This window comes from Muscardinus avellanarius, assembly GCF_963383645.1.
Source record: "Muscardinus avellanarius genome assembly, chromosome: 14".
Taxonomy (NCBI): Eukaryota; Metazoa; Chordata; class Mammalia; order Rodentia; family Gliridae; genus Muscardinus; species Muscardinus avellanarius.
Window position 1 is genome coordinate 82,427,680 of NC_137800.1, and position 62,435 is coordinate 82,490,114.

At 41.3% G+C, this 62,435-nt stretch overlaps 3 protein-coding genes across 3 annotated transcripts; 2 read left to right on the forward strand and 1 right to left on the reverse strand.

Moving 5' to 3' along the window:
* Nucleotides 1-3,800: 3,800 nt before the first annotated feature.
* ECI2 (enoyl-CoA delta isomerase 2) lies at nucleotides 3,801-30,909 on the forward strand (the record flags this gene model as incomplete). The annotated part of the gene is made up of 10 exons (XM_080710483.1): nucleotides 3,801-3,832; nucleotides 5,749-5,911; nucleotides 8,956-9,054; nucleotides 9,255-9,443; nucleotides 11,858-11,927; nucleotides 14,435-14,537; nucleotides 14,997-15,117; nucleotides 26,602-26,691; nucleotides 28,890-29,033; nucleotides 30,754-30,909. The coding sequence occupies 10 exons, from the start codon at nucleotides 3,801-3,803 to the stop codon at nucleotides 30,907-30,909; spliced, it is 1,167 nt and encodes a 388-aa protein (XP_080566609.1).
* A 120-nt stretch (nucleotides 30,910-31,029) lies between these two features.
* On the reverse strand, nucleotides 31,030-40,759 carry LOC308273234 (testis expressed protein 56-like; the record flags this gene model as incomplete). The annotated part of the gene is made up of 4 exons (XM_080710318.1): nucleotides 31,030-31,041; nucleotides 31,112-31,334; nucleotides 35,488-35,686; nucleotides 40,570-40,759. 4 exons carry the CDS (start codon nucleotides 40,757-40,759, stop codon nucleotides 31,030-31,032), a joined length of 624 nt encoding a protein of 207 aa, XP_080566444.1.
* A 7,109-nt stretch (nucleotides 40,760-47,868) lies between these two features.
* Nucleotides 47,869-55,358, forward strand: FAM217A (family with sequence similarity 217 member A; the record flags this gene model as incomplete). Its single annotated transcript, XM_080710319.1, has 5 exons — nucleotides 47,869-47,918; nucleotides 50,686-50,770; nucleotides 51,505-51,579; nucleotides 51,668-51,735; nucleotides 54,104-55,358. 5 exons carry the CDS (start codon nucleotides 47,869-47,871, stop codon nucleotides 55,356-55,358), a joined length of 1,533 nt encoding a protein of 510 aa, XP_080566445.1.
* Nucleotides 55,359-62,435: the final 7,077 nt, after the last annotated feature.

Genomic DNA, 62,435 nt, shown 5'->3' on the forward strand with positions numbered 1-62,435 from the left:
ACTGATTCCAGAACCCCATGGATGCCCAAATGTGTGTGTGTGTGTGTGTGTGTGTGTGTGTGTGTGTTTATATAGTTATATATATGGTTAGATAAAGTTGTGAACATATATATATATATATATATATGTGGTGTATGTCCATATAGCCTATGCACAACCTCACGTATACCTGAAATCATCCCTAGGTGGTATATGTTCATATAACCTATGCACAACCTCACGTATACCTGAAATCATCCCTAGGTAGTATATGTTCATATAACCTATGCACAACCTCACGTATACCTGAAATCATCCCTAGGTGGCTTCTAATGCCATGTAAATACAGTGTCTCAGGCCATCACCTACATTCAGAGACCATGGAGACCAAACGAAAATAAAACATTTTAAAATGCTAAATAAATAAATACATTCTTACATAAATGAAAACTAAGGATTCATGACCAGTGAGTGGACCTGCTTAGGAGAAGAGTAAAACGACTTTTTTTAGGCTTGGAGAGAAATGACCCAGAGAGAAACTTGGAACCGTAGAAATGAAGAAGAAACAAGAATCATGGTAAGTACCTGGTAAATATTATAGGCTGTTCTTCTCTTTTTGAATTCTAAAATGTGTCTGATGGTTGAAAGCAGGGACTAAAATATTGCTGGAGGGAGTTTTCAATGCATGCAGAGATAATGTATAAAACAACTAAAACACACACAAAAAAAGGAAAGTAAAGAGACAATGGTATAAAGTGGTATACTTTATAGCTTCCAGTTGGAGTGATAAAGTAATGATTCTAAATTGCCTTTGAGCCGGGCGTGGTGGTGCACACTTGTAATCCCCACGCTTGGGAGGCTGAGACAGGAGGATCGCACAGGTTCGAAGCCAGCCTCAGCAATTTAGTGAGACCCTGTTTCCAAATTAAATATAAAATGGGTCTGGGAGTATAGCCCGGAGGTAGAAAGCCTCTGGGTTCCACCCCCAGTACCACCAAAAAAATAAAAATTAATTAATTAATTAATTGCCTTTGAGCCAGGCGTGGTGGCACACGCTTGTAATCCCTGCGCTTGGGAGGTGGAGACAGGAAGATCACCACAGGTTCGAAGCCATCGCGCTGGCTTAAGAGACCTTGTTTCCAAATTTTAAAAAAAGTATAAAATAGGTCTGGGAGTGTAGCCCGGAGGTAGAAGGGCTTTCAGGAACCCCAGTACCACACACACACACACACACACACACAATTGCCTTTGAAATGTTTTTTGTTGCTACAGGATGGATATTAAATGTCCCCCAAAGGACCATGGGTTAAGGGATTGGTCCTCAGGGTGATATATTGGGAGGTAGTGGAAGCTTTAAGAGGTAGAGCCCATGGATGGTCCTTAGGTCATAGGGGCGTGCCCTTGAAAGGGATTGTGGGACACCAATTTCCCTCTCCCTTTCTATCTCACTGACTCTGTTTCCTGGCTCAAAATGAGTGCATTCATACCAACGCAAACTTCTGCCATGCGTGCCACCTTGGCAAGAAGCCCAAACTAAGAGGGTTGCCCCATCTCAGACCTGAATCTCCAGAACCAGAAGACAACACAAATCTCTTTTCTTTAAAGTAGCCTGGGTCAAGTATTTTGTTGTAGTAATATGAAACTACTATAGGCATATTTTTGTAAACCTGAGAGCAACCACTAGAGGAGTCATACAAAAAAGATTCAGTTAAAATCAAAATAAATTGCCGGGCGTGGTGGCTCACACTTGTAATCCCAGCATTCGGGAGGCTGAGACCGGAGGATGGCAGTTCGCAGACAGCCTCAGCTACTTAGTGATGCCCTCTGCAACTCAGTGAGACCCGGTTTCAAAATAAGAAGAAAAAAAAAAAAATAGGGCAGGGGGTGTAGATCAGCGGTCGAATGCCCCTGAGTTCCATCCCCAGACCCGCAAAAATAATAATAATAGCCGGGCGTGGTGGCGCATGCTTGTAATCCCCGCGCTTGTGAGGCGGAGACAGGAGGATCGCGCAGGTTCGAAGCCAGCCGCGCTGGCTTTAAGAGACCCTGTTTCCAAATTAAAAAAATATAAAATAGGTCTGGGAGTGTAGTCCTAAGGTAGAAGGGCTTCCAGGAACCCCAGTACCACCAAAATAATAATAATAATAATAATAATAATAATAATAATAAATCAAAATAAATTAAGATGGAATGCTTTTTAAAGTTCAAATAGTAGAATAAACTGAGAAGAAACTACAGAGGACGAGAAATTTGAACAATAAAATGGGAGATGTAAATCCAAATGCCTGATAATTGTATTAAATGTAAATCATCTAAACATTAAGTGTAAATTATCTGAACATTAAATAGCCTCGAACGCAACTTTGATCACCTTTTAGGAGATCCTAAAACTAGAACACCCTAAAAGGTTTGTGGAGACTTCCAGGAGCCACTGGACCATACTTTTATAGTAACTGCTTTTGCATTTACCGCCTATCACTTAAAGCAAATGGAAGTGCTGCATTAGCGTGGCTTTGGAAAAGATCCGAGAAACTTTTAAGTCTATACATTTTGTCATATACTACAATATGTAAGTTAACATCATTTAGGACCACAGGATTTCATGTATGTCTCAATGTTTTTCCTACAGTTTTATAGTCCTTATCAGGATTATAAAGATTTATGATCAATTTCCATAATCGGAGAAATCATTATCATTAAAGTGGCCACTTTGTCACATTAAATCTTTCTGGATTTCAGTTGCCATATGAGTACAATAAGAGCAACAATATTTTTCCCCATGGGGTTGTTGTTGAAAAACTTAAAATTAACCTGGCAGCCTTCAAGTGTCAGCTATATAAATCTAAAAAATTCAGGCATGCTTGGACACCTGGTTTAAAGTGCAGTAGTGACTTTTTTCCCCCTAAGAATTCTTCCCAGCTGGGTATGGTGATACATGCCTATTATCCCAGTATTTGGGAGGCTGAGACAGGAGAATTGCAGGTTAGAAGCTAGCCTCCGCAATTTATTGAGGCTGTCGACAATTTGGTGAGACTCTATTTCAAAATAAAAAATAAAATAGGGCTGGGGGTGTGGCACTGAGGTAGAATGCCCCTGGGTTCAATTCCCAGCAACATACACAACACACACACACACACACACACACACACACACACACACACACACAATTTCCCCAAAGAAAATACTTTGTAACTGCTTCGGTCAAACTCAAACATACCCAGAGATGCTGTCTACTCACATGAAAATGTTGGCTTAAAATATTTCAGAGAAGCATTTGGAAGACTGAGACAGGAGGATCGAGGTTCGCGGACAGCCTCAGCTATTTAACGAGGCCCTCTGCAAATCAGTGAGACCCTGTCTCAAAATAAAGAATGGAAAATAGGGCTGGGAGTGCAGCTCGGAGGTCGAATGTTCCTGGGTTCCATCCCCAGTACAAAAAAAAAAAAAAAAAAAAGTTTTTTTTTTCAGAGAACACTCCTGATCCCCAATCTGCAAACCTCTCACCTTGTGGGGTAAATACGTAGTTATTTTTCAACCACAAGCTCTCCACTGTGACCCCACCTCCTGTCTCTGAGGCTGGGTTTGCCCATCGGAGCTCACTACTGGACCACAGAGTGTAGGGAGCCTTCCCCATCTGTCTGCAGTCCCTTGGCTGCAGCCTGAGTTCTCCTACACTCTGGCTGGCTTCTTCCCGCCGGCCACGCCCCCAAGTCCTGACCCCGCCCCCTGGTCCCCAAGCCTGGCCCCGCCCCCGAGTCACTGCCCGCCCTCCCAGCCCCCAAGTCCTGGCCCCGCCCACGCCGCCAGCTGAGACACAGAAGATGGCCGGGAGGCTGGCGCGCTGTGGTCCGAGGTAAGCGCGAAGCTTCGGTGGCCCGGCCCAAGGTCACCCGCGGGACGCTGCTGTGCTCGCGGGGGCTGCCTCCCAAGAATCCCGCGGAAGCCGTCCTCCCTGCTGCCTGGTCTGGGTAGTAGCAAGATTTCACTTTCCTGATTTTCCAGCCCGGGGCTGCTAGGATGACCTTCTCAAACGCACGTGCCCTCCTCCGCTGGGCCCACAGGGTCAGAGTGGACACGTCGCGGGGCCTGGGGACCCACAGAGACCGCCCGCATCCGCGCGCTGCCGCAGCCCGGAACTCAGTTCCAGGGGAGCGAGGGCCCGCAGCGCCGGGCTCTCCCGGGCACCCGGGCCTGAACTCCTCGCCCTGGGTATTTGTAGGGCGCACAGGTCTTTTGCTGCGTCTTTGCTAAGCGCTGTTACAAACACCAGTTCTTAACCACCAGTGTGGGCTTAAAACTCTATGCTCTTTACGTTATGCTATATTAAGTGAAATGGCGCGATACAGACTTATGTAATTAGTCAGTGAATGGGGATCAAAACTTGGAACTTGGTGATTGCTTTGAAGTGTTGGAATTTTGAGCGAATTTTCTTACATGGCCATGTTCTGCGATTTTTTTAAACCAGCATTTCATCTTAAATAAGTTTGTATATGTTGGGAGAAGTTGCATATTTAGACCTCTGTGGACATTTAAATTTTTTCTTTTCTACTTGGAATTTTCCCCTTGCCAGATTTCCCCCTCTTGAAAAAAAGTGTATAAAATTTACTGTAAACGGATTTTATAGAATTACATACTAATATTCCATGGTTTTTGGTGTGTGTGTTTTATGTGTTACTGGGGATGGAACCCAGGAGCCTTTTTTACCTCAGGACTACACCCCCAGTCCTATTTTATTTATTTGGAAACAAGATCTTGCTACATTGCAGAGGGCCTAAATAGCTGAGGCTGGCTGCAAACCTTCAATCCTTCTGTCTCAGCCCCCGAAGTACTGGGATTATAAGTGTGTGCCACCACACATGCCCGGTTTATATTCCAAGATTTGAACCAAGAATGCAATGTACAATCTGCAAGTTACTTAACTGCAAAGAAGATGATATGCTTGCTAGGTTTGGCTTTATTTGTAACTATTATTTTAATCATCTTGAATGCCCTTAACTTTATTGTTCATATTCATGGTTGTGAACATCCAGTTTCTTGCTTATGTCCACCATACTGTTCCTTGGAGTTTGCCACCTCACCCTCCCTTCCTGTGTGCGCTTCAGTTTTTGCTTATAACCTGGCCTTGTTTGCTGTTTCGACTCTGAACCTATGTAGCTGGTTAAACATCCTGTGTGAGGATGCTGTGCACCTGCTGAGCCCATTTCACTGTCATCCTGCACAGGTGGATTCTCTAATTCCTTAGGAAAGATGTGTCTGCAATGACAGCAACTGTTCATCTGTCCCCTGAGCTTTTTGTATATCTTTACCCATTGTTCTCTCTGCCCACCTGTATGTATGTTGGGACACGTGTTTTGCCAGCAGAGAGGCAAGAACTGACCTGACAATCAGTGAGTGGAGAGACTGTTCCAGGAAGTTAGGAGTCACAGCTAAACTCTGCTCTAATCCCTTCCTTTTAGGCTCATTACTCCTTGCCTGTGGCAAAGTTTACTTGGTCAAATAAATAACCTGTTCGGTTTGCTTTTGTCTTTAATTTGTTTGCAAATGCCTTGCTGAATTTTCCAGCTTCTTCTTTTATTTGAAAATTACTAGTTAACTTTTATATTGATTTCTCCTTAAGAAAATGTGTAGCTAGCTTGCTGGGGCAAGGACAGAGAAAATATTTCCAGATGAGCATGCCATGTTGGTATGTAAGGGTTGGGGATAATTAGAAATCAGGCTGCAGACAAATGAGGCCTAGGAACAAACAGAAACTGGTCCACTTATTTGTAGTCTTCTGCAGGTCGTTCATTTCCCAGTAGCTCGGCTGCATGTGAGCAGAACAGCAATGAGAGCCACCCAGCAGGACTTTGAAAATGCAATGCATCAAGTGAAACTCTTGAAGAAAGATCCAGGAAACGAAGTGAAGCTAAAGCTCTACGCACTGTATAAGCAGGTAAATGCCTTAGGTTTCACATTATTTCAAGATGTTTTGAGCAGATGGCTTCTTAAACAGATATGTTGTAAGTCCACGACAGTGCAGCTATGCTGTTTTGCATGTATTTCTGCCTTTTCTCTGAGGGGTGTATATATACCAGTTTTGTGTTTTTTTGTTTTACAGTACTGGTATTTGAACCCAGGGGCATTCATTCTACCTCTAAGCTACACGCCCAGCCCTATTTTTTAATTCTTTATTTTGAAACAGGGTTTTACTAAGTTGTGGAGGGCTTCACTAAGTAGCTGAGGCTGTCCTTGAACCAAGATCCTCCTGTCTCAGCTTCCCAAGTACTGGGTGGGGTTACAACTGTGCACCACCATGCCTGACTTTTGTTTTTGTTTTATATTAGGTTTTGAAATACTGTTAAGGCATAAGATAACCCCTCAGAATCACTCCAAAGTATGAGACAAAGATAACATTCAAATGTGTAGGCCTGACTCCTGATGAGAATAAAACAACTGAAGAGATATTTTAAGATAACTGGAAAAATTTGAATACGGACTGAGTGTTAGAAACTACCTAGGAGTTATTCATAACAATGACACGCCTTTGTAAGAAAATGTTGCTGTTTTTCAGAAATGCGTATTACGTATGTAGGGGTAAAATAGCACGATGTTTAGGATTCACTAAAATGGAAGGAAGGTGGGAAGGAGGAGAAAGGGAGGAAAGAACAGATGAAGCAAATAAGACAAAATTTGATAACTGTTCAATTGGAGTGATTAGGTATTAGGGATTTATTATACTTGGGTATATGTCTGAAAATTTTTTTATAATTAAATTGGAAACTAAATCTTTAAATTGTAATACCAAAGACTTTTCTTGTATATTTGTCACTTTGGTCTACTGTTTTCCTTTGGGGTTTTAGTTGTTGTTGTTGTTGTTGTTTGGTGGTACTAGGGGTGGAACCCAGAGGCTTTCTACCTCCGGGCTTACTCCCAGACCTATTTTTTTTTTTTATATTTTATTTGGAAACAGGATTTCACTAAGTTGCTGAGAGTCTAAGTAGCTGAGGCTGGCTTGGAACCTGCACAATCCTCCTGTCTCAGCCTCCCAAGCGCGGGGATTACAAGCGGGCACAACCATGCCCGGCTCTGGTCTACTGTTTTATTTTGCTGTTAGGGGATTAGCATAAGCCTGTCTTACTTTCACGAGTGCATGTGGTAAAGAATTTAACCTTGTCCAAAAAGGCTTTGCCTGCTCAGCTTTTGAAAGGGGGTAATCATGAAGTCCTTGATTTACCATGCCTAACTCTAGTGCCTTTATTTGTCTACAGATTAAAACAGAATACTTTAGGATGGGGAGTTAGCCTCACTACATAAAATCAACATAGGGTGGGGACTTCTATTTATACAGTCTTGCCTATGTGATAGAGACCCTGTAAAAACTCTGGACACTGAAACTACAGTGAGCTTCTTCGTTTGGCAAGGCTCCATGTGTATTGTCACATGCCAATCCTGCAAGAGTTCACTGCCCTGACTCCTTGGGTAGAGGGCAGCAGAATTGCCACATAGGCCTTTGCCCTGAACTCTGTCCTTTGTGCTGTATCTCTTGGCTGATTAGAGTCTGTATCCTTTCCCTGTCAGAAACCATGACTTTGAGTAAAACAACTTGCAGTGGGTTCTACGACTTTTTAGTGAATTATTGAACCCGAGTGTAGTCTTTGGACCGTTTCCTCATTGCCACAACACACATACCTTGCAATTGGTGTCAGAAGTGAGAGGAATCAACCTGCTGTGGTGGCGCACACCTGTAATCCCAGTATTTGGGAGGCTGGGACAGGAGGATCGCAGGTTCATGGGCAGCCTCAGCAACTTATACTCTCCAGAACTCAGTAAGACCCTGTTTCAGAATGAAAAAATAAAGCAGGTGTAGCTCAGAGGTAGAATGCCCCTGGGTTTAATCCTCATGTCACACACACACACACACACACACACACACACACACACACACACACACACACACAACACACACACACAGAGTAATAGTCATCAGAAAATAAAGGTAAATACTAGTGGGCGTGGTGGCGCTCACTTGTAATCCCAGCATTTGGGAGGCTGAGACTGGAGGATTGCGGTTCACAGACAGCCTCAGCTACTTAGTGAGGCCCTCTGCCACTCAGTGAGACCCTGTTTCAAAATAAAGAATAAAAAACAGGGCAAGGGGTGTAGCTCAGAGGTCAAATGCCCCTGGGTTCCATCCCCAGACTTGCAAAAAAATAAAAATAGAAAGGCAAATACTAATCTTTGTGGACTGCTTCTGGCAGGGTGATTCTGTTTGTGGAAAGTCATTGTTTTCTTTAATAACTTTAGTTTTAGTTGCTTTCCTCTTTTAGCGAACAGTAATACAAAATTTAGAAGTTTTTAAGTGGAGTTTTAAATGGCCATTTCTGAAAAGTGGCTGAGGTAGAATATCTTACTTTTCCCTAGACACCACACCACATACCCTCAAATACAATTTAGTTGCTTTTTAGTAACATGTTCTTTGGTTCTGGTTCTAACAACCCATGTCCTACCTCCACCATCTACAATTCTGTTGCCCAGTTACCTATAATCCACCATTGAATTACTATTTTTTTGTACCTTTAGTTGGGCTTTCAGAATGTACTGTGGGTTTCCAAATATTTGTTGACTAGTTCCTTCTGAATTTTCTTTTGCTTGAATAATTCGTGAAATGTGTGATCATCAATATAAACTTGTGGAATATTAAAAATTTTCAGAAAGTACTTTTCCAAAGCCTTTGTGTTGCATTATTAATATATGCACAGTTATAACTTCACATAGGGGCTGGTAGCCAATAGCACCATTTGTGTCTTCTTTTTTTTTCTGTTTATGTATTGTCAACATCATCAAAAAGAAGGTGATATGAAAGTTCAGATCATACAGAGCCTGTTAAAGGTTTGGGGGAATGCATTCATGTTAGCCTTGGGTTTTATGGATCTTAAATATTTAGGGCTCCAGTCTGCATGAACCTTTGGCCATTAATCACCCTCCTCTTCTTCACAGGCCACTGAAGGACCTTGTAATATGCCCAAACCAGGTGCATTTGACTTCATCAATAAGGCCAAATGGGATGCCTGGAATGCCCTCGGCAATCAGCCCAAGGTGAATTTGTCATTCTGCTTTTATTTGCTAGGCGTCTAAATAAGGTTGGTGTTTCTTATCATGTCATTATCAGAGGAGCCTCTGAAATTTGGTTGTCTTTGTTTTTCTTTGTCCAGAGGTGCTATTTATTGGCATAGTATGTTTCTCAAAACACTTACTCGATCACTATCAGCCAAAGTTCTTTGTCTTCTACTCTGTAGGAAACTGCCAGGCAGAACTATGTGGATTTGGTGTTCAGTCTGAGTCCTTCGCCTGAATCCCCTAGCCAGGTGAAGCCCGAAGCTGGCAAGAGTCTCCCTGGATCTGAAAACCTGGTGGTGACCAGTAAAGATGGTATCACAACGATCACGTTTAACCGGCCCACCAAAAAAAATGCCATCACCACCTCGGTAATGTCACCTGCTGGGACTGCTTCTTGCTTTTTTTTTTCCCCTGTGTTTCACTCAAAACACTGCTGAGTTTCAGCTTTATTACTAATTTTTTCATGTCTCTGGTTTGATTTTACAAGTAGATCAGTAATTACAGCTACTTCATTCACCAGAGTTGAGCATTTTTTTGTTCAGAATTTATGAGTTTCCGGTAGGTGCCACATGTCAAGGAGGCACTGCAATTTTCCTGTGAATGGAAGCACAAATTGAATTAATATAAATCTATGTTGCTATAAGCGGTATGCAGAGATCCACTCTAAGGCTGGTATAAAGTGCCCCCAAAACTATCTACATATAACTTAGACTTGCAGGTAAGTCTTTTCTGCCCTCTTGGAGCTTTGAAGAGAGAGAAAAAGGAACAGAAGACTTAATCTCTAATACACTATTACCCAGCTCTGCTTTGCTGTTGTTTTTGTTTTTGCATTTGTGTGTATACAGATTACTAGAACCCAGGAGTATCTACTACGGAGCTATATCCCATCCCTTTTTTTTTTTTTTTTTTTGGTGGTACTGGGGTCCCTGGAAGCTCTCCAGGCTACACTCCCAGACCTATTTTATACTTTTTATTTGGAAAAAGGGTTTCTTAAGCCAACACAGTTGGCTCCGAACCTGTGCAATCCTCCTGTCTCCGCCTCCCATGCGCGGGAATTACAAGTATGTGCCACCACACCCGGCCCCATCCCTTTCTTATATTTTAATTTTGATAAAAGATCTCACTCTGTGTTCCGTTTTAGTCTCCCAAGTACTGAAATTATAAGTATGCACCACCATACCTACCTTTTTTTTTTAAATTGTGAAACAGTGTCTCACTAAGTTGCTGAGGCTAGCCTCAGACTTACAGTCTCCTTGGCTCAGCCTCCTGAATTACTGGCCAACTCTGCTTTGAACAAGATAACTAACAAGGGCAACTTTGAATCTGCCCTTGAGCTGGAATGATAATAAAGTAAGCACTTCAGCTCCTTCCCTCTGGAATAGATTACAGGGAATTCATCAATGCTTGGTGCTGAAGTAGGAGTCAAATTTAAAAGGCTATACCCACTGGGTTTCTGATCTGTAGTGTAGTAGAGCATACTGACTTGAAATATTCTTAAGAATTTAGTGAAATTGGATATATCTCATCTCATGGATAAAGCATTTGATCCTCCCTTCCATTTGTTTGCCTGGCTCATTTCTATATAATCCTGGCAATAACATCTGCTCTTTATGGGGTGCCTGCTAAGTGCCAGCACTTTCTGCACTGAGATGTGTTTTTCACAAGGAGCCTGTTACCATCATTTAACAATAAAGTAGTTAGATTAAGAAGTAACTTGTTCAAGTTCATATAGCTACTAAGCAGGAAAACCTAAATCAAAACCTTAAAACAACCACATCCTAATCCTGGCTCTTGCCAGGCACCTTGCTATGCTGTGTTACCATTGCTATAATAATGGAGTTATTTCCTGTTCCCTCCCTCAGTGGACATGATGACATCTTTCCTCATGCATTATATAAGGTACACCTTTAATTTTTTCAGTGTTTTTATATCCATAAGTATCTGCCCTCATTTTTTGGGGGGTACTAAATAATGAACCCAAGAGAATTCTACCTTTGAGCTGCACTCCCAGTCCTATTTTAGTTTTTATTTGGAAACAAGGTCTCACTAAGTTGTTCAGGGCCTCACTACATTGCTTAGGCTGGTCTCGAACCTGCAATCCTCCTGTCTCAGTCTCTCAAGTATTGGGATGACAGGCATGTGCCGCCATGCCCTACTATATCAGCTCTTCATTGTTCTCACATTGAAATCTCATCTAAGATAGAAAATGTACCTATTTTAAATGCATTAAAAGCTATAGCATCACATCCCAGGTTTTTAGAAGTGTTACTGATATAAAATGTGGGGGCCCCTTGTCCTTGATTACCATTACAGCCTCATGAAGTCCCAGCCTTTTGGCATTCATTGATATTTCCCACAACGCTTGATCTTTCTTGAGATCACAACTAAGATCTTCTTCATTGAAAGTTTTCTCTGGCCACCACCTGGCTCAGCCTAGATGAGCCTCGACTCCTCCAGTGAGCTTTGTGCTCTTCACAGTTCACCCCCGGCCTCAGGTTAGCACAGTAATTCCCTCTATTTATTCCAAAAGCTCAAGAACTATGTCCTCTTTGCTCACTTTTAGAACCAAGTGGTTATAGCTCCTGACCCATAACATGCTTCAACAATTATAAAAGGAATAAAGTTCCTTTCAGGTGGATCAATTACTTTTTTGGTGATTTAAATACAACCAGCATAAGTGTCTGTCATGGGCTGAGTGTAGGCTTGCAGACTAACAGAGTGAATTTGTTGGGTGATGGTTCTTAGTTTCATTGTTTTTTTCCTCCTCTTCCCATTTACGCAGATGTATCGAGAAATTATTGATGCACTTAATGCTGCAAGCAAGGATAGCTCGGTCATAACTGTTTTTACAGGTAAGATTTTTTTGGACTTTTTAATTAAGTTTCAGTTTGGGGAATCTCTTCCTAGATAGAAAATTGAGTGGAAAGCTTGACTATCTTTCTAGTACTGCAATGCTATATAAATATACAACACTATTGATAGGTGCAGGCTCTCTACTCCTTGGTAATTACTGTAGGTAAAGCCAACACAGCTCATGCAAGAAAATTCATGAGCCACCATGAATTTTCACAAGAGTCACAAGAGCCACAACAGAAAACAGCTCAAATGTTCAAAACAGATGAATAAACAAATTGTTGACTGTTTATGTAATGAAATACTACTTCAGATAACTGATAAACACAAGAACATGGATGAATCTTTAAAATAGAGTTCAACATATTATATGATTCGATTTTATCAGGTTCTGATAGGCAAAGTTCTAATCTATGGTGATTTGAGTCTGAAAGTGACTGTGTTGAGGCAGGTAAGATATGACCAGAAAAGAGCCCCAGGAAATGTTCCAGGATGCGGGAGATTTTTGTACAGCAGCCACCCCCCGCCCCCCTTATTTAAAGTTTTGCTTTGGTTTTTTTCTCAGGTTTCATTTACCTAAGGTTAACTATGGTGTGAAAACATTAAGTGAAAAATTCCAGAAAATAACTTATAAGTCTTAAATAACTTATGATAGTATGTTTTTTACTTAATATTATTATTATTAACCTCTTACTATGCCTGATTTTCAAATTAAACTTTGTAATAGGTATGTAGATGCATTTTTTTTTCTTTTGTAGCTGTAAGAAGATTGGTTCTTTTGTTGTTGTTGCTGGGAGTGCATTCCAGGGGTACTTTACCTTGGAGCTATATTCCCACCCAGTCCCATTTTATTTTTTTTTATCTTGAAATAGTGTCTCATTAAGTTGTGGAGGGCCTAAGTTGCTGAGGTTGGCTCAGAATCTGTGATCCTCCTGTCTCAACCTCCCAAGTACTGAGATTATAAAATTCAGCCTCTCAAGTACTGAGATTATAAGCATGTGCCACCATGCCTGGCTGGAAGATTGATCCTCAAACCCTCAAGGATACCAAAATCTGCAGATGCTCAGATCCTTTATATAAAATGGCACATTATTTGCGTGGAAACTATGCATATCCTCCCATATATTTGAAATCATCTCGCGATTACTTATAATAGCTTATAACGTCACTGTTATGTAAGGAGTTGTCATACCGTTTTGTTTAGGAAATAACAGAGTCAGCACATGTCTAGTACATACACATTTTTTCCCTAAATATTCTTCATTGATTGAAGCCATGGATGAAAACCCCATAGATTTGGAGGACTGACTGTATAGGAACAAAATATAGTATATACTACAGGGCTTGGTACTATTCCAAGGTTTCAGACATCCGTGAAATGTCTTAGAATGTACCCTCAAGGATAAGAGGGACCACTGTTTCTTGTTTAAATGGTGACCATGCAGGTATTTGCAGTGATCAAAATTCATTAAACTGAACGTTTAGAATCTGATCAATTTAGCCGGGCGTGGTGGCGCATGCTTGTAATCCCCGCGCTTGGGAGGCGGAGACAGGAGGATCACGCTGGTTCAAAGCCAGCCAAGCTGGCTTAAGAGACCCTGTTTCCAAATTTAAAAAAATATATAAAATAGGTCTGGGAGTATAGCCCGGAGGTAGAAGGGCTTCCAGGAACCCCAATCCCACCAAAAAAAAAAAAAAAGAATCTGATCAATTTATTGTATATAATTTACATTTTAATAAGCACACATACCCATATACCTCTTTAATGACTCAAAAAACGCAGAACTACCCAGGTGCAATGGCATGTGCCAGTAACCCCAGTACCTGGGAGACTGAGACTGAGAAAGATCACAGATTTGAGTCCAGCCTCAGCAATTTAGTAAAAGCCTTAGCAACTTTGTGAGACCCTGTTTCAAAAAATAAACAGGCCTTGGGAGAGGCAGGGCAGCTGAAGGGTGGGATGCTCCTGGGTTTAACCCCCAGCACTAAAAAAAAAAAGACAAAACTTAGTGTGGGATCTAGAAATCCCCACATAATCTGCCCTGCTTGTCTGTGATCTGTACCACCTTCTTCCTGCTGGCTTTTTCTGCACCAGCCATGGTGGCGCTTCTTTGAGCCCTAGTACACTGGGGATACCCAGACCTCTGCACGAACGACTGTGCCCACCCCGTCTCTAGCTGACCTTGCCACTCCTCCAGATCTCAGTTCCATTCATTTCCATCTTGGGGAAAGTCCCTCCCTCACCCCTCTAATTGGCCAAGTCCCTTGTTCTACACCCCTACCGCCATGCACCTCGTTTGTGTACCTCAGCTGCATTGCCTACTCTAATTGGTGTGTTTTAAAAATCAATGTCCAGTAGCTCGCTGGTCTGTAAGTAAGGGCAAGAACTGCAGTGAGTTTGCAGTATATGTGCAGTGCCTAGTAGAGAGTGGCACATAGCAGATACTCAATGATTGAAGAGAGGATGAATACATGGATAAATGGTGGATCTGTTGATCTTACTCAGGAAGTGGTGACTACTACAGTAGTGGGAATGATCTGACAAACTTCACTAACATTCCCCCGAATGGAGTGGAAGAGCTGGCTAAAAACTCTGCCATTTTACTGAGGTAAGAGGGCCATTTGTCTGATCCCCAAGGGCTTAACCAATTATTTAGGTTCAACAAAAACAAAATAGCTGCTTTTCCTTGTGGGCACAGCTCACTGTGACTTTGGCCAAGCATATTTCCTCAGATTCTTCATCAGTAGGTGGGCACTCATTCAGTTACACCCCACAGTCTCTGACCACATCATGTGCTCAGCCACCCTGATCGCCAGGACCACAGCTAGCATACACTGCCCACAGTGCCAGATTTGAACCAGGCTCTGCATTTAAGATTCGCTGCATGAGCGTCCACTAGGGCCCATTCAAGAAGTGTCCTGGGTATATCTGGGGTGGACGACCAGGGTGGTAGCCAGACGGGGAGGCACCACTGGCCAGTGTTAGCATCTCAGACTCATAGTGTTTGCTTGTACTTCAGGAATGCTGCTAAGGAATATTTAATGGTTTTTCCTTTTCGTTTCCATAGGGAATTTGTGGACTCTTTTATCGATTTTCCCAAGCCCCTTATTGCAGTGGTGAATGGTCCAGCATTGGGAATTGTTGTCACTATTCTCGGGCTATTTGATATCGTATATGCGTCAGACAAAGTAAGTTAGCTCTAACTGTTTTGACCTCTGTGAGTGAAAATGAGATCCTTTGCATCCTTTATTATCATTAGCAGCAAGTGGATTCCATGTGGTTGTAGTAGGATGGACTATAATGAGCTTTTTCTCCAAGAATTAGCCTAGTTTGCTGAATTTTATTTTTGCTTCATTATTAACTTAGATTTTCCTAAACAACATTGTTGCGAACATTGCTCCAACTCTGATGGCTCTGTATTCTAATCAAATTATACAATAGTTTTTTGACTTTCAGTTTTCATATTACTCTAAAAATAAATACTCTAGAGACCCTTGAAAGCTGTGTGTGTGTGTGTGTGTGTGTGTGTGTGTGTGTGTGTGTGTGTGTAATACTGGAGGTGGAACCCAGGGACTTTTCTACCTCTGGGCTATACACTCAGACCTATTTTATACTTTATTTGGAAACAGGGTCTCACTAAGTTGCTGAGAGCCTCACTAGAGTAAGATCATCTGTTCCGTACACTATAGCAACCATTTTACTATATGTATATATGTATATCTTATAATATGTTGTATTCTTTACATATACACACTAATTTTTTAAAGCACGCCTTATTTTATCACTCAAATATAAACAATGTTTGTGTTTGTTTTGCATAACTTATCTGATGTAAGCAGCCCCTGATTGCTGGAGTTCTTGGCTGTTACCAATTTTTATCAGTATATGCAAAGATGTGATGAACATTTATTTATCTTAGAACTTTGAATCTAGAACATTTACCATAGAATTAATAATGATCTCTAGGTTTGTCAGATTTTTCAAGTGACTGTTTATATGGTGATAAAATGTTCTGATCTACAGCCTTGTGAGAAACATTTGGTTTCTACCATTGGAAAAAATCCTAGGATTAATCATTGGCTTGATGAATAAATACCATATTAAATGATAGGTTCATATTTAACTCATATAACCGAAATATTAATTAGTACATTCTATCCATTCTCTCTAAGCAGTGGTTAATAATGCCTATTAGCTTCTCAGGCAGCAAGTGCGTTAGGTAGAAACTTTATTTTTTTTTTTTTTTTTTTTTTTTTTTTTTTTTATTTTATTTTATTTTATTTTTTTAACAATTTTTTATTGAACATAAATAGTATACATTTACACTATATTTGGTGCCCTCTCCCCCCGCCCCCATTTTCTCCCCCCCCCCCACCAATGGTTGGCCAGGTTAACCATGTCTTATTCATAATTTTACACATGTTCAGGTGAAGATGCTCCTTAATCAAGATCGGCCTTTCTCCTCTCCTATCTTTCCATTAAAACTTAGCTAGTATTTCCCCTCTAATATCTGGGGTCCTACTGGTATCCTTTGTGTTTTCTAGTTTGGGCATATTAGAGGAAACATGTGTATCTTCTCCTTCTGTGCTTGGCTGATCTCACTTAACATGATGCTTTCCAGGGCTTTCCATCTTCTTGCAAATGATAAAATTTTGTTCTTCTTTATGGCTGAATAGAATTCCATTGTGTGTATTTCCCACAGTTTTGCTATCCATTCATCTGTTGATGGTGATCTGGGTTGGATCCATATTTTGGCTATTACAAATTGTGCTGCTATGAACATAGGTATGCATATGTTGCTGTATTTCTCTGAATTCAACCCTTTTGGAAAGATACCCAGGAGTGGTATAGCTGGATCATATGGTGGATCTATTCCCACCTTTCTTAGGAATCTCCACACAGATCTCCATAGTGGCTGAACTAGTTTGCACTCCCACCAACAGTGTAAAAGAGTTCCTCTTTCCCCACATCCTCGCCAGCATTTGTTGTTGTTTGATTTCTTTATGCTTGCTACTCTCACTGGGGTTAGATGGAATCTCAGTGTAGTTTTGATTTGCATCTCCCTGATGGCCAGTGATGAAGAACATCTTTTCATGTATCTATTAGCCCTTTGTATCTCTTCTTTTGTGAAGTGTCTATTTAGTTCATTTGCCCATTTCTTGATTGGGTTGTTTGTTTTGTTGGTGTAGAGCCTTTTGAGCTCTTTGTATACTCTGGATATTAGCCCCCTATCAGAATGGTGGCTGGTAAAGATCCTTTCCCATTCTGTAGGCTTCCTCTTTAGGTTATTGATAGTTTCCTTTGATGAGAAGAAACTTTTTAGTTTAATGTTATCCCACTTGTTTATTCTTGCTTTAATTTCCTGAGCTTTGGAGGTTTTGTTGAGAAAGTTACTGCCTGTGCCAATATGTTGTAGTGTTGAACCTATGTTCTCCTCTACTAACTTCACCGTCTCAGGTCTAATTTCTAAGTCTTTGATCCATCTTGAGTTGATTCCTGTGTTAGGTGAGATATAGGGGTTTAGCTTCATCTTTTTACAAATGGCTAGCCAGTTCTCCCAGCACCACTTGTTGAAAAGGCTGTCTTTTCTCCAGCGTATGTGTTTGGCCCCTTTGTCAAAGATTAATTGACTAAAGATGTGTGGGTTTGTTTCTGTATCTTCTATTCTAATCCACTGGTCAGTATATCTGTTTTTGTGCCAGTACCATGCTGTTTTTACTACTATTGCTCTATAGTATAGTTTGAAGTCTGGGATTGTAATGCCTCCTGCGTGTTTCTTGTTATTGAGAATTGCTTTGGCTATTCTAGGTCTTTTCTTTCTCCATATGAAGTTCATGATTGATTTTTCTAGGTCTCTGAAGAATGTCACTGGTATTTTAATGGGAATTGCATTGAACCTATAGATCAGTTTTGGCAGAATGGCCATTTTGATGATATTTATTCTGCCTATCCATGAGCACGGGAGATCTTTCCATCTTCCAAGGTCTTCTTCTATTTCTTTTTTTAATGTTTTATAGTTTTTGTTGTAGAGGTCTTTTACATCTTGGGTTAGGTTTATTCCTAGGTATTTTATTGGTTTTGAGGTTATAGTGAATGGAATTGTTGTTTTTGTTTCCTTCATTGTGGATTCGTTGTTGGCATAAAGAAAGGCCACTGATTTCTTTAGGTTGATTTTGTAACCTGCGACTTTGCCGAATTTGTCGATCAGCTCCAGAAGTCTTTTGGTTGAGTTCTTTGGGTCTTCCAGGTAAAGGATCATGTCATCTGCGAATAAGGATAATTTCACTTCCTCTCTTCCTATGTGGATTCCTTTGATTTCCTTCTCTTGTCTGATTGCTGCAGCAAGAGTCTCAAGGACTATATTGAAAAGGAGAGGTGAAAGTGGGCATCCTTGTCTTGTTCCTGACTGTAGCGGAAATTCTTGCAGTTTTTCCCCATTCAATATAATGTTGGCTTTGGGTTTGCAGTATATTGCCTTGATGATGTTGAAGTACTTTCCTTCTATCCCAATTTTTTGCAGTGTTTTTAACATAAATGGGTGTTGGATTTTGTCGAATGCTTTTTCAGCATCTATTGCTATGATGATGTGGTTTTTGTTCTTGGTTCTATTTATGTGGTGAATAACATGTATTGATTTGCGTATGTTGAACCAGCCTTGTTTTTCTGGGATGAAACCGACTTGGTCGTGATGAATTATTCTCTTGATATAGTTTTGAATGCGTATAGCTAGTATTTTGTTTAGAATTTTTGCATCTATGTTCATTAAGGATATTGGTCTGTAGTTTTCCTTTCTTGAGGTATCTTTATTTGGTTTGGGGATTAATGTGATACTGGCCTCATAGAAGGAATTTGGAAGAGTTCCATCTCTTTCAATTTCCCGGAACGTGTTATGAAGTATTGGTATTAGTTGTTCACTGAAGGTTTTGTAGAATTCAGCTGGGAACCCATCTGGGCCTGGGCTTTTCTTTGGTGGAAGAATTTTTATTGCCGTTTCTATTTCTTTGGTTGTTATTGGTTGGTTTAGGCTTGCTATGTCCTCTTGGTTGAGTGTAGGAAGGTTAACTGTGTTTAGAAATCTGTCAATTTCATCCAGGTTTTCAAATCTATTGGAGTATAAATTTTTAAAGTAGTTTCTGATAATGTTTTGAATTTCTTCACTATCAGTGGTGATATCTCCTTTTTCATTTCTAATTTTGGTAATTTGAGTTGATTCTCTTTTTCTTTTGGTTAGGTTGGCCAGGGGTTTATCAATTCTATTAATCTTTTCAAAGAACCAACTTTTTGTTTTATTGATTCTTTGAATTGTTTTTTTGTTCTCTATTTCATTTATTTCTGCTCTAATTTTGATGATTTCTCGTCTTCTGCTGGCTTTGGGAATGGATTGTTGCAGAATTTCTAGATCCTTGAGTTGTTTCATTAGGTTCTTTACTTGGTGGTTCTCCATCCTTTTTATGTGGGCACTCAATGCGATAAACTTTCCTCTTAGTACTGCCTTCATGGTGTCCCATAGGTTTTGGTGGGTTGTGTCTCTGTTTTCGTTTGTTTCCATAAATTTCTTTATTTCTTCCCTAATTTCTGCTCTTACCCATTCGTCATTTAGTAGTGTATCATTCATTCTCCATGAATTTGAATACTTTCTTTCGAGTTTCCTGTTGTTGATTTCTACTTTTATTCCATTGTGGTCTGAAAAGATGCATGGGATTATATTACATTTTTTGAATTTGCTGGTATTTTCTTTGTGTCCCAGGATGTGATCTATTTTGGAGAAGGTTCCATGGGCTGCTGAGAAGAAAGTGTATTCTGTAGTTCCTGGTTGAAATACTCTGAAAACGTCTATTAGGTCCATTTGGTTTATGGTTTCCTTTAGTTCTAGAGCATCTTTACTCATCTTTTGCCTCGAAGATCGATCCAGTGGTGTGAGAGGCGTATTAAAGTCTCCCAGAATTATTGTATTTGGGTCTACTTGGGATCTTATGTCCAGAAGGGTTTGTTTTACGAATGTGGTTGCACCCACATTTGGGGCATAAATATTTACTATCATTATATCTTCTTGGTGTATTGTTCCTTTTAATAAAAGGAAGTGCCCTGATTTGTCTCTTTTGATGTGTTTTATTTTAAAGTCTGTTTTGTTGGATATCAGGGTTGCTACCCCTGCTCTTTTTCGGTCACTGGTGGCATGGTATATCTTTTTCCATCCTTTCACCTTCAACCTGTGAATGTCTTTGGCTGTGAGGTGAGTTTCTTGCAGACAGCATATGTTTGGATTATGTTTCCTAATCCACATTGCCAGTCTATGTCTTTTGATTGGTGAGTTAAGTCCTTTGACATTAAGTGATATTATTGAAATATGCTTTTTGTTTTCTGCCATTTTGTGTTCTGTCTACTCTTGGGTGTTGTGATCTTTCTTCTTTACTTAAATGGCCCACTTATTAACTTCCTCGCTTCTCTGATTCTGGAGTCTGCTTCTTTTTTCTTCCTTATGATTTATTTCTTTAAGAATTTTCTCTAGTGTTGGCTTTGAATTCATGAATTTTTTGAGATTCTGTTTATCCTGAAAGACTTTGACTTCCCCATTGATCTTGAATAGTAGTTTTGCTGGGTAGATTAATTTGGGCTGGAAGTTATGTTCTTCCAGGGTCTGAATCACGTCATACCAGTCTCTCCTAGCATTCCTGACCTGGGTTGTATAGTCTGGGGTGATTCTTATTGTTTTGCCTCTATATGTCACCTGTCCTTTTGTTCTCACTGCTTTTAAGATTCCTTCCTTGGCCTCTATGCTGGTCAATTTGGTTATTATGTGGCGTGGAGTGGTTTTTCTTTGGTCCTGTCTCAGTGGAGTTCTGTATGCCTCCTGTACTTGAAGATTCAAGTCTCTTTCCATATTTGGAAAATTCTCTGAGATTATTTCCTTGAAGATATTACATATGCCCTTGGTCTGTACCTCTATCCCTTCCTCAATGCCTATTATCCGTAAATTAGGGCGCTTCATATTATCCCATAATTGCTGGATGTTTAGGTTTTGTTGCTGTAAAGATTTCTGTATATCGCTGACTGTGTTTTCGGTTTGGGATGTACTGTCTTCTAATATTGATATTCTGTTTTCCATTTCATCTAATCTTCCAGAGTTTCTTTCTATTGCTGTCTTCATTTCACTTATTGCCTCTTTCATTTCATTCCAGACCTCTTTCTGATTCTTTTTTAGTGTTTCTATTTCACCTTTAACCTCCTCTATACTTGTTTTAAAACCTTTCATCATATTGAACAACAAGATTCTGAACTCCCCTTCTTGCATTTCTAGTAGGTCAGTATTCGTGATTTCTGCTGTCTCTTCATAACTCCTGGTTCTCATATTTATAGTGTTCTCTGTCCTGTTTTTCTGATTTCTACCCATCGTTCGTGAGTAATGTGTTTAGTCAAATCTTAATATTAGGAGTTTAGGAGTATCGGCCAGTCAGCAGAGCCTTTCCAGTGTTGAAAGTGGGTGATGTGGGAGGAGCTGGGGTGATGGGTAAAGGAGTCAGATTAGGTGGAGGATATGTTAGGTTGAGAAGGACTTTAAGTATGATAAAGTAATAACTTGCTATGAATGAGAGAGAGTTAACTACTAGGACTCTTGTTGTTAGTAGAGTAGTTATGGATATAAAAAATACTTTGAGTTTTAAACCATGAGGTATATTATGGGGAAAAGTTTTGGGGGAGAAATGTATGTAGGTTAGTGTGGGAAGGTTTGTAAATAGGGATGCTGGTAGGAGCAGGCAGACATAAAAAAAAAAAAAAAAAAAAAAAAAAGAATCCGCTCAAGATACCAAGACTATTATGTAATCCAAGAAAAAGGAAGGTAAACCAATCAAAGGAGGAGAATGAAAGAAAAGGAAGGAAAAGGGAAGAAAGAGGAAAAAGGAAGAGGAATAAAATAAAAGGAACTAGTAGCCGTGTGAAATAAAGAAATAAGGCAAACTATCCAATGTATATATATATAAAACAACAAGTTAAAGTAAGAGAAGTTTGGCTTAAAAGAAGAAAGAAAAAGAAAAAAAAGAAAACAGCAATAACCATACTAAAACAAAAGCACTTTAAAAGCAAAAGAAAACATAACATCCACATTAAAAGTAAAACAAACAGTCCTACTTATTTACGCATATGGGGTCAGGTCCATATAATATGTGTGTATCTGATTGCTTGGTAGCTTTCAGGATACCGTCCAATGTCTCTTAGTTTTCTTTGTACTCTATTTTTATCTTCTTAAGTCACTCTGGGTGTTTGGACACCTTTTTCTCCTTTAGCTGCTTTAGGTTTATGTGTCCGGGTGTCTGGTTTCACTGTTATTTGATTCTGTACAGTTCACAGATTCTGCGAAATTCTAACCTGTGGTCAGCACATCTGCACTCACCACCCTCGCCTCCAGCCTGTGCTTCCCTACAGCAGGGGTGGAGAGTGACTAAAGTGTAATTGGCACTTCCCCCTGAGGTCCTGAGCAGATTTTGTGGCCCGATGGATTTTCTTGTGTCTCTGGAAATTCCAGCTGGGCTAGCCAGGTGTGGTCCCAAGATGTGCCCTGGGCAAATGAATGCTGGTTCCTGGGTGGCCACACTTACTGCCAGAGCTCTGCCTATTCCAAGAGTGCAGGCTGGATGCCCTGTTAATACTGGACCCTAGTGAGAGTGGGTGCAGCTGTCTATTGCTGCTGGTATGTTCTTCCAAGGTGTATTGAGCTGTGTTCTCACTTAGAACTAAGCATCTGGCTACCAGGAGGTTGGGAATACCCCGCGGTGGGCCAGGGGTGCAGGGTAGGTGCTCAAGGGTCCAGTGTGCGGTGTCCAGCAATGGTCTCTGCGTCCCGCGGGACGTAGAGGCTGGGGGTGCCCCAAGGAGATTTCCGGGTCTCCCAGTGCTTTTGCAGCCTGGAGGGTAGGCTCTGGCAAGGTGGCAGGGGTTAGCCACAGAAGCAGGCTCCAATTTAGGAGGGCAGTGTACAGGCGCTGATTACTAGTAGGGGACAGGCAGGATGCGCGAGGAGAGTGCTCTGAGGCTTGAGCCCGTGGTGGGGGTTTGAGACTGCGACTCCGCACACGCTAGGACCCCAGTTACTAGGGCGCCCTCAGGTACCTGTCTTGGTGCAGGAATCCGTGTGAGTCTCTGTGCCGATGTGATCCGGTCGCTGGTGGGCAGACAGAGTTCTGAAGGGTGCTGCTCGCTGCTTAGGATGCGGTCCTAAGTCCGTTTTTATTCCCGGATTATCTTGCCGTGGAAATATCGGGCAGGCAGCTCCTTGGACAGCTGCCAAAGCAGCCCGCGGCTCAGCGTTCTGGTCCGCGGTCAGATTGTATCTGCAGCAGGTCCCGTGTCCGATCTTTGTTCTTCTTGTTCAAGTTCAGGGTTCCGCCGAGGTACAGGATGTGTTTTGGTTCCTGGTATGTATTTGTTTTGTTGATTTAGACACTGCTTTCTCAGTATTTAAACTTTATTTACTTCAGCTACTGAGAGGTGCTGTGTCCCTCAGTCGCCATTTTGAAAAAAAAAAAAAAAAAAAAAAAAAAAAAAAAAAAAAAAAAAAAAAAAAAAAAACAGGTAGAAACTTTAAAAGCATGAGAGCTCACTATAGACTAGGTACTCTATTCATGTACACAAACACACATTGCTGTAATGCACACAACAACCCTACGAGATAGGTACTTTCATACTCATCTTACAGTGAGGAAGCTTTGGCACGAGAGGGTAAGAAACTTTCCCAAATCATCAGGCAATCTGATTTCAGAGCCTATATCCATAATTACATTTACTGCTTTATTTCTGAAAATAAACACTTCAATTGCTGCTGATTGTCAGCCTTGTAAGTACCTGTGTGTAGCTTGGCGGCTGTTGATGGCGTTTTTTTCAGTTTTCTTACTTTGTTCCTTAGGCTCTGTCTTCTCACTTTTTTTTGAAAGAGCTCTCTTTTAGGGGTTAAAAAGATAAGTGACATTAATAACATTTTATTTTACATTTTTATCATTTTATTCACATGCTGCATAGATTATACATTTATGTCTTCTGACAAATATGTATTTAAAAAGAATACCATGTCTGACTATAGGAAATGACATCTGAATAGTCTTTTATATATTATCATCAGTTATAAATTACTTTTCTTTCATACAGTTTTGTTGTTCATCAGGAAAAACACAAAAGTATTTCTTACATTCTGAAAACCTAAAAATGATTATAGTCTAAATAACGAATATCAGCTGGGCATGGTGGCCCACACTTGTAATCCTAGCATTTGGGAGGCTGAGACAAGAGGATCGTGATTCACGGACAGCCTCAGCTACTTAGTGAGGCCCTTTGCAACTCTGTGAGACCCTGTCTCAAAGAATAGAAAATAGGGCTGGGGTGTAACTCGGACATAGAATACCCCTGGGTTCCATTCCCAGTACCACACACACAAAAAAAAAATCTAAATAACCAATATCAAAATTGATTTTTGTATCTAATGCAAGTAAAAAAAAAAACCCTCTAGGGCAAAATCAAGGCAAAGAAAAGACTGGGGAAGTAATGTTTTTAACTCACATAACAACGGGTAATCTCTCAAAAATATTTAGTAACTGGGTGTGGTGGTGCACACTTGTAATCCCGGCGCTTGGGAGGCGGAGACAGGAGGATCGCGCAGGTTCAAAGCCAGCCGCGCTGGCTTAAGAGACCCTGTTTCCAAATAAAAAATAGGTCTGGGAGTGTAGCCCAGAGGTAGAAGGGCTTCCAGGAATCCCAGTACCACCCCCCCCCAAAAAAATATATATATATATAAATTATTAAGCTATATAAGCAATGAATAGCCCACAGAAAATGAAGTATAATGGTCCTTAAAACCATATGAGAGAGTTAGTCATGGTGTATGCCTATCAAACCACTACTTGGGAGGCTAAGACAGGAGGATCACAGATTCGAGGCCAGCCTTAGCAACTTAGACCCTATTTAAAAATAAAATCAGACTGGGGTTATAGTTCAAGGATAGAACTCCCCTGGGTTCAATCCCTAGTACCTTAGGGAAAAAAAAAAAATGAGAAAGACACCATTGTGAGAATGGAAAGATAAGCCACAGACCAGAAAAGTTGTTTATATAATGCTTATCTGATAAAAGACTTATAACCTGAATACACAAAGAATCCTTACAACTTAATAATAAGGCAAAGAGTCTAACATAAAAAATAACAGGCAAGTTATTTTAAGTTACTTTACCAAAGAAGATGTACCCATGACTAATAAGTACATGAAAGATTATCAACATCATTAATCATTAGAAATGTATAAATTAGGTCGGGCATGGTGGTACATGCTTGTAATCCCAGCATTTGGGAGATTGAGACTAAAGGACTGCAGTTTACAGACAGCCTCAGCTACTTAGTGAGGCCCTCTGCAACTTAGTGAGACCTGGTTTTAAAATAAAAAATAGGGTAGGGGATATAGCTCGGAGGTAGAATGCCTTGGAATTCCATCCCCAGTAACCCCCCCCCCCAAAAAAAAGAAATGTATAAAACAACAATGAGGCACTACTATACTCCTGCAAACATGGTTAAAATGAAGTCAGCCTTTAATAAGGAAGTTCAGGGAGGCCATGCAGCAAGGGTGCCTCTCCCCTGCTGGCGGCAATGTCAAATGGTACAACCAGTTTGGGGAAGAATTTGGTGGTTCTTTTCAGTTAAATATAAATAATACACACAAAAGTACTTCTCATACAACCCAGCAATTCCACTTCCAGGTTTAATCTCTTATGGGTTGAAAACCATGTTCAACCAAAGACCTGTACCAATGTTCACAACAACCTTCTTTTCTTAGAATTTTCTGAAAAACACTTGATTTTTTTAAAGCTACATTAAAGTGTAATTGACAAATAGGAATTGTATATATCATCAAAATATCTTACTGGTTTTCTGAACAGCTGTGTTCTAAATACTAGAAACAGTATCAATGGCATTAACTGGCCAGTGAATCAACAAATTATACATCCATACAGTGGATTAATTATGCATCCATATAATGGGTTACTATTCAATAGTAACAAGAAACAAACTACTAAGGTACAACAGTAGGGTGACTCTCAGAAGCCTCACATCCAGTGACAGTTGTGAGATTCAAATAATACAGAATGCAGAATTCTGTTTCTATAACATTATAGAAAAGGCAGACCACATGGACAGAAAGCAGATTAGTGACTGCAGAAGATGGTGAGAAGCTGAGGACTGACCACAGAAGGCCACCAGGGAACTTTTGGGGGTAACAGAACTGTTCGCGGTCTTAATGATGGTGATGGCTACATAAGTTTGTTAGAACTCATTGAATAAACACTTTAAAAGAGTGAATTTCGTGTCAGTATACTACCTAATCCTAATTTAAAATATTTCTCACCAATCAAGTATTTTAAATTATAATCAAATAGGATTTTTAAAAATCACACATGAGAGCCAGGCACAGTGTAGTACTCTGTAATCCAAGTTCTTGGGAGGCTGAGATAGGAGGATTGTGGGTTTGTGCCTGGCAGGATGGGGTAATTTAGCCAGACCCTACTTCAAAATAAAAAACACAATAGTGCTAGAGATGTGACTTAGAAGTAGAACATTCCTGGGTTCAACCTTCACTACTAACAAAAAGGAAAAAAACCAAATATGAAAATATTTTCTTTTTTTCTCTCACCCCAATAGGCAACATTTCACACACCATTTAGTCACCTTGGCCAAAGCCCAGAAGGATGTTCCTCTTATACCTTTCCGAAGATAATGGGTCCAGCCAAGGTAACTTTGGGAAAGCTTAAAAATAAAATTTCATAGCCGGACATGGTGGCACACACTTGTAATCCCTGCGCTTGGGAGGCTGAAACAGGAGGATTGCACAGGTTCGAAGCCAGCCTCAGCTAACTTAGTGAGGCTCTCAGCAACTTTGTGAGACCCTGTTTCCAAATAAAATAGAAAATTGGTCTGGGAGTATAGCCTGGAGGTAGAAAGCCTCTGGGTTCCACCTCCAATACCACCCAAAAATAAATAAAATAAATAAATAAATAAAATAAAATTTCATGTTTCATCTCTCCTTCAAATGTGATCCCTTAAGCTGGGCGTGGTAGCGCACGCTTGTAATCCCTGCGCTTAGAAGACGGAGACAGGAGGATTGCGCAGGTTTGAAGCCAGCCTTGCTGGCTTAAGAGACCCTGTTTCCAAATAAAATATTTTAAAAAATAGGAAGCTGGGCGTGGTAGCGCACGCTTGTAATCCCTGCGCTTAGAAGACGGAGACAGGAGGATTGCGCAGGTTTGAAGCCAGCCTTGCTGGCTTAAGAGACCCTGTTTCCAAATAAAATATTTTTAAAAATAGGTCTGGGAGTGTAGCCCAGAGGTAGAAGGGTTCCATCCCCAGTACCACCAAAAAAAAAAAAAAAAAAAAAAAAAATGATGTGGTCCCTTACTCTTTCTCCTTCCCTCTTGCTAATGTGTACAAAAAAAATTAGAAGCTAGCGATCTGCTCTCTAATCTAAAAGCTTTCCTTGTGGAAGAACTAGCCTGCAGAACATGTCTGGCCTGGGGAAAAATTAGAAATCCTCTCACTGGCTTCCCAAACAGGGACACTGCTCTTTGCACTGGTGACGTAGAGCCAGCACACCACGAGCAGCGCAGGACCTTTGCTCCACAGCCGCATGGCACGAGGCAGCTGAAGAACTAGGACTGTTCTTCAGTTCCTTGGTCTGCTAAGCTCAGGGCCTCTTCACTGCTTTATGCATGAGCAAATCCACTGAAAATGATGTGACATCTTTATTCTCAGAATCGTATAGCGTACCCAAAGAGGTGGGGCTTCTTGGGGTCTGCCACTTCCAAAGCCACTCGCGACCGCCACAGCCTTTCCACCCGCCTCTTCCTGCAGACTGCTGAGGTGGCCCTATGGCTGCTCAGGTCTTTCCTAGTGTTAATGGAACCCTAGTTACCTCCACTCTATGGCATGACTCTGAAGGAACTGTCACACCCAGAGAGGCGGGGAAAAGAGGTAGGGAAAGGCCTGACAAACGTTCTTCAAGATTCCAAAGTGAGAGCGTGGAATTGTACTGTACTCTTTATATTGGTTCCTGGGTTTTTGTTGAAATATATTTTTATAATTTCATTATGATGCTATAGACCCTAAATCATACAGTTGGGAAAGTCAAGCAGAACCAATTTTAAAAGCTTAGAGCACTTGGAGTAGTGTTTGCTTTTCTGAAAGAGAAATTAAAATGTAGAAAGATGTAGGGGAGGTATCCACGTAGGGACCTCAGTTTTCTTTTTTTTTTTTCTTATTTTAGAAATGCATTATAGATTGGTGTGGTGGCATACTCCCATAGTCCCAGTACTTAGGAGCTCAAACAGGAGGATCCCACGCTTGAGGCTAGCCTCAGCAACTTGGTGAGACCTTGTTTCAAAATAAAAAAATAAAATAAAAAGGGCTGGGGCTGTAGCTTGGAGGTAAAACTCCCAGCATAAAAAAAAAAGGAATTTAGTATAAATTGTCTTCACTTTCTTTAGTGAACGAGAACTAATGCAGATAAAAGCAAATTCTCAGAGTGAAACCACTAGGTAGAATTTCCAGGTAATGGAATTTTGAAAGTTTCTGGAACTTGACCAAAGAACCATGATTTTTCTTTTTAAATCACTTTTAGTGCATAAAACAAAATCATAGCTGTTGTGGCTCAGGCAATCTCTACCCCGGGTTCCCCATTCTTGCCTCTTAGCATAGAACCACAGAGCAGCAGGTGCCCTTCTAGCCCCTGCAGAGACAGAAGCCTGCGACAGTCTCAGCACAGTTTACAAGCTGCTGCCCATAGAGGTCATCAGCTTCTCCTTATTGAGAGATATAAGTGACCTCTAAAGACCATGAGAAAAATCTCTTCAATACCTCCCAAAGGCCACCAATCCTGAAATTAACTGAAGTTCTGTTTTATTAAGCTAGTGTCTTAACTTTGCTTGTCATTTCAGGCGGCTGAGATGCTCATTTTTGGGAAGAAGTTAACAGCAGGCGAGGCGTGTGCTCAAGGCCTTGTCACTGAAGTTTTCCCAGACGGCACTTTCCAGAAAGAAGTTTGGACCAGGCTGAACGCATATGCTAAGCTTCCTCCAAATGTTAGTATCCTGTCTTTTACTTGTAGGAAACTTGGAAGTAATTTCCCTAGGGAAAAATTCATTTGCCTTAAGAGAATAAGTGATTTAAAAAGACAAAACAAGCCAGGCGTGTTGGCACATGCCTATAATCTCAAGTACATGGGAGGCTGAGTCAGGAGGATTGCAGGTTTGAAGCCAGCCTCAGCAACTTAGTGAGACCCTGTTTCCAAATAAAAATAACATAGAGCTAGAATAAAATAGAGGTAGAATGCCCCTGGTTCAATCTCTAACAATCTCTATTTTAAAAAAAAGGAAAAAGAAAGACAAGACATATCTTGAGTTGGCTTTAAGCACATTTAAATTTAAAATTAAAATAACTATAACAATGTTGGGAATACTGATGGTGTTTGGGGGGTGAGGGTACTGGGAATTAAACCCAAGGGCATTCTACCTCTGAGCTACACTCCCAGCCCTATTTTGTTTTTTATTTAGAAACAGGGTCTCACTAAGTTGTGGAGGGCCTCTCAGAGACTGGCCATATGAACCTTCAGTCCTCCTGTTTCAGCCTCCCAAGTACTGGGATTAGAGGCATGCACCACCACACACAGCTGGAGTAGTGATTTTTATAAAACTTATGAAAGACATTTCATTTCTATGCTCTAAGGCTATAACCTGAGGTGATAACCTGAGGAGGATAATAAGCAGGATTGGCTGAAGCACTTTGATTTTGGAATTCAGGTGAGAAGCCAGATAGGATTCTCTGTAGCACTTTTGTTTTAATATTCGTCAGTTAGTGACTGCTCTTTTATATTTGCTATTTAAAATGTGAGCTTCATGTGGTGGTATACACCTATACTCTCAGGAGGCTGAGACCGAAAAGGTACAGATTTGAGGCCAGCCTCACGCTTGTAATCCCAGCATTTGGGAGGCTGAGACTGGAGGATCACGGTTCATGGACAGCCTCAGCTACTTAGTGAGGCCCTTTGCAACTTAGTGAGACCCTGTTTCAAAATAAAAAATAAGCCGGGCATGGTGGCGCACACTTGTAATCCCGTGCTTGGGAGGCAGAGACGGGAGGATCTTGCAGGTAGAAGCCAACCGTGCTGGCTTAAGAGACCCTGTTTCCAAAAACAAAATAGGTCTGGGAGTGTAGCCCAGAGGTAGAAGGGCTTCCAGGAACCCCAGTACCACCAATAAATAAATAAATAAATAAATAAATAAATAGTAAAAAATAGGGCAGAGAGTATAGCTCAGAGGTCGAATGCCCCTGGGTTCCATCCCCAGACCCGCAAAATAAATAAATAAATAAATAAGAATTTTAAAAAGGGCTGGGAGTATAATTCAGTATTCAGATGCCCCTGGTTACCACAGAAAGAAAGAAAGAAAGAAAGAAAGAAAGAAAGAAAGAAAGAAAGAAAGAAAGAAAGAAAGAAGGAAGGAAGGAAGGAAGGAAGGAAGGAAGGAAAGAAAGAAAGAAAGAAAGAAAGAAAGAAAGAAAGAAAATCAGTCAGTCCTGGAATCAGAAGTTTTAGGGTACCTCAAGGACTTTTTAGAAATGTGTGCTCACAGACCTGCCCAACCTACTGAGATGGTTCAGTGCACATTAAAGGTGAGAAGCACTGTCCTATGCTACACTGTGTCTTAAGGTTTAACAGACCCACTTAAGTGAGATGAGAATTGTAGAACAACTCCACTCCTACTGGCATAACTCTTAACCTTTTTGTCTATTTTGTTCCATTAGTCCATGAGAATTTCAAAACAGTTAATCAGAAAGAGTGAGAAAGAAAAGCTGCATGCTGTGAATGTTGAAGAATGCGCTGTCCTCCAGGAGAGGTGGACCTCAGAGGAATGCGCCCTCGCCATCATGAACTTTGTATCCAGGAAATCAAAGCTGTGAGGGCAGCGACGCTGATGAGTCAAAGGAAAGGCTCTGCTCTCAGCTCTCATCTCCAGTACTTGAACTCCAACTTTTCTGTGCCTTTTTCTGTGCTAAGACAGCAGTCATGAAGATAATATTTCACTTATAGCCCTGATAAATAAAAACATTTTAAAACAAGCTTGACGAATTCACATAGATTTTTGGTACTAGAAAGTCTTACATCTTTTGACATGAATCGATGTTGCCAGGAACACTGGAACATCGTGCCCTCGGTCCTGCTTTGAAAGGCATTCATGGCGTTACAAGCGGAAGTGATGTCCTTAAACACCACCACCGCACTTTGCCGGCCGCAGGCAGTGACGGAGCGAATTGGGCCGAACATTGACAGCCTCTGCATCACCGACTTGAGGTCCTCGGTGGGCTGCATGTTCTTCTTCAGCCACCTAGCGAGGGGCAAATGGAGCCGGTTACAGCAAACCAATGGGAACCTTAGTTTGTTGGGGTTTTTCACAATTTAATCAACAGGCATGAAGAGAGAAATGGCTCGTTTCATTGGAAAGCAATGCTCCTTATCTGTTGGAGTCCTCATTCTTGTTCAATGTGTTTTCTAAGAGGCACGCCTGTGAGCAGTCTTTATAACTTTCTGTTTTGATTATTGCCACACGTGTCACTTGACAAGGAGTGGCATGCAGTTTCCAGGGCTGCAAAATTAACATGGAGTATTTTCCTTTTCTAAATACTGTTCTTCCTCTTTTACCTTTCCTTCAAGAGCCAGCTTCCAGGTAGTTAACCCACCAAACGTCTAGCTCTTTAGTTCTGTTTTCTTCGACTAATCATTTATGCTTATTTGGCCCTGACTAGTACTCAATGCCCATTGTCATATTTACCCCCGTGCCCCCAAAAACTGCCCCAAATTAAAAATTAGTTAGAGACTGTGGCTTTTACAAGTTGAGATTTTTAAGACATAGAGTGAGGAGCTTTTTGGTAAAGTTTGGATCTAGAGTGTATCCAAAGGTTTCTGTGTCAAAAGCTTGGTCCCCAGCGCAGTAATGTTCAGAGGTGAGGCTTCTGGGTAGTGACTGGACCAGGAGGGCGCTGCCCTCACCCCCTGTGGATTAATATGTTGATGGGGGTCATGATTTGACTGTGTTCCTGGGAGGTGGTAGAAACTGCATGAGGCGGTGCCCAGTTGGAGGTAGGAGATCACTTGGGGCATGCCTGAGAAAGATATAGTCCCAACCCGTCTCCCTGTCTTTCTCCCTATATATTAATACTGGAGATTGAATCCAGGAATATTCAGCCTCTGAGCTACGCCCTCAGCCCCTTTTTAAATCATTTTTATTTTGAAACTAGTTCTTGCTAAATTGCTGAGGCTGGCCTCAAACCTACAATCCTCCTGTCTCAGCCTCCCAAGTCCTGGGATTGCAGGTGTAAGGGGATTACAGACCACTGTGCCCAGATCTGTTCCCCTTTCTTTGAGCAGTCCCCTCTGTCACATCCTACTACACGCCTCACACCATGATGTTATGCTTTGCCTCAGACCCAGAAGCAGTGGAGCCAGCTGATCTTGGACTGAAACCTCTAATACATGAGCCAAAATAAATCTTTCCTCCTCAAGATGACTTCCTCAGGTATTTTTTCACAGAAAAAAAAAAAAAAAAAAAAAAAAAAAGCTCGCTATTAGCCAGGGGGGGTGGCGCACGCTTGTAATCTCAGTACTTAGAGGCTGAGACAGGAGGATTGTAGGTTCTCAGACAACCTCAGCTACTTAGTGAGACCTTCTGCAACTTGTTGGGACCCTGTTTCAAAAATAAAGTATAATAAAAACGGTTGGGATATAGGTCAGAGGTAAAATACCTCTGGGTTCCATCTCCAGTACTGGGAGGAAAAAAAAAAAAGCTGGCTGTGACACCTTTTGAGAGTCAAACACCCGGTAAATACCAAACATGAGGACAAAAACTAGAGAGAAGATAGGTATGCTTAACCTGACTTAAACAGGTTTTCACACAGGTATACATAAAAAATTATATTTTAATGTGTATAGCTTTAATGTCTTTATGTACCAGTAAAATTTTTAAAAGAAATTCAGGCAGATTTCCAGTGCCTTTACAACAGTATAAACCCACTATTGTTTATCCCTCTCACCAATTACAACTAAAATATGTGGACAAAATATAGAAAAGAACTATTTAAGGATACTGGAAAAAATAAATAAGGCAGGTACATTGTGAAAAAGCATCAGAATACAGAGAAGCCACTGCCGAAGGATGATTCTCCCAGACTGGAAAACAAACAGTTGCTGAGACCTCTCTCAGGCCAGACAGCACGGTGCATCCAAACTTTACCATCAAGAAAAAGTCATATAGAAAATAGTGGGAAATTTTATGATCATTTTATCCACCCTTTCCCACATCTACCCCTTTACGTGGTGCATGCAGAAAGAATTGGCCTGGTTTCCAGTTCCCTCCTAAAGAACAGAAGGAGCAGAGTGCAACTTGTCTTTGATGTACTGGCACGTCTGTGGGCTACCTGAGGGACTGGTTTCTGTCTCACCTGACTCAGTGTTGGAAGAAGAAACAGTAGCATAGTTTTGGTTTCAGGCTAGAAGCCAAGGAAGACAGTGGGGAGCAATGCATTGCCGAGGAACTGCATGGAGGTGTAGACCTGTGGATCCCTGAGGGCGAGAGAGTCTAGACAGGGAGATACAGTCGTGACACAACAGGAAGGCCCTAAGTAGAAGCTAGAATGAGACTCTCTGGGAAATGATGGCATTTATAGCAGCTGATAAACCAGGTGCAGTGGCACATGCCTATAATTCCAGAATTTGAGAGGCTGGGACAGGACTGCAGGTTCAAGGCCAGACTCAGGAACTTAGACCGTTTCAAAACAAAAAATAAAATAGGGCTGGGGATGTAACTCAGTAGTATAGTGCCTCTGGGTTCAATCTCCAGTAGCACTTGTGCATGTGCAATGCACACACACACACACACACACACACACACACACACACATACACACACACACACACATACACACACACACAGAGTTACCAATTATCTAGATTTATCGACAGGACTTTAGGAGCCATCTGTGCTAGGAGGTATCTTCAGAACTAGTTTACTTAATCCAGCCATTCTCTGGGCTCTAGAGTCACAGTAACCAAGAAGAGCTTTATGACGGCGATTGCAAAACTGGCCCCAGTTCTTCAACTAGCCTGTATTCATGGCCTGGAGGGTGACTTGGCAGCCCCTTCCCCTGGGTGGAGCTGTCTCCTCATCCCTGAATCATTACCCAATACGACTTCCCGCTCCACTTTCATGCACCCCACCTCCAGAAAACACTTGACGCTCATATCTATCTATGTCAGTACTTACTTCTCAGAGACTAACCTGAAACCCAGGGAACAGAAACATAAATAAAACAGTCCAGTTTTTAAGAAGAGAAAATTTCCTTGTAGAAGGAAATATAAAAAAATGATGTGTCATTTGTTATGTTTTGAAACTCAAGCTCTATTTTCAGAGATATTCTGAGATTCTGCCAGAATCCAGTGAATCGCCCGTCTCCAATTTAACACCTGATGCGAGACCCTCGCGCCTTTTCTTGCACATCGAAAACTCCCAGCAGGTCCCCTGCTTCCACCTGGTTTTCCTGGAGGCCAGCGAGGCTTCGCAAGTCAGGTCCAATCACCCACCTTGTTAAAACCTCTGTGTCTCTAGGTATAGAAATCTGGCAGACTAGGGGTAAAGTCAAAGTTCCGCGTGTCATCCTATGGTGCCCCAGCCCGTCAGCATGCTGATGGGGGGACTGGGGCTGCCTCAGAGCCCTGGCGCGCAGTGTCTGAGTCCCTGTCCAGGAGCCCTGCTGGAGCCCTGCTGCTTCTGCGTGCTATCCTAGCTCACTATCCTAGAGCGACAGACATGGGCAAATCACACATCTCCCATCTTTACGTATTTTCTTTTCTAATTCCCAGTAAGGGCTCCTCCAACAGCTTGGCAGGGTATGTGTGTGTGTGTGTGTGTGTGTGTGTGTGTGTGTGTGTGTGTGTGTAAATGGGGCCTATGTGCTTTTATACAGAGCAGGGCCTGTTTTTATGCTCACTATGTATCTCAAAAGCCACATTCAATTCTTTTTTATTTTATTTTTTTTAACCCAGGGTCATTCTACCTCCTAGTTAACCCCACCCCCATCCTTTCCTGGAAACCCTTCTACCTCCGGGGTATACTCCCAGACCTATTTTATATTTTTATTTGGAAACAGGGTCTCTTAAGCCAGCAAGGCTGGCTTCGAACCTGCGCGATCCTCCTGTCTCCACCTCCCAAGTGCGGGGATTACAAGTGTGTACCACCAGGCCTGGCTAAAAATTTTTATTTTGAAACAGGGGGTCTCACTAGGTTGCTGAGAGTCTTGCTATATTGCTGAGGCTAGCTTCTTCAAACCTGCGATCCTCCTGTCTCAGCCTCCCAAGCACTGGAATTACAGGCATGTGCCACCATGCCCAGCTCAATCACTTTTTAGCTAAAGCAATAAAGGGAGTTTGTGGTCCCTCTGTTTATCTCTAAATATGTCAATATACAAGCAAAGGAACACGGCATCTACCTGACAATGATGGTGCACATCGGAGGCTCCTTTATGTTCTTCTTCCATAAGTGGCATTTCTTCCACCCTTCACTTACATTGTTGAGGGTTTTTCTTTTCCATGAGGGCATTCTGCTCGGCTTTGGGGTCATATTAATCTCCTTTGGAAACTGGTGTCTTGCTAAGATCTTCTCTAGACCAGAGAACTCGGGTATTTCACCTGGTAACAGGATAAGCATTAATAACATGGCATCGATATGAGACACAGTATTCATGCTGTTTAACAACTTTTCAGCTCTGTCATTCCTTCAATCCAACATTTCTGAGAAACTTTTAGCTCTCAGTATGGAGCTGGGCACTGTAATGCATGCCTGTAATCCCAGGACTTAGGAAGCTGAGACAGGAAGATTTCAGGTTCAAGGCCATCCTCAGCAACTTAGTGAGCTGTGCCCCAAAGTAAAACATAAAAATAAAAAAGGGCTGGATGTGTAGCTTGGAGGTTGAATGTCTCTGTTTTCAATCTCCAGTACCAAAAAAAAAAAAAAAAGAAAGAAAGAAAAAAAAGAAAAGAGAGAGAGATGTTAGCCTGGTCCTAGACATCAAAGTAAATGTGCTGTAAATGAATGAGTTAATGAATGAATAAACAAACAAAAGAAACAGATGAATGAATGGACAAAGCATTCAGGGAACCATGAAAACCCCTGGTTACTTGTATATGATTCTCAAACTAATGGCAAGTTACTGAACGATTATGATGATGATTATAATTATCACTTTAACTTTTATTGCTTACTTAGAGGTGGGCATTTTGAGACGTCTCAGAAGAAATGGGGTGAATGTGGATATTACTGTCTGGATCTTGACTTGGGGGTCCCTTTTGCTAGTGACTTTGCCTGAGCAAGGGCTACAACATAAGAATTCAACTTAAAATAACAGAATGCTTTGTCGACAAGAATCTGGAAGTATAACTTGTCCATCCTTTCTAATTCCACAAAATTTATTTCTGGCCAAAGTTAGATTGGTTTTTCTCACTTTATTATAAACATGTATATTTTTTACTACACCAGTAAGACATGTCTTCCTAATTTGGGGGCTTCAGTGATTGGGGTTTTGTGTTTGGACCTTTGCATCTTACTGCAACTCTCTGGATGACCAGAGGTATAGTAATGATGATGGAGATGAGAACCAGAGAGGTAAACATCCTACTTTGTCAGAAGTGTTTTAGCATCTTTTCTGGGACAGCTAGCAGCTCTAGGAGAGGTAGATGCTACAGGACAGCTCTCCAGAAGACTTTAGACCAATCCAGTTCTTCCTCATTTCTTACTGGTAGTTCTCAAGAATAAATGGCATGTGATGGGAATGCAATATCATGAGAGAAGGGAGAGCTGGCGGAACAGCCTGGCTTTGTGCCAGCTCCCTGCCTAGAAACCAGATGCTCTTCTATGTGTTTGCCCAGCTACTCAAAAGACCCCTAGGTATACAATCCAGGGTGGGCTGCTTTCCACGGTCTCTCATCAGTGGTACAAGTAAGAAACAAGCAGACAAGACTTCATCTACCCTGGGAGCCTTTCGGAGTCCTACCTACCAAGTGTCACTTGCCTCAAATATCAAGAAATAATTTTTTCCTCTTTATTGTTATGTATCCTAGGCTCTGGCTGCCCCTTCCTGTCTATAAGTAATAAACCCGTTATACATGGTGTGTGTGTGTGTGTGTGTGTGTGTGTGTGTGTGTGTGTGTGTCCTGTCTCACTGCACTCAGGATGAGCTGGTAACCAGTACTTAAGTTCACTGTGAAACTCTTTTAGAAAAAGGGATTTAGAGAATCACTTTAGGAATCGGGAAGCTGCTCCATCAAACAGTAAGAACAAGGAGGGGAAGACCAGAAGCTTAACTAAGGAACCTCAACTGCTGACATGGAAACCTGAGTACCATGGCTGTAGCCCATTTAGAAGGATTTGGGATGGACATACTGAAATCCAAGAAAGAGGAAAAAAATGATTTCTTGGTATTTGAGGCAGGCGACACTGGTAGGTGGGGATTCTCTATTTCCAATCTCAGTCCTACCAAGCCAGATTTAATTAATCTTTCTAAAATTATTTTTATCCTGTATTAGAATGTAATTCAATATACTGCCTCCTTCAAAGACAGTCTTTCTAAAAGAATAAAAGAGATAAGAGAAAAAGAAAAGAAAGAGAGAGAGAGAGAGTAAAAGAGAAAAAAGAAAGGGCCAGTCAGCTGAATTACACAGTGTTTTAGTGACATAGTCAGGTTATAACGTAAACTTCCTATCTCTTATTCAGCTGTCAACTGAGAATCAGCAGCCAGACTACTATTAACTCTGTGATCGACTAGAATGTGTTAGAAAAGCAAGACAGCTTCATAAACTTAATACAAGAAGATAGGCTGAACCTCAGAGATACTCAGGGTGACCCTACATAGGAATTAGATCCATAATGGCCCAACCCTCTTTTTTCTTGACTGAACTACCAGTGGTTTGTCCCATTGCATGGTAGTGGGCAGAGATCTCACAGTACCAAGAACTGGCTCAAAGGACCATAGGCCAGCAACCTGACTAAATGGTATAGGACTGATGAACCCCCAAGACCTCAAAACCACTCCAAGTGCATGGCAGACATGATGGCACATGCCTGTAATCCCAGTAACTGGGAAGCTGAAATGGGAGGGTTGCAGGTTTGAGATCAATCTCAGCAACGTATGGAGAACCTCAGCAACTCAGCATGACCCTGTTTCAAAAAATAAATAAAGCCAGGCATGATGGCAAACGTTTGTGATTTCATTACGTGGGAAGCTAAGAGGATCACAGTTCGAGGACAGCCTCAGCTACTTAGTAAGGTCCTCCACAATTTAAAGAATAAAAAAAAAAGTAGGGCTGGTGGTGTAGCTTGGAGGTAGAACTACCCTGGATTCTATCCCCAATGTTTCAAAAGAAGTAAAATAAAATAAATAATAAAAATTTAAAAAAATAAAGGGCTGGAGGTGTAGCCTGGAAATAAAATGCCCCTGGCTTCAATCACTAATACCAAAAGAAAGGCGCAGCAACTTATTCTTTACCAAGTTCAGTTTCATTAAACCAATAACATGCATTTGGGATTTTTTTTTTTTTTTTTTTTTTTTGCAGATCTGGGGATAGAAGCCAGAGGCATTCTACCTTTGAGCTACACCCCTGCCCTATTTTTTATTCTTTATTTTTAAACAGGGTCTCACTAAATTGCAGAGGGCATCACTAAGTAGCTGAGACCGTCTGCAAACCATGATCCTCCAGTCTCAGCCTCCTGAATGCTGGGGTTACAAGTGTGCACTACCACGCCCAGCGCATTTGGGATTTTGACAAAGACTTTCAAATTTTCCTTTAAAGCCTGAGTCAGTCAACATGCCACTGACAGTATATGAGGGTATTAATTTTCCACATGTTCATCATTATCTATCATTTTAAATTTGGCAAGTATAATGTCCTCAACATCTCCTCTATCTTATATTTCCTTGAAGACCAGAGTGTTTGAACATCTTCCATGTTTACTGATGATTTTTAGTTTGTGGATTGCCCGTGTGTACATTTTTCTATTCGACTACGGTGCTTATGTTTTGCATAATGACCTATGTGTTCTTTATGCAATTTGTAATGTAATCTGAATATCTGGATTTATTCACAATACTCTGGATTCAGGGACTAGGGATTAATGAGCATATAAGTGGCCAAATTCACCCTAATAGTTAAAACAATGTTAAACCACTACATACCTCCCTTCTCTGGTTTGTGTCTTAATCACCATGGCAGCTTTTACTTGTCTTTTAAGTTCAGAGGCACAGGTGGCTGCCATATACCTGTGTCCTCCACTTAGGTGTAATTAAGGAGTTGGACTCCACTCAATTGGTTAAATTAGCAATAAATCTGACCAAACTTCAGGAATGGCAGGCTATTCCAAATAGTAAAAATTTGAGTTACTAGCCAGATGCAGTGGTGCATGCCTGTAGTCCCAAGATACTCACGATGCTGAGGCAGGAGGGTCACTTGAACCCATGAACAAGTTTGAAAGCAGCCTGGGCAATATAGCCAGACCACCATTTCAAAATAATAATATTAAAAATGTAAGTTACTTATGATCCTCAGGAAAATTATCCAGCTTCTTCCTGGAGTCATATAATCATTGCAGGAGGAAGAAGAGGACGAAATGTAGCAAAGGAATGCAGTTTAAAATCTGACCGTCCCCTTGCCTGTTGAGAATCACTTGGCTGTTCTCTCACTCTTCTTAAAATCAAGTAAAACCTTGATTTATAAGTTTAGTATATTTCCCACTTGGTCCCTTCTCCATCTTCCCAACAGGCGTGCTTTGCCTAAAGAAGATGGACACAGCTATCTTGGTGTGGAAAAGACTTTTTAAATAAAAGAAGCAGCAGGCATGATAGTACATGCCCATAATCCCAGTATTGGGGAGGCTGAAACAGGAGAATCACAAGCTAGAGGACAGCTTTAGCAACTTAGACCTGCAGTAAGTTAGCAAGACCCTGTTTTTCAAAACAAAAAATAAAAAAGGTACAGCTCAGAGGTAGCATGCCTCTTGGTTCAATACCTGGTACCAAAAAAAAAAGAAAAAAAAAAGAAAAAAAGAAAAACAAAGCCGGGCGTGGTGGCGCACGCTTGTAATCCCAGCATTCAGGAGGTTGAGACCAGAGAATCGCGGTGCACGGACAGCCTCAGCTACTTAGTGAGGCCCTCTGCAACTCAGTGAGACCCGTTTTCAAAATAAAGAATTAAAAAAAAAATAGGGCAGGGGGCATAGCTCGGAGGTCAAATACCCCTGGGTTCCATCCCCAGATCCGCAAAAAAAAAAAAAAAAAAAAAAAGAAAGAAAGAAAGAAAGAAAAGAAAAACAAAAGGAGGAGCACAGAGACAGGATGATTACATCAGTACGTGGTAGAGTCCACAGTGGGCCAGAGGCCTGGTCGGGGCACAGGGCTCAGGTGGTGATCATTCCCTCAGTGTCGAGGGCCAGCTCCTCCTGGTGGCTGGAAGAAGCAGCAGTGTGTACCAAGGTAAAGTTAGTGCTTACCAAAAAGAGTGCAGGCCCACCCTCTCCCACATACATTTTCTTTTGTCCTCTTCACTCTTGTAGGAATGAAGCATCTCCATCATATGGTTTGGAAGCAGCATGTGAAGGTTGGAGAGGGCCTCAAACATGTGACACAGAGCATCAGGATGAGTGTAGGTTTTCGCCTCGGATTTGTCACGGGATAGAAATCTTTGGGCAGGAAGCTGGTTGCTGGTGGCTCCCATGATGGCTCAAAGAGGTATAGGGAAGAATGAACTTAGCAGTTGGTTCTCTGCCCAGCCTCCCTCCATGTGCAGGAAGAGATCACACATCCGCATTCTGGCCTCTGACTGCTGTGCATTCTGAGAATCACAATGGTCCGGGTCTCCGCATAGAACCCTGAGTACTCATCCTGCATCTTCAAAGCAAAGAAGTCCATGGAAAATATCCAGTCGAGCTTTTCTGGGATTTCCCACAGAAACTCCCGTTTGCTTACAGGATATGGACAATCTCTGAGGGGAAAGAGAGAGCTGTCCTAAAGGGAAAGAGGGCTAGCGGGTGTGCATATAGCCAGTGAGATTTTCCCATCTGGCCCGGAGTAGAGGCCTTCAGCCCTGAGAGAGGATAATTAGGACTCCACAGACCTACAAGGCCCCCAGAGCGAGTGGTTACATCAGCCCGATCCTCGGCAGGACTGAGAAAGGAGCTTCATGGTTCAGAACTAAGGAAATGTCCAGATTAGCACAGGTAAGAGGCCAAACTGCTTCTCATTCTCTTATCCAAACGAACACCTAGGAAATGAAGTAAACAAATGCTCCACTCTAGCCTTGCTGGAGAGAGGGCATTCTTCCTTATAGACTAAGGAGCAAAGGACAGCGGAGAAACTAAATCACTTAAACCACCAAATTTGGGCAGAACCAGCCCTAAAGATACTAGCAGCTAAGCACTATTTCCCAATTCACCATTCCTTACCAACCAGTGAAGCCAGGCTCCCTTAAAGGTTCCTCAAACCCTGAAGAACTGACTAGGCAGCCACAGTGCAGACGGGTGGGAAAAGAACAAGAGCCAGGCGTGCCATGGCCAAAGCTCCTGGTGTTGGCCGGCTTTTCACCAAAGAAAACCTTCATCCAGGACTGCAAAATGTCATGACTATTCCATATGCCACGTCCATGCCCAGAGCAGGAGATGCAGAACTCCACTTCTTGAGCCTGGTGTGACAGCGCACTAGAGTCCAGCTACTCAGGAAGATGAGGCAGGAGGATGGCCCAAGTTTAAGAGTTTGAAATTGGCCTGGGCTATAACAAAATGAGACTCCCCCCCATCTCAGAAAAGAAAAAAGAATGAAGAAAGGAAGGAATGAAGAAAGGGGGGAGGGAGGTGGAGGGAAGGAGGAGGTTACTTTTTAAGTTTCAAGTTACAAATTAGAAGAATACTTGGGAAGCTGAGACAGAAGGATCCCAGGTTTGAGAGCAGTCTCAGCAATTTAGCAAAGTTCTCCGCAACCTAGTGAGACCCTGTTTCAAAACAAAGTAATAATAATAAAAGGCTGGGGTGAGGGTGGCTCAGAGGCAGAATGTCCCTGGGTTCAATCCCCAGTACAACCACCACAACCACAACAGGTAAAACTGTTTAAAATAAATTATGTTTAAATAGGAACATACTCAAAATATGTTACAGAACTAACAAGAGCCACTTAAACACAATGTAATTCTCATAATTGTATGGATATTTTGAAATAGGAAACTGAGAAGGGGTAAGAAGGATAGAATACTCCTGCAGTGAAATATTCTGGCATCTTTCTTCCAAGCAAATCAAGTACATTACTCTAAACCCTCATTTTCATACATAAGAGAGATCAAACTGCTCTGAGCCATTGGAGATGCCAAGGAAATGATCTATTAAAATGTGGTCCTGCCAGGCGTGATGGCACATGCTTGTAATCCTAGCATTTGGGAGAATTGAGACAGGAGGATCACGGTTTGCAGGTAGCCTCAACTACTTAGTGAGGCCCTTTACAACTCAATGAGACCCTGTTTCAAAATAGAGAATAAAAAAATGGGGCTAGGGGTATAGCTCAGAGGCAGAATGCCCCTGGGTTCCATCCTCAGACTGTTTCTTAGCCAGAGGTGGTGGCAGCACACTTCTATGATCTCAGTACTTAGGAGGCTGTGTCAGGATAGCAGTTTCGAGGACAGCCTCAGCAAGTAGTGAGACTCAGCAACTTAGCAAGACCTTGTTTCAAAATAAAAATAAAATAAAGCTGGGAGTGTAGTTGAGAGGTAAAATGCCCCTGAGTTCACACACACACACACACACACACACACACACACACACACACACACACACACAATCACTACCACCACCGATCCAGCAATCTCAGTAGTGGGCATATACCAAAGGGAACAAAATCAGTATGTTGAAGAGCCGCCTGCCCATGTTCATTGTAGGACTGTTCATAATTGCCAGGCTATGGAATCAAGTTCCATGTTCATCAGTGGATGAATCAATATTTTTAAAAATGATTTAATACACACTGGAATACTATTGATGCATAAAGTATTAATTTATTTATTCACTTATTTTGTGTGTGATACTGGGGATTAAACCCAGGGACATTCTATCTCTGAGTTACACCCCTACTCCTGTTTTTTATTTATTTAATTTTTTGGTGGTACTGGGGTTCCTGGAAACGCTTTTAACTCCGGGTTACACTCCCAGACCTATTTTTATATTTTTTATTTGGAATCAGGGTCTCTTAAGTCAGCGCGGCTGGCTTCAAACCAGCGCAATCTTCCTGTCTCTTGCCTCCCAAGTGTGGGGATTACAAGGGTGTGCCACCAAGCCTGGCTTGTTTATTTATTTTTCGTGGTACTGGGGGTGGAATCCAGGTGCTTTTTCTACCTCCGGGCTATACTCCCAAACCTATTTTATACTTTATTTGGAAACAGGGTCTCCCTAAGTTGCTGAGAGCCTCACTAAGTAGCTGAGGCTGGCTTCGAACCTGTGCGATCCTCCTGTCTCAGTCTCCCAAGCGCTGGGATACAATCACGAGCCACCATGCCCGGCTTTTATTTTTTATTTCTAAACAAGGTCTCATGAAGTTGCTGAGGGGTTCACTAAACTGCCTAGGCTTCAATGGCTTCAATATATGCAGCCTCACAACCTGCAATCTTCCTATCTTAGACGCCAAGGTACTGGGATTACTAGAATGCACTGCCATGCTCGGCTATAAATTTTATTTTTAAATAAGCTGTCACATAGATACTTTTTTGTTTCTGTTTCTTCTTTTTTACATGTAAGACTACTAGGACTCAACCTCATTCATGTTCTCGAATTATAACATCCATTGTTTAGGGTGGGAGTTAGCCATGAAGCTGACTGGCAGCAACTGCTCTGCTGCTAACCTGCCCTATGATCTTGGTCCTAGCCTCCAGGTCTCAGCCTAAGGGTCTAAAGAGTTTTGATGAAACATATGCTTCTATTTTGTATTTCATTTCCAATTCTATTTTTTAGTGGCCAATATATTTACCTTTGTAAAAAACCATGCTTTGTTTTTTCTTCTCTTTTTTTTTTTTCTCTGTGTGTGTGGTGTGTGTGTGTGTGTGTGTGTGTGTGTGTTACTGGGGACTTAATCCAGGGACATTCTACCACTGAGCTACACCCTCACTCCTTTTATTTTTTTATTTTGAGAAAGAGTCTTGCTAAGTTACTGCACATTGGCCTCAAACCTGTGATCCTCCTGTCTCAGTCTCTCAAGTACGAGAATTACAGGCATGCACCACCAGACCTGGCTGGGAATGGAACTCTTCTACCTCCGGGCTGCTCTCCCAGACCTATTTTATATTTGTTATTTGGAAACAGGGTCTCTTAAGCCAGCGAGGCTGGCTTCGAACCTGCAGGATCCTCCTGTCTCCGCCTCCCAAGCACAGGGATTACAAGCGTGCGCCACCACGCCCAGCTTAAAAATCACATTTTAATGCACTATATGCTCCCTAGACCAGATTAGAGAAAATTCTGCTAAGTGTGGCACCCTCCTCTCCTTGCTGTGATGTTGAGTTGCTATGACAGGGCGGCGAGCTGCCTCGGTGCTTAGCAGAGCATTAGTAACTAAATTGATCCCGCAGCAGCAGCCTTGGGAGCAGGACTCTGCGTTGTTTTGCTAGCTGGGCTAATCTTTTATTCAGGACTTTTAGGTTAATAGCAATTTCTTTTTTTGTTCTAAAGAGGGTCGTGGTGCCTCCTGAACACCTTCTCCTTTCCACTGGCCACAGTGGCTGTGAGGTCAGCTGGCTTCCAGAAGGGAGAGTGTTCAGTAATGTTCACAGAGAGAAGATCATCTCCAAGTTTCTCAAGGGAAGTGTTCTGAAAAGAGTGCTCCGCTCACAGCAGATGAGGTGGGAGGGTCCCGACTACCAGAAAGAGGATCCCAGCCAGGCCCTTTCTGGCACCAGAAAGTAAGTGCTGATACTGAAACCTAAACCAAAATGCAAAGTGAGTTTGTACTCTAGGGCTAGGAAAACAGCTGCAGAGTCTAGGCATCTGAGGGACAGTAAGATTTCTGAAGCAGTTCACTTGGAGGAAAATCAAAACTAAGGAGGAAATATATGATTGACAATTTATTCAAAGTACTAGCTGCTGCCCGGTACAGTGGCTCACACCTGTAATCCCAAGACTTGGGAGGCTGAGACAAGAGGATCCCAAGTTTGAGGCCAGCCTCATTAATTTAGCAATAGCTTCAACATCAACAACTTAGCAAAACCTCATTTTGAAATTAAAGAAATAAAAAAGGGCGGCTGGTGGTGGTGGTGGTGGTGGTGGTGGTGGTGGTGGTGGTGGTCCAAGACAGAATGTCCCTGGGTCAAGCCAGGAGAATGATAAAAAGGAAGTCATTTAATAATTCTGTCCAGGAAAAGAAATAGATCCTTAGAGCATGCATTATGTACAACCCATCTCAGAGAGACTTTTAGGGAACAGGAATCAGTTCTGTAATGAAAGGAGAAAGCAGAAACATATGTACAGCCAGGAAGATGAGAGATGTGTAAACACAGGGACACACACGTGCACTTCTGCATGTGCATGCATACACACACACACACACACACACACACACACACACACACAATTTCTTGGGGAGGAGGGCAGGGTGATAATTTCCCAGTTAGATCTATTTGTACAGAGTATTGGCTAGAATTACATGAACTCCAGCGTTGATCCCAATTTAACTATTTTAAAGTAACTGTTAATTTCTTTTACTTAAATTTGTTTTCCATATCAGATTGTTGTGGGGAAATGGATAATTATATAATATAACATATATATATATACATATAAAATATATATTCATTCTTTCCTCCTCCCTTAGTTATGTAGAACTGTAGTAGACATATGCATATTTAGGAATATAAAACTGGGCTCTCAAAGTCTAAATGTATCCCAGACAGGAAGAAAAAAATACCGACTTTTAGCCAGGCGTGGTAGCACAGACTTGTAATCCCAGCATTTGGGAGGCTGAGACAGGAGGATCCGGGTTCAAGGTCAGCCTCAGCTACTTAAGTGAGGGCCTTTGCAACTCAGTGAAACCCTGTTTCAAAATTATGAATAAAAAATAGGGCTGGAGGGTGTTGCTCGGAGGTAAACTGCCCCTGGGTTACATCCCCACTACTGTAAAAAGAAAAAGAAGAAAGAGAGAGAAGGAAAGAAAGAAAGAAAGAACGAAAGAAAATACCGACTTTTGCTCTTCCCGTTCTAAGACAGATGACTGACCTGACCTGACGGGGCAGAGGTGGGCCTGCTCTCAGCAGGGACAAAATCCTGCCTCCATTTTCTGTGCCCGCGGCCTCCGCAGTCAGAGGTCTAGGGCGGCGCTGCGGGGCAGGGCGGGCCGTGGCAGGCCCGCGTCGAGGCGTCGAGGCGCCGAGGCCTACTGGCCGCCGCGCGGGTGCTCAGCCGTCTCGGGAGGCCGGCGCCGAGGGAGCCGGAGGCCGCAGTGACCGAGGAGCGCGGCGCCCCGACCCCGGCAGCGGCCGCCCTGCAGCCCGCCATGGCCGAGTGGGCCGCGCCGCCCGCGGGCCCCGCCGGGGAGCCGGAGCCGCGGCCCGGCGCCCTCCTCCGCCGGCGGCGCCGCGCCCGGGCGGCGGCCGAGGCCCCCGCGGCCCTCGAGGGCGGCTGGCCCTGGTGGAACGCCCGGCCCGACGCGAGTTGCCGGGCGACGCGGCCGCCGGGCCCGCCGCGGCCTCGGCTGGCGTCGGGGGACGCGGCCCGGGCGCCGCACAGGCCGGCCACGGCGCAGGCCGCCCGCCGCCCGCTGCCCGCCCTGTCCTCCCGCTGCAGGAAGGCCGAGCCCGACGCCGCGCCCGGGAGGCCGTTCGCCCGGCGCGCGGAGGGGCCGGGGCCGCGGGCCGGCAGCGCCCTCGGAGAAGACGCCGCCCGGGACGACACGTGGGCCTGCGGCGCCGCCGCGGGGTAAGAGCCGCGCCTCGGGCCTGGCCCGGACCCCGAGCCTGACCCCGAGCTCCCCGACCCCTGACCCGACCCGACCCCGACCTCCGACCCCCGACCCCGGGCACCTCCCCGGCCCAGGGCCTGGCAGGGAAAGCGGTGTCTCACCTCAGAGCCGCACCTTCTGTTTCTTTCCCTGGAGAAGACCTAGACTGTAGATGATTAGCGCACGTAAGCCCAGTCAGTACTGCAGGCCTCTGATGGTAATTCTTTGCCGATAGCCGCACTGTAATCCAGTGTGGCTTGGTTTATTATCTTCAGAGTTCTCAGACACCGTGATAGTTTGGTATGGAAAATATTGTCCGGTCCAGTGGGTTTCTGGGACTTGTTCTGCTTGTATGTAAGGTTAATCTGGCTTTCACATGGAGCACTTTTTGCTTTGATTAAAAATAGACGTCACGGCACCATCTTAGAAATTCCAGATGACTTGCCATATTTTTCCAATTTGTATTTCATTTTCCTTACCTGATTTCTCCCTTTTCCCCTCTGACCTTAATTTCATAATCTCTGTCAATGAAATCTTGGTTTGGTTTTGTCCACGTCCTTTCTTATGGATGACTTCTTACGGTTACTCCCATCCTGACCTCAAAGTACCCTCTGCGTTATATGGTGTGGTGTGGTGTGGTGTGGTGTGGTGTGGTGTGGTGTGGTGTGTGTGTGTGTGTGTGTGTGTGTGTGTGTGTGTGTGTCTGTCTGCTACCAGTCTATATCCCTACCCCGCTAAGCAGTTTTCTTAACCTCTTTTAGATGGTGAGCAAAAAATCATGCTTTCGCTTTGTATAAATGTGCCTATCCCACAACCTGTCTAGGATTTTAAGGAAACAGAGGAGCAGCTACCACAAACTGGGGAGAAGAAATGGTGAGAATTGTGGCGCCAACCTGCGTGTGTCAAGCAACTCTCAGGAGGTATGGCAGATTCTGTCCAACTCCAGCCTTGTGCAGCAGCTCTTACTGCTAGGATTCCCCTTGAGTGCTGCTGCAGAGATGACCTGGCTGCTTTTGTTTTGTGAGCAGTTTGTACTGAGTTTTCCCTTGGCACATTTGAGATATCAAATAGACATTTACTTATTTTGACCAAGGGAAAGTTAGCCTCTTTCCAAATTTTGAAACATTTCTAATTGCAATTAAATTTTATTAATATGACACCGGGCTTGGTGGCGCACGCTTGTAATCCCCGCACTTGGGAGACTGAGACAGGAGGATGGCACAGGTTAGAAGCCAGCCTCAGCTACTCAGTGAGGCTCTCAGCAACCTAGTGAGACCCTGTTTCCAAAAAATATATAAAAAAGGTCTGGGAGTATAGCCCGGAGGTAGAAAGTCTCTGGGTTCCACCACTGGTGCCACCACAAAAAAAAAAAATTATTAATATAATTTATTTTTATTAAAGATGTGACCTTGTTATTAACCAGGCAGTGCTCATCTTTTCCTTTTCTCACGTGTGTTCTGTGAAAAATGTCAGTTAAGGCAGGTGGGATATCAAGGTATAACCAAGTCCTAGCCCCTAAGAAACTTTCAAACTAGTTGTCTTCATGTTTAGTTGACGAGCCTTCTTTACTGGTTCATACACTTGTGCTTTTGTTAACTTTATTGTGTGAACTGCACATTTTCATAGACTTTCTTTTACCATTTATTTTTCTCACATGAACATTTGGGACACTAGTGCCCCAGACTACGTAGGTGAAAGAAGTGTGGGAATCCACTGGGGAGATTTTTAAAATACAAACATCCGAACCTGATCCTTATCCTACCAAATTTAAATCTTTTTTTTTTTAACCCCCACTGCCGGGGATTGAACTCAGGACCTACACATCTTGCTAGGCAAGTGTTCTACCACTGAGCTATATCCCTAGCCTTCGACTATTATTTTTACTTATTTTATTTTGTGGTACTGGGGATGGAGCTCAGGAGCATTCTACTTCGGAGCTATACCCCCAACCCTATTTTGTTTTTCATTTGGAAACAGAGTCTAAGTTGCAGAAGGCCTGGTCACAAACTTGCGATCCTCCTGCCCTCCTAACTACTAGGATTACAAGTGTGTACCACCATACCCAGCTCAACTATTTTTTTTTTAACGGGTTTGGGGATGGAGCCCAGGGACGTTTGACCTCTAAGCTACACCCCCAGCCCTATTTTTATTTTTTATTTTTTATTTTGAAACAGAGTCTCACTGAATTGTAGAGGACCTCACTAAGTAGCTGAGGCTGTCTGCAAATCACAGTCCTCCGGTCTCAGCCTGCCGAATGCTGAGATTACAAGCATGTGCCACCACGCCCAGCTTCAACTATTATTTTAAAAAACAACTGCCCAGGCGACTCTCTATAGAGATTAAATCTCATCTATGTTACCCCATAGAACAGAAATTTTATTTTTCCAAAATTTCCAAGGATGATCTGCAAGCCTCCTTTCCCATATCCAGGTATCCTTGATACCTTTCTGGGGATAAGTTAAATTTCATGCTGTATTGAAGCTTATTTCTCCTTGTTCTTCCTTAGCATGGAGATACCTAATAATACCTAACATTCCATTTGCAAAGAGATTCATTTACAAAAGGTTTTCTCATTTGCAAGAGAATAAAGGGTTCATTCCTAAAAAAAATTCATTTCTTATAATCACTTCCTCACTTCCCATTTCCAATATAAAGTATCCCAATCACCCCTACTCATACCCCAAGGTGTATATCCCCTCATAGCACCCTACACCATGTCTGAAACAGGATAATCAGTAGATACAAATAAGCTTTTTCCTTTTCATTCATTTTTGGCTTTGTTTTGAATATTTCCAAGTGTTTCTCAACATCTGGAATCCAGACTGAGTCTGGTGAGTGTGAGCGTTGAATATAATGCAAGAATTAAAGATTTTATCTGATAAAAGATTTTGTAGGCTTTCAGATCTAGTAATCAGATACAGAAAACTTGATGAATATTTCACGCAGGCAGGCACACCCTGAACAGGGCATTTAATTACATTAAAAAATCAGTTTTGGCTGGGTGTGGTGGCGCATGCTTGTAATCCCAGCATTTGAGAGGCTGAGACAGGAGGAGCTTGGTTCAAGGACAGCCTCAGCTACTACTTAGGCCCTTTGCAACTCAGTGAGACCATTTCAAAATAAAGAATAAAAAATAGTGCTGGGGGTGTAGCTCGGAGGTAGAATGCCCCTGGGTTCCAACAAGCAGTGTGGTGGTGGCGCACACTTCCCCTGTGCTTGGGAAGCTCAGACAGGAGGATTGCACAGGTTCAAGGCCATCCTCAGCTACTTAGTGAGGCTCACAGAAACTTGGTGAAACCCTGTTTCCAAATAAAGTATAAAATAGGTCTGGGAGTATAGCCCGCAGGTAGAAAAGCCCCTGGGTTCAACTTCCAGTAACCCCCCCCCCACACACACACACACATCAGTTTTGAAAACCTGTGTCATTATTTTTAACCATATGAGCATGAAACCAAAATGTACTGTAAAGGGTTTTCCAGGTGAATGACAGATATTATCAGGTTGGTAATGGTTTGACCAGAGAAAATTGCATGTTCCTCAAAGACGCTGATCTTATCCACGTAGGAGGCAGAGGGGTCATAAAGCTTTATGCTTTTTCTTCATACTTTTCCCAAAGAGCAGGTAAACTTGTGTATTTGAGCTTTTTAAGTGTTCTTAAAGTTTATCCTAAACCAATTGTTATTTTAGAATTTATCTCTCTGGAATTTGGATTCAGAAGTACCTGTTCCTGAAAATAAAAATTTCCCACCTGGAAGGGATAGTGCAGCAGGTGGTAAGAAATCCCAGATGTGTATATTTATGCACTGGAATAACTACTCATATTAAGGGGGTTTGTTTAGAATATAACCTGTTTGATGTAACTATTAATTGTCTCTTTTCACACACATTCTTTCAGGCAAAATGAACAAGGTAAGTATGCTTGGTTTTAAATAATTCAGAGACACTGCTTGTAAATTATTTGCATGTTCATTAGTTTTTTTCTTCTTCAAAGTTAAATTTTAAATTTGTTTCTATAGTTTTTCAAGCAACTTAAAGACTACTCTTTTACAGAACTGCAATTTGGTCATTAAATTAATATTGTTACATAGCTCTTTTTCAATGTTAACAATACCATAAATGGGTTTTGACATTGTAATAACTTTAGTGATTTCTAGTCACTGCCAAAAGTTAGTCTCCGACCTTGATATGCCTTGAAGTAATTGCAATGGTCAATATCCTGTCTGGAAGTAGTGTAAAATTAATCTTTTATCTGATCAATTTTGATCAAAATATTAAACACTTGTAAAATAATCCAAATGACATCTAAGGTTTATTATGTTTCACTGGTATTAAAAATAGATTATACTAATTTCTCCTGGGATCAATAAGAACAAATTATTTCTGTATGCATAATGGGAGCACATTGAACTTTACTTTATATCCTGTAGTTAGAACAAGAACCATACTTTCTTAGATGAAAAGGGAACACAGATATGTGGTGTTTAAGAGTCTTATGCTACTTTGTAGAGTGATTTGGAAATTCCAGTAGAGCAACTGATGCTAGAACTTAATTCATCAGAGCATGCTCACAAGAGAACACAGGTAGGATTTTATTCATCATATATTCTTAAAATTCTTTTTTTAATTATACAGTTTCTCTAAAATGTTGTCATGATTTCTCTGTTATTAGAGTAGTAAACAAGGGATGTTTCAGTTATGGAGTTATCCTCTCAATGAAAAAGGTATCACAGAGAACAGGTAAGAGAATGTTTATTTATTTATTTATTTATTTATTTATTTATTTATTGTGTGTGTGTGTGTGTGTGTGTGTGTGTGTGGTACTGGGATGGAACCCAGGGGCATTCTACCTCCAAGCCTCACCCCTAGCCCTATTTTTTATTTTTTTATTTTTTTGCAGGTCTGGGGATGGAACCCAGAGGCATTTGACTTCCGAGGTACACCCCCGGCCCAGTTTTTTATTCTTTATTTTGAAACAGGGTCTCACTGAGTTGCAGAGGGCCTCACTAAGTAGCTGAGGCTGTCCGCGAACCACGATCCTCCTGTCTCAGCCTCCCGAATGCTAGGATTACAAGTGTGCGCCACCACGCCCAGCTCCTATTTTTTTTATTTTGAAACAGGGTCTCACTAAGTTGTGGAGGGCCTCACTAAGTAGCTGAGGTTGGCTGTGAACCTGCAATCCTCCTGTCTCAGCCTCCCAAGTACTGGGTTACAAGCTTGTGCCACCACTCCCGGCTCAGTGTTTATTTTTGTAATACCTGAGATTCCTGTTTAAGTACAGATGAGTTACTCACTTGAAATACTAGGACCACAAACAACAAGCAGAAAAATAATTGTGTGCAAATAGAGGGAAGTTACATAAATTCATCCTAAAAAGGAAGTAGCAGATACCACAGGTAGCCAGTGTATGGGAAAGAGTTTATTCCTGTTCTACAGATGAGGAGACTAAGGCATGGTGACAAGTAACCTGCCCAAAGTTACACAATTAATAGATGATAGAACCAGGATGCAAAAGTACTAAGTACTTGGGAGGTTGAGAGAGTAGAATCGAAGGTTTGAGGCAACTTAGGAGACCCTCAGTACCTTAGTGAGACCCTATTTCAAAATAAAAATTAAAATAGTGCTGGGGGTATGGCTTGGAGGTAGAATACCCTTGGTTTCAATTCCCAGCACATTAAAAAAAAAGTAGCTTGTCTTGTTCATGCTTAGTTACAATCACTATGAAATACTGTTTCAGACCTTACCTGGGGTTTCTCTTTTTGTTTGTTTCTTACATTTTATTGTACATTAGAACAAGCTAGGCAGCCATTTTACTTTATTTTATTTTATTTTTAAGATTTAAAGAAGTTTATTAAAAAAGATAGAAACACAGATGATAGTTACAGCCTCATGTTACTCAGGGGTAACATGAGGGGGGGCTTCAAAAGAAATCACCCTAGGCAGCCTTTTTAAAAACACAGGTTACTAGCATTTGGAAATGACCTTGACCTTTTATTGAACACTGCTTTGGGTCACTTTTGCATGCAGTGTATTAGTTAGAGAATATCCTGAGTCCCATTCTTTTATATCCAGCTGTAACAACAACTTGATAGCACCTCCTGGTTGAAGGATCTCACGTCCATGAGGCCCAAGTAAAGCTCCTCTTATATTAAATTTCAAGGGGGAAGCCAAGACATGCTAAAGAGAATTGTGGCTGATGGTCTCAGGGAATGTTGGTGCCGATGGGTAAACTAATTTTATGAGAAAGAACTCAGCCGAGGATTTGAGAAAATCCTCAACAAGGATTTCAAAGTAAGAAGTGAACTGTATCACTGTAACAGAGGAGCAAACATCAATTAAGGCAGCAGATGGCAGTGGTTGGGATCAGCCATGACGTTACACCGCCATCTGGGTTCAGATCCCAGCACCACCACTAGCTAGATGTGTGACTTTAACCACTCTGTATCTCAGTGTCCCTATCTGTAAAAGGTCAGAAACAAAAGTCCTACCTCTTGGGGATGTTGTGAGGACTAAACAGAAAACTGTGTATGATAGAGATTTGCTATTAATGGGTAGGCTTGATGATGGTGCAGAGATGGAGTTTTATGTCAATGAATTATTAAAATTATTAAATTTTTTTCTCTGCAGTATAGTCATAAACAAGCAAAGAAACTAAAAATTACTTTCATTTAGTGTCCAACATTTCACAAAGTACATTCATATAAGGGGTCCAGTACTCAGGCCACCTCTGAGGTAGGTACTGTCGTTCCATCTTGCTGACTCCTTTCCAGCCATCATAACTGCATGTGCATATAGGGAAATAAGTATAAGTAGCCACTTTTAGCCTAATGACTATTTATAACCACTGTCAGCCATTTTTAGTCATCATAATTTTGTTGGCTGTCCTTGTACAAAGGGATGTCCAAATTATCTGAATCCATACTTTAAAATTTTGCATAGTTGTATGTCATTAGAGCATATTTTAAAATCAACATATTTCTGTTACACATGATTAGATACATATATATGCCATTGGGAACTAAACATTAACTTATCTTTGATAAGGTTATCTGTAATTATTTAGTAGCCTTTTAATTCTAGTCAACAAATGACTTATTTATTTTTAAAGGGAACTCAAAAAGTCTTCAGTGGAAACTGACTTAAATGTAACCAGTAACCCCGTAAGGCTCTTTACCCTAAACCACTCAGTAACAAGTACTCCAGCTGATCAGCAAGCTGGTTCTTACCCGGGACTGCCGAGGCCAGTAGCGCTCTGCTGGCCCTCTGCCGACGGAGACTGTTCTAAGGACAGAAACGAGTTTCATGTTACTTCAACTATAGAAAACTATGGTGAAACTTTATCTGCACCAAATTGGAATTTGAAATATGGAAACAGCAGTATGGAAGAAAATTTAACTGATGAGAGTGACTTATCAGAAACTGAGAAAGCAAATGATAATACTTTACTCAGCTACTTTAAAAAGATGGAGCTGAACTTAAAGCCAGAAACAATAGAAAACGTTGAGGAATCTTTTACTGAGGAACCTAATGAAGTATTTCGATATCCCGATTTTCTTCCCCCTCCTTTCAATAATCTGGACTTGCACAAAATTGCCCTCTCGAAAGGTGAAAACTGGAAAGCAACAGTGGAACATCCGGACAGCTCCACTGATAGTTTGATAACTCGCTTATTGGAACTGGAACGATTACAACATACCACTATACAAAGGGAGAGGCCAAAACTACAGTCGACTTTCTGTGTCCCAGCAGTTATGGAACGACCCTCTTCCTCCAAAGCCCTTTTGAAAGCGAGACAGCCAAAACTTCTTGACTCTTTGGGTCTTCAGACATCTTGTATAGATAAAAGTCGAGAAAAGAGGAAAAACAATTCCAGCTCTGGCAAGCTTGAACAAAACGCTTCAAAGTGGAATTGGAGCAGTGATAGCAAATATAAATGGAACTCCAGACCCCCATCTCTCAAAAGTTCATCCACCACCAAGCAATTGATTGCAACTTATGATGACCTTAAGAATCCCAAAAGTTCCATTTTAAATCCATGCCGAGAACTCTCACCCAAGCCTACTACTGCCCAGACAACTCAATCACTGGTTAAAATGGTCCCAACAAGATGTCTGCCACCAAGGTCTCCAATACCAGTTTCACCTGTACCCCTGACTTTTCCCGAAAATCAGAGGGAAGAAATTAAGCCACAAAGAACCAAAAAGAAACTTTATCAAAAAAGTATACTATTGAATAGACCATTCTATATTCAGAAACTAAACTGTTTATCACCTTCGCTTATAGGTAAGGGTAAGTGCTCACCCATTGACCAAAACTCTTTTATACATTTTAGTGAGCAAATCTATTCCAAGAAGCCCAGCTAAAATATGGTTTAGCATTGTGACATAGGTATTAGAAACAAAAAACCACAGAAAATGATTGTCATAAGTAGCAGATCCCGAAAAAGTCATGGCTTAAGTCACAAGGGTTTCTATACTGAAGTACTTGAATCTTTTGCGTGTTGTTTAAAAAAAATGTTTAACTTAGTATAAGTCTATTCTAAGGATTATTTTTTGTTAATTGTTTTCCATTAAAAATCTATCAATAAATGGTATCACCGACCCATTGCTGCTGTTATTGTGTTCTAATATACAGACAGGAAGGGGTTGCAGTTATCTCTCAGTGGCTTTCTTAGTCCTTCCTACTCTGGTACCTTAGAAACTTTCCACTTTTTAGGTCCTTCTTTGTTATATACATGAAAGTAAAATCAATTCTCTTTTGAGCCCAACCATAGGTTTAAGCATTAAAAATAACCCTTTTCCACTTCAACCTGTTACCTATTTATTTTTGTGGTGTTGGGGATGGAATCCAGGGGCATTTTAAATCTGAGCTATACCCTCAGCTACTTTATTCTTTTGAGACGGGGTCTCACAAAGTTGCTAAGGCTGGCTATAAACCTATGCTCTTCCCGTCTCGGCCTTCCAAGTACTGGGATTACAAATGTGCACCACCACACCCGGCTCTCAACTTGTTTTACAACACTGAAGGAAAAATTGAATAAGACAATAGTCCATACAACAGCGGCAATCTCATGTTACTGGAATTCTTTCCTCAAAGTTGTACACTGCTGTTAAGTCTTAACCCTGAAGCTTAACTCATTAACTGGCCAAAAGGGAGACTACATGATTGACAAACTTTATTGTTAAGAAGTAAACAAAATGTAAAGTCCTCCTGGCTTCTATTTCTGGTTTACTGAAACAATATTTTGGAGTAAGATCTGTAGGTATGTACTATATAAACAAATATCCCAAATAGCTTTTAGTATAGGTGGCTCTTGGATCACACTTCCAAAAACATAAAGGAAAGGGTTTTTGGGGGTATACTGCACATTGGTTTTAAGTTAATGTTGAATTCAAATTATTTTTCTTAAACACTAAAAAAATAACATGCATGATTAAAACTTCAAAATTGGCTACAAAAACCAAAACTGCGAGAGGCAACACTTAACAGCTATCTTTCCTGGAGGGCCGCTTGGTTTCCTTTGAATGTGGGGAGAAAAACTGATTCTGAACTTTGACACCTTCTGTTAAAGGAAGGCAGTTTTCTTCCTTGGCTATAAATTTACCTGCTAGTATGGAAGTATTTGGTAAAAAAGTAGAAACAAGGCTCTTAAAGGTGGATTTTTCTTTTCTTGCAGTAATGGGGGACTGAACCCAGGACCATTCGACCTCGGAGCTACACCCCCTGCCCTATTTTTTATTCTTTATTTTGAAACAGGGTTTCACTAAGTTACAGAGTGCCTAAGTAGCTGAATCCCTGAATCACAATCCTCCCCAATGCTGGGATTACAAGCACAAGTGCCACCTCGCCCGGCTCCCAGGACTCTTATCTAAGAGTCTTGTTAAGTTCTAGGCTGGCCTTGAACTTGTGATCCTCCTGCCTCAGCCTCCCAAGTAGCTGGTATTATAGGCATGCACTACTGTACACTACTGTGCCTAACAAAAGACAAGTTTCTTACTGCAAACCTGCCTTTAGACCTAAAAAAAAAGGTGCCACTGACACACCTACCAGATGCTTTTCCATTATAGTCCAAAATTAAATATTAAACACATCAGAAGTGTCACCAATTTCAATTGTGGGGCAAAGGGACTAATAATTTTTAAGGTGACCTGGTAAAAATATAGTTGCTAGAATTTTTTCTATGTGTTCAACTGAGTCCTTAAAATGCAACCAGAAGCCAACAGTATGCAGGAATTATACACTGTAGTCATCTCAAGTTTACCCCACTGATTTGATGGGATGAAAGGCTGGTGTCATACAGGCAATGCATGTGTGAATCAGTGAAAAGGAAAAATCACCACTGAGGAGAAAACAGAAATTAACAAATATAAAACATTTGGCTATTTTTCAGACCTGTCAAAAGCCAACTTATTTTTGTGTGTGTGGGTCTGGGGATGGAACCCAGGGGCATTTTACTTCCAAGCTACAGCCCCTGCCCTATTTTTCATTCTTTATTTTGAAACTGGGTCTCACTGAGTGAGTTGCAGAGGGCCTCACTAAGTAGCTGAGGCTGTCTGTGAACCGCGATCCTCCGGTCTCAGCCTCCCGAATGCTGGGATTACAAGTGTGCGACACCATGTGCGGCTAATTTCTGTTATTTTTTTAATTTTTACTTATTTTTTGGTGGTACTGGGGTTCCTGGAAGCCCTTCTACCTCCGAGCTACACTCCCAGACCTATTTTTACATTTTTATTTGGAAACAGGGTCTCCTAAGTCAGCGCACGCAGCTGGCTTCGAACCTGCGTGATCCTCCTGTCTCTGCCTCCCAAGCAAGGGGATTACAAATGTACGCCACCACGCCCGGCTAACTTCTGTTATTTTTAAAGAAAAAACTTGCAAGTCTATTACATAAAGTAAACCTGCTCAAGAAAATTTAGATGAGCTTAGCTTGCTCAAAAATTCATTTCCCTCCTCATCATTCCCTTTTTCTTAGCTCCTTGTTGGATGTTACTGAGGTTAAGTCAGTCTTTTACATCAACCAAAGAAAGCATATGTGAAAGGTCTTTCAGGTTTCCCACCTCAACCAATACACCCTGCACAAAACTTCCTCTCAAATGTTCCAATATGATGACGACCGTATGGCCACTTGAGATCTATAATTATGCAGTTCCTAACCCTTGCTAGCCCAAGGAAAAAATTACAAGGGCCTTTATACTGTTTATAGAAAAGGGAGCTAACTCATGTTTCCATTATTAGAAAACTAGAGTGACGGGGGATGACAGAGGACATGGACGAAACCTGAGGAACAAAAGGTTCCGAAAAGAGTTAAAGGAGATTCTACGAAAGGTGGAATCCTCCAAAACTCTGGGTGTGACCCCTGTCCTTTCTAGGAATTTGCCCTCTAAGGCCCACCAGTGAGGGCAGGGGGCTAATCTTAATCACAAGACCTATAATGCCACAGGTCTTCCTTTTGTCTTGCTTATGATTAGTGATTTATATGTCCTTCACTTAATACCCCACTATTGTACTTTGGTGTTTACTCTTTTCTACTAGCATCTGATGATTAACCTAACTGGAGAAGGGTATAAAGATAGAGGTTTTAAAGAATAAATTTTGTCAGTTGCACGAGAAGAGGCAATTGTCCGTATTTTCATTTCAGGTCAGCGGCTCATCAGGCAGCTGTTCGGTGTTTCATTTTCAGGTCTCTCCCTCCCAAGTCCCGGAGAAGAATCTCCACACTAGAGCAGGAATATGGCAACAGGAACATGAATATAAACACTCTTTTAATGTTCTGTACTTAGTGCTTTGAAAGTGTTTTGGTGTTTGTGAATAAAATCATGCTAAATAATCTGTTCCCAAGCTATAGTTTCTGTGAAAGGGCAAATTCTACTGAACAGCTTGGAAAATTTCCCTCGGTATCTTCCTGTCCATTGAGATTGACAATGTATATCAAAGTCTTCGGAGAACTAAGATTCCCTTTTAACTTTAACTCACCATTCCTGAATCATATTTGAGCACAGAATACTTTTTATAGCACATCTATTATTAATGAAGCAGCTAAAACACATATGGCAAGAAATGATGGTTAAAAACTTAAAAAAAAAATTGTCAAACTTGGAAAAAAAAAAAAAAAAGAAAGAAAAACCAGCAGAAATACAGTACCAAGAAGCATATTTTATTAAGTTTTCCAGTAAGCCAATTTGGAACATGGGCTACTAAAATGCAAGTTACAAATCAAATGTCACCACGAACAATTAGGATACACAACGAGCATTTTCAGAGGTCAGCTTCCATATCTTGACCACTAAATGGAAAGGTTCTTCACAACAGTCCCTTACCCTATATACAGAAGGAGAAGAAAAATTAAGGATGCCATGATGATATATCAAAATGACTGGAAAATATTTAAGTCAATTTAGTGTACATCATTCACATGTAAAAAACAAATGAATTTGCCATGACATTTGTATAAGGACATTCCATGTAGGAGAACAATAAAATTCATGTTGAAAACATTCTGGAGCTAGGATTCTGGTAAATATAACTTATGAAGCTCAATGATTAATGAGGTCATTATAGCTAAAGGAGGGAAGTTATGGGGCTTCTTTTTATTTCCAACATTTAAAGAGACACTCCCTAACTGCTTGGCCTTAATTTTAATATATATGACTCCTTTGCTTTACTTTAGAGACTTTATTTCTACCTACACAGGTAAGAGCTCTGCTTACAAATAATGATAATGTATAGGCAAAGCAGAATAGGAGAAATGCAAATCTGGAACAAAACCAAGAGCATTACACTCACTACCTCTACCTCATACCGTAACACATATTTTTGTTAGGAAAAAAGTGGCAGTTACAATGGCAAGGTAAAAGTTACATTATTTTAAAAGAAATAGCTAAGCAAGTAAAATAAAATGGGATAGCCATTGGGGACAAAGAAGCAGGGAGTTTTTTAATATGTACTCAAGCTTGAATACAAATATTAGGAGGGCCTTATTTATAACAAGATATATTCCCCGCTCAAAACCTCAATTCTGATGACCTATGAGAATAGTCTACCAAGACAGTGTGTTTAAAATGCATCCTAAAAGAATTATGACATATTTGAGAGGTATGCTTAAGACTTCTACAAAACTTCAAGTCTGTCATTTGATAATCATTTTTGAAATAAGGCATAAGCAAGCCAAAACTTCATATCAGGTAATTGTACTTGAAAACTATACAGCTATTAAGAAATATCATGGGATCATTCACTAAATGATTACTTCCAAATTTGTGCCTCAGCAAAATTACAATTTCAAATAAAATGTATGTTCATGAGACAGTTTACAAGGTTCCTTTCAAACAGATACATCTAGAGATGCAAAATTTGGGACTAGAAAAAGTCTTCAGCATTACCTTTCCCATTTTCCTTAAGAAAAATTGAAAATGTCCCTGAATATTTGGCTTAAGACCAAGGCTGGCGAACTTCCTAAAAACAAAGTTATTAAGTTGGAGAGTAGATATTAAAGGACCTGAGCAGTATTCTTAAAAATTGTCATTTCTATTCTTGCATCTGCCTAAAGCTAAAGATTACTTTTAGGTTTATGCTATTTTGTTGGTTGCTGTTTTTCTAATCCTTAGAATTCAATTTTGACACCCAAGAGCCTTTTTTATATAATTTAATTTGGCTACTATTTTTATTTGAGAGGGGAGAGGCTGAAGTATGATAAAACAAGCACTTTACAGATGAGCACCACAATAGCACTACTAGTCTAAATACCAAACACTAATGCAACCCAAAGCATAATGCTGGAAACTAAAAAATTAGACAAAAACTGAATGGAGAATTCTTTTTTTTTTTTTTTTTTTTTTTTAATCTTTTATAGGACAGAAACCTTAGCTCATGTCTTCTGGCTGTCATCATCTTCCACTGAACTGCACCTAAAACACAAAGAACAAGTAACAAGCAACTTTGTTTTTTTAAAGAATAGGTAATAGTTCTGAAGGCATAAGATGAACTGCTTATAGTGGAAGTTAACTTAATTAAATAATTACATAAAACGAAGCCATGAAAATCACCAGAAGCATCAAAACATTAACTATTTTGAGTGAAAATAACTTCAAAAGACTTGAATATGCAGCATATTAGAACCAAAATAAAGTATGTAATGGTGGGAAAATAACTTCATATCATTAAGGTAGAAGCTGCACCTGTGATGCCTTATTTAAAAGGCTTCACTCTACCCAAAGATGAAAATCACCTTGTGTTTATTTTAGTAAGTCTAAACCATGAAGAGACGGGGTGTAGGTTCAAAGTTGGCTTATTATATCATCTATCACCTTCCTGGCTGTGTAGTTCATGTCATGTCTTTAAATGGAGCAAAACCCACCAGGAGAATGCTGCTATTCTGATTATCCATTCTTGAATGCACCAAAATGTGCATGCTTGTTGTAATTAGGTGCCTGGGTGAATAAAAAAATCCCATTTACAATTTAAAAATATTATTTGAATTCCTAAATGATTATTTCCTATATTCCTCAGGGAGACAAGCATTAATTTACCCCCCAAACAGAGAAGATTATATATGCTTTTGAAAATTCTCTTCTACCATGTTAAAAAATATGAATTCCTCTGTGTTGCAAAACCAAGCTGATTAACATGATTTTGTTTTACATTGTTGCTAAATGTTTATCTACACATGCTGTCAGAAATAACCTTGTTAAGAAGGTGAAGCTGGTGTCTCAGCAAATCAGACCCCTTGGAGAAGGCGTTGAATGGCCTGTGCCCCGTTTTCCTTTTTCTCTTTCCGCACCATCAAAAGGAAAAGTGAGAAAATAGCAGAAACATTAGTTAAATCCTGAATTATACCCCTTAACCTACAGGAATAATCTCACTACACTGAAAGCTGAAAATATTTGTAGGATTTGGGGGGGGGGACCCTAATTACTAACAAAATATAAACTTTTGGCTAGATTTACATCTTTTAACAAGTAATACTCTCAATTAAAGACTTTAGGAAAAAAAGAAGGGTTGTTTTTAACTATTAATGGTTTACCTGACTTACCAGCACTGAAGACAAAAGCTTTAAAAATGGCTACAAATGCCTTGTTCACAAAAGACTTTATTATCTAGTGATGCATACTGAGAACATACAGAAATCTGCATGGTCCACTTCACATGCAGTAGAACAATCTTCACTTTACAGTAAGTGAGTGTCAATTGTTTTATGCAATAGACAACACTTTTTAAGTCACATTCTTAAAGAAAAGCTTCATTTACAAAAGAAAGAAAAGGTAAAGAAGCAATTACCGCTTTTAAAAAGCAGCTGCTTTGTTCAAGAGTGGAAGGTTTATGCCTGTATTGAAAGACAACATGATCACAAATAATGAAAACAATGAACAAATGAAAAAACACTTTTACCATAAAGCAGTACACTTTCAAAATGACATACAAATAGTTAAAAATTCATTATGTTG